Genomic DNA, 72089 nt, shown 5'->3' with positions numbered 1-72089 from the left:
ACCAAGAAGCACATGCCTCGAGCTTAAAATCAGGTGACAGATTCCCAAGCCACACTGATGTCTCCATAGGAAAAGGGGTGATCAAAAGTTGACTTAGCTAGTTATCCTAATGAAGAGTAAAATTTCATGCTATTAAGGATTAGTAGCAGCACATGTGGACCTAGAAGGAGAAGGAAAATGGTATGAAAACATAAAGAGGTCTTTGGAAGTAAGAGAATACTCGCAATAAGCCTACAAAATAGATAGAGCAATAATTCATAGATTAGCCACTCAACTTACTTTAGCTGGGGGGCAATTCTACAAACTCTTATGTGTGATAGAAAAATAGACTGAGCAAATAATGAAAGAAATACATGCAAGAATGTGTGGTCCCCATATGAATGGAAAGGTTCTAGTTGGGAAAAAATATTCGAAACATATAAGGATACGCCTGAAAAACTCCCTTATGTTCTTTAAGGTTATTGTAGTATTGCAAGGACATTCACGGGGGCAACTCCATTCTCTTTAGTGTATGGGACTAAAGCAATGCTATCCATTAAGCAAGAGTTCAAATTCTTAAGAGTGATGCTAGAAGTTAAGATCCTAGAAAATGAGTGGGCCTAAAAGAGATATGAAGAACAAGCTTTGATTGATGAAAAGAGGATGTGAGCCTTGTATCATATGTAGGCTTATCAGAGGAAGATAGCTAGAGCCTTTAATAAGAAGGTGAAGCCAAGAAAGATCAAAGAGGGAGACATGGTTTTGAAACAAGCTGGGCCCATCCCTTTTGATTTAAGAGGAAAGTTTAACCCAAGCTAGGATGGTCCATACATAGTAAAAAAGATCTTGCTACTGTAAGAATATCGGACCTGGATGGGAATGAATTTCAAGAACCAGTCAATTTAGACAGGCTTAAATGGTACTTTGTGTGAGACAGGCCCGCTAGGCTGAAAACCTGCAAAAGGCAGTCTAGGCAAAAGTAAGGGTCAAAGAAAAAAAAGAAAAGAAAAGAAAAATGCTAGATTGAAAAGCTACAAAAGGCAGTATAGGCAAGAGGAGAGATGAGAGAAGATCTGGATGGAAAACCTGAAAAGGCCATTCGGCAGGTTATAAAGCTTATTTCTAACTTTGAAAGGTTAGAAATTTGGCAAAACTAAATGTAAGCGGGAGTAATGGTGTACCTGAATAAATAAAGAAGTTTTTATTGCATTAACCAGGAATAGGTTTTATTTAATTATGATTGTGAATGTTTGTGTCTTGAGGGATACATCAAAAGATTAAGTAATTGAACTGCATTGTTTTGATTTAACCTATTGCCTTATGAGCATGATAGAATAGGTGCTTGATATGAATATCCTAGTGATTGTCTAATTTCAAAAAAAAAAAAAGAGAGAAAAAAAACAAGAAAAAGAAAAGAAAAAAGAGAGCTCGCTAAGTGAAAAACCCGAAAGGGCCGCTTAGGCAAAAGTTAGAGCAAGCTCGCTGAAATGAAAACTTAAAAGAGCATTTCAGGTAAAAGTTAGAGCACAAAGAATTGAGTTCATGGAAGATAAAGGAGTCAAGGCAGAAAAAGTTTTGAAACAGTTGTAGAATAATGAAGCATGGGGGAGAGAAGAAAAAGAAAAATCAGAGGGAAATTGTATTGTGACCTTGAGGAAGTCTTTTTTGGTGAACAGCTCTTCTCAAAAATTTTGAGGTTATAAGAAAGTTTTTACAAAAAGAGGTCCCCCAGAGGACTAAGTTTTTTTAGAATCTCTAGCAAAATCAGCATGCCCATGATAGGAAGTAGCATACAGGAAGCATAAAAATCAGAGAGAATTTTGAGACCCAGTCATCCTAATTTTTTTTTCAAATCATGAATTAGATATTTTTTGGTAAGTCCTTAGACGTTGTTTAGGGTGCACGACATAGTTGCGTAAGGCGTAGAATAATATGCATCACAACAGTTTCACGTGTTGAACTACGAGGGGGTCTGATTCTTTCTCAGGATAGCGAGGGGGATACGTAGGTAGTTTAGGATCGTGGTCCTAAATATGAACCCACAACATTTCATGATAGATGTTTTTTGGTAAGTCCTTAGACGTTGTTTAGGGCACATGGCATAGTTGTGTAAGGCGTAGAAGAACACGCATAAACATGTCACCTGTAGGTGTGTAAGGTGTAGAAGAACATACATCACCATAGTTTCAAGTGTCGAACTACGAGTGGGTCTGATTCTTCCTCAGGATAGCGAGGGGGATACGTAGGTAGTTTAGGACTGTGGTCCTAAATATGAATCCACAACATTTCAAATCATAGTTGCCATTGTCATGAGACCGTAGCTAGTCTCATGACACAGAGTGTATCGACAGAGCAAGATGCACTCAATTTTCACATGACATAGTTATCATTGTTATGAGACCGTAGCTAGTCTCATAACGCAGAGTGTATCGACAGAGCAAGATACACTCATTTTTCACATGACACAGTTATTACTGTTATGAGACCGTAGCTAGTCTCATAACATAGAGTATGTCGACCGAGCAAGATATACTTGATCTCCATAGCCAATGTTTCATAATTATTAGAAATTTGAGTTTCACTTTGACGAAACTTGAGCAATGCTTTCGCATTGATTTCAACTTTCGCCAAAGTGGGGGGCAAACTGTAGACCCTTATTTTGTGATAAGTATGTGCATTGAGGCCGTGGGAAACCCGATGATGAAAAATTGTATGACTGTAAGATATAATTGAAGGCATGGAACTGAATTATTAATTCTGTGGTATGATCTTGAAAAAATAATAATAATAATAATATGCTTTTTGGGAAATTAATTTAATTTAAATAAAATTTTGTTTTGTTTAAATTTAAAATGGGTAGTTCTTAAATGGACCTAATTAAGTTTAATTGGGCACCATGGGCCTAAGAAAGCCTAGTAAGGAATTTTAAATAAGACCTATTTAATTTATTTTTTAAAAATTAAAATAAGAAAATATCCCAGTCTCACCCAAATTCCTCGATTCTAGTTGTTTAAGTTATCTGAACCTTATCACACTAGGACTTCAAACCCTACCACACCTCTTCCTCACTTTCTATTGGTGCCTTCCCCTTCCCCTCTCTTCCTATTGGTTGAAATACCTCATCCATATCTAAGTCTCACCCAAATTCTGCAATCCTAGTTGTTTAATTTATCTGAACTTTATCACCCTATTACTCCAAACCCTATCACACCTCTCTCCCAAAACCCTATAAATACCCCACTAATAAAAAATAAAAAAAAGAAATAGGAAAAAAAGAGGAAAAAAAGAAAAAAAGGAAGGAGGTGGAGGAGAAGACAAAAAAAATTAAAGAGAGGAATAGCCAAAATTCTTTTAGTTCTTCTTTCTTCCTAGCGATATTTCTTAAAGGTTAGTTTTTTTTTTTTTTCAAGATCTATGCCATGTAATATTTAATTCTATGTTCTTTATTTTTAATTAATTTTATATGTTCATATAAATCATGTAATCATGTTTAATTTGAGGGGATACACAACTCTGCACATATTCAGTTTTCTGTCTCTCGTATTTTTATTATTTTTTGTTATTTACTGAATCTGCAAAAACTTTGTAAAAATTATATTCATATTCTACACGAAATTCTATTAATTTTAGGCTCAAGAATCACTAAAAAAACTTTAATATTTTGTAAGTTATGGCTGTTTGAAGTTAGGATTCCTGTAAAATCTGATTTGCAGGATATCCGATTTGTAGAGCCCATATCTCCCTTGTTTCTTAATATTTTTGTGTAAATCTGGTGTCTAAAATTAATTTCAGAATCTTATGAATATTTTCCAATTGGTTTTGCATTCATATCCATTGTGGTTAATGAGTTATGAATTTTACAAAAAAGTAGTACGATTCTGTCACTTAGAAAAGTTACGATTTATGTAGACCATTCGGCTAGGGTTTTGTTTGATTTATAAATTTTATGATCTTGTATGATATGTATGCTATCTTCCGTAATTTTTTTATGATTTTTAGGCATGTCTAACTATTTTTAAAAAATCAGATTTCTTGCTACCGTTAATCTGCCAGAATTTGGAAATTGTATATTCTTGTATTTTCTTGGGTTTTAATTGATATTTGATCTATTTTTCTGTATTCTTTTAATTCAAGAAGTGTTATGAAGTGTTTGGATCATGTTAAAAGACTTAGACCATTAGGTAGTTATAACTAATTAGGAATTCTAACCCTTTAGAAGACTAGAGTTAGAATCCAATGTAAATTGTTATTAATATTTTCTTTATTTCTTTTATTTTCTTTAGTTTCTTTATTTTTTATTACAAATAAAATTTGTAAGTAGCCCTAAGGTAAGTACCAAAGAGGGCATTTGCGTGGAGCTTATATGGAGCTAAACGGGAGTAAGTCAGGGATATCATTGCCATACTAGAAGAGAAGACTCTTTTTTAAGGGTAGCTTGCCCCAATGGCAACTGCATTTACCAACAGGTAAGTAGCTCTAAACTTCTCGAATAACCATTGGCATGAAATTGTAGTAATAATAGAACTTTTATTTGGTAAATTAAAATTAACTTTATTTTTAATTTAACTGACTTTTACATGTAATTAATTTAAATAAATACTTTGTAAATTAAAATTAATCTTGTTTGTAAATTAAACTAACATTGGCATGTAAAATAAATTTAATTTAATACTTGGTAATTATAAAATAAATTTGCATGTTAGAAATCTTTATTAGGTTGTGATTGTTTGGGCCTTATGTGATATTAGAATAAATTACACATGTACATAATTAACTTATTTTAATTATCCTTAGGGTAAATTGGTGAAAATTAATTAATTAGGTTAAATAGAAACGTAGGGTTATTTGAAATTGAATTTGTTTGTAAATTAAATTCTCAATAATAAATTAATTTTAGTCATCTGGTAAATATCATTTAAATAATTAGCAACCCCATAGATAGGAATTACTTGTGCATGAAAATTATGTGTAAACAACAACCCTTTGTGAATTACTTGCGTGTGTAGGATTAGAATTGCATTTTTTAGGATAAAGTTTAATAAAGGAATAATAAACAAGACTTCTAGAAATATTAGTAGAGGATTGGCACTCGAATCAACGAGGTTAGACCAGGCGTAAGGGGTGCCTAACACCTTTCCCTTACGTACCCACTATCCCGAACCTAGACATTGGGCTATGGTAATGACGGTTGTGGAAACTCTGCAAGGAGTAAGTTGCCATCTATGACCCTCGAAAGAAACACTGAATATGTCCCGGCTATTACCCGGGTGGTGACTCCTGTCTATCTATGCCTTCGTGGCATAAATCCTTAGTACCGTGGTAGTGTTATGGGAAGACGGTACTTACCAGTGATTTGATTCTATTAGGATTGTATGAAGTGCATGTCTAGGAAATGCTGTCTAAGGAGGTGGTACTTAAGTGAGACCATTGTGACTCCACCATCTTTCCTAGGCATTACCTGGTGTATTTTATATAATTCTAATGGATGATATTTTACCTCACGCCCCCCTTCCTACAGTGATAGCGATGGTGGTAATAGAATGATAGTGGTGGTAGTGGTGGTTGTGGTTGTGGTGGTAGTAGCAATGATGGGCGTGTAGTGGTGATGGTGGTGGTAGTATTGAGAATAAATAAATAAATCAAACTAAGTAATCATGATTACATTCAATTTTATATGTAATGATCATTACGTTACTTTTAGTATAATTGATTATATTATGTAATTGTCATTTTATTATGTCAAATTTTTTTGTACCAAACAACGTAATAAAAAATGCAATATAATCATAATTATATTATAACTTTGATTATACCATACCAAACATGATAGTGCAATTGCAGTAGATAGGATTTGCCAATACATATGGCAAGAGACATGGAAGATCAGACACTAGTGCTTACTCTCAAATATGGGTTATTTTCACTAATTGTCCTTCAATTTGCTGATTGTATCAATGATGTCCAACTTTAATTTGTATAATACATTTCCTTTTTTTTTTTACATCAGAATATAGAGTTTAATTAATAAAAAGAAGGGGTTATAATGTAATAGGCCCATTAAAAGTAGTCCAATCTACAAAGCAACAGAGAGACTTAAAAGATAAAAGCCCAAGCCCCATTAGATAACTAAACCCTAATCTATTCAGTTAACCCAAATGAAAATAGGTTGAACCACAAATTGAATGTTGCAACACCGTTTGGGGAAGAAACAATGATCAAATGGATCATAGGGGCAAAGCCCTTCCAAATTGAGTATAAGAAAACAACGAGGATGCCTGAGGAAGTCTTAGCAAAGCCATTGCCTAATTAGTAAACCCACAAATAGCAAGATTAAGCAACCCAAAAGGAAAGACATGAAGTACCAAAGTGAAGAAGACCGCATAACCCAGATCACCATTGCAGGCAAGGTCAACAACTCATGAAGGGTGATAAGGAAGAGCTCAAAATGGCAATAAAAGCCTTAAGGGTCAATTATGAAGGCGAAGCTGACTAAATGACCCTTGAGATGCCATTATTTAAAAATGTATTCCTCTCCTAGAGCCAAAACATGACACATATGGAAGAATCTCCTGCATGCGAGAAATTCAACCAAAGAAACAAGACTCAACATAGTAGACAAACAAGACGTCCTCACTAATCAACAATGGTTTGTCGCCAAAAACTCCACTCAGAGCCTTGCTTATAAACAAACCCCATCCGGAGGAGGAGAGGACACAACCCACATCCTAGACAGGGGAGGAGGTTCCCCCTGCCTAGATTGGGCAAAGGGAATTGTTGAACAACAGTCACACAGAGGTTGGCCTCCTTAGATGAAAAACGAAGAAAGAGAAAAAAATGCAGAGAGAAGGCAATTAATTTGCATAATAAAAATGCCTTAATTTCAATTTTAGTATATTAAAATCCCTATAACTTACTATATCAATATGTAGGTTAACTAATGACTAAATTTCACTTATCGTCTTTCAACTTAAATGAGTGTACCATAGTTATTCCCCAACTTTGTTTTGCATCATAAAAATTTATACTTTAATTTATTTGTTAAAAAATTTTTATAAAAGTATTTATAGTAAATCATAAATTTTGATTATATAAATTTTCTTTCAGACTTTTATAGTTAATTTAAAATTTTAAAAATTTATTTATTTTTGACTTATTTTGAAATAAATTCGAACTTTCAAAAATGGTACAATATTTTTACAAATAATTATAACTGATCAATTATTTAATTTTTTTTATTAAAAGTATTATTATTATTATTATTATTTTAAAAAAATTAATAATATTATTTGTACTTGTATTACTTTTTAATTCAATGTTGATGTCTAAATAATTCACACATAATTTATCTTACTTGGCTAGACATGTTTTTCATATTTAATAAAGAGAAGAAGAGGGATTAGTGCACTAACCTTACTTGAGCTTTCCTAACTTCAAATTTCTTGCTTTCAATGGGTGTCTATAGCTTCCTTAGAGTGTGGGGAATATTTTTTTGTGAAGTGGGCTATGGGTTTTGGTTTGTAGAAGCTTGGGAAATCAAGCTTGGAAGCTTGACAACAATAGAGGAAATGAGGTAAAGAGAGAGAGAAGAAATGGAGGAAGAAGATGAAAGTGGGTGGGAGTTTGTCCTCTAGTGCCTATTTATAATTTTTTTTTTCCTAAGCTTTTTCTTTTCTTTTCTTTTCTTTTCTCTTCTCATTTTCCTAATCTATTTCATAAATTTTAATTAATGCTAATTATTTTATTCTCTAAATTTTTTTATTTTGACATTTAGGTCAAAATTCACCTTTAGGGGTGAAATGACCAAAATGCCCTTAGTAGTGCATATTGGGTTATTTTTATTATTTTTGTATCAATTTATAAATTCTATAAACTTTAATTTATTTTTTTCTCTATATTTTTCCTATATTTTCTTTACATTTATTTCTTCAATTTATGCCTCCTAACTATAATCTAGGTGTAGTTCCAGACATTTTAACTGTCCGAACAGACATTAGTCGTCGGAACAGTAAAATGTATGGACTACCTATGGTGAGGACATTACAATACTTCCCATCTAATAGAAATTTCGTCCTCGAAATTTACCTGATGTGAAGAGCTGAGAGAATTGTTGCCTCATCATTTCCTCGCTCTCCCATGTCGCTTCTTCCGTGTTGTGGTGTCTCCATAAGACTTTCACTAGTGGAATCCTCTTGTTTCTGAGTTCTTTCACTTCCCGTGCCAAGATTCTGACTGGTTCTTCTTCATATGTCAAATCAGGTTGCACAATTATCTCCTATGCTGAAATGACATGTGAAGGATCTGATCTGTATCTTCTGAGCATCGACACATGGAATACACTGTGGATCTTGTCCAGCTCAGGTGGTAAAGCTAGCCTGTAGGCTACTGGACCCACACGCTCAATGACATCGTATGGACCAATAAACCTAGGGCTCAACTTACCCTTCTTACCAAATCTCAGCACTTTCTTCCAAGGTGATACCTTAAGAAACACCTTCTCGCCAACCTCATACTCTATATCCTTTCTCCTCAGGTCGGCATATGACTTCTGTCTGTTCGAAGTGACTTTCAAATTGTCTCTAATGAGTTTCACTTTTTTCTCAGTCTGTCTCACTAAATCTGGGCCCACTACTTTCTCTTCACCCGTTTCTGTCCAGCATAAGGGAGTCCTACATCTCCTCCCATACAATGCTTCATATGGAGCCATTTTTATGCTGGCTTGGTAGCTGTTGTTGTAAGCAAACTCTACCAATGGAAGATACTTCTCCCAACTTCCTTCAAAATCAATGATGCAGCTTCTCAACATATCCTCCAATACCTGAATCACTCGTTCTGACTGTCCATTCGTTTGTGGATGAAAAGCCGTACTGAAGTGTAGTCGAGTGCCTAAAGACTCCTGTAGCCTCTTTCAAAACCTCAAAGTAAATTTCGGGTCTCGATCAAATATGATCGATGTTGGCACTCCATGTAGCCGGACTATCTCATCTATGTAAATTTCTACTAATCTCTCTAATGAGTAATCAGTTCTAACTGGTAGGAAATGAGCTGACTTGGTCAATCTATCCACAATCACCCATATAGTATCATGCTTCCTCTATGTCAATGGTAGCCCAGTCACAAAATCCATGGTGACACGGTCCCATTTCCATTCTGGTATGGATATAGGTTGCAACAACCCTGATGGAACCTGATGCTCAGCCTTAACCTGCTGGCATGTCAAACATCTAGTCACAAAATCACCAATCTCTTTCTTCATTCCAAGCCACCAATAATGTGTTTTCAGGTCTTGGTACATCTTGGTACTTCCTGGGTACATAGCATGGAAGCTACTGTGCGCCTCTTTCAAGATATTCTTCTTCAGTTCCTCATCTCTTGGTACATATATTCTGCCTTTATAATACAGGCACCCATCTCCTTTCAACTCATAATTAGTTTCCTTTCCCTCTTGAGTTCTGCCCATAACAGTTAGCAACTTTTCACCCCTTAACTGTGCTTCTTATATTTGCTGTAGCATGGACTTCCTGCTTAGGGCGTCAGCCACTACATTTGCCTTCCCAGGATGGTAGTCGATCACACAGTCATAGTCTTTAAGGAATTCAATCCATCTCCTCTGTCTCAGATTGAGTTCCTTCTGAGTTGGCAAGTACTTTAGACTCTTATGATCAGTGTAAATGTAACCTTTCTCATCATATAGGTAATACCTCCATATCTTCAATGCAAATATTATTGCCGCCAATTCCAGATCATGAGTTGGGTAGTTCTTTTCATGTGGCCTTAGCTGTCTAGAAGCATAGGCAACTACTTTCCCTTCCTGCATCAGAACACACCCCAGCCCATTGTGAGAGGCATCACTGTAGATCACATAGTCTTTCACTGACTCTGGCTGTGTCAACACTGGAGCTTCTGTAAGCATAGCCTTTAATTTCTCAAAGCTGGTTTGACATTTATCATTCCAGTCAAACTTTGTATTCTTATACAGTAACTTAGTCAGTGGGGCTGCTATAAGGGAAAATCCCTTCACAAATCTCCTGTAGTATCCAGCTAACCCTAAAAAGCTTCTAACTTCTGTTACATTTCTAGGAGGCTTCCATTCAACAATTGCTTCAATCTTCCTTGGATCTACCCTGATTCCATCTGCTGACACAATGTGTCCAAGGAAGGATATCTCATCCAACCAGAAGTCACACTTGGACAACTTGACATACAACTACTTTTCCCGCAGTGTCTGTAGTACTACTCTCAGGTGTTCATCATGCTCCTCCCGGTTCTTAGAATACACCAAGATATCATCTATAAAGACCACAATAAACCGATCCAAGTAGGGATGAAAGATACAGTTCATTAGGTCCATGAAAGCTGCTAGTGAATTTATCAGCCCAAATGGCATCACTAGGAACTCATAATGTCCATACCGAGTCTTGAAAGCAGTTTTAGGAACATCTGTCTCCTTCACTCTCAACTGGTGATAGCCTGATCTGAGATCTATCTTGGAGAATACTCCAGCTCCCCTCAACTGATCAAACAGGTCATCTACCCTAGGTAAAGGATATTTGTTTTTCACAGTCACCTTATTCAGTTGTCGATAGTCTATACATAGCCAAAGGGTACCGTCCTTCTTCTTCACAAATAGCACTGATGCTCCCCAGGGTGACACACTAGGGCGTATGAAGCCCTTGTCTAGTAGCTCTTGTAACTGAACTTTCAACTCTCTCAGTTCAGTAGGTGCCATCCTATATGGAGCAATGGACATCAGTGCAGTACCCAGCATAACCTCTATGGCAAACTCCACTTCTCTATCGGGTGGCAAACCCGGCAACTCTTCCAGAAATACATCCAAAAAATCACATACAGTGGGGATCTTTTGCATGCTTAGGCTAGTCTTCCTGGTGTCAACCACATGTGCTAAGAAAGCCTCACAGCCCTTTCTTATCAATCTCCTGGCTGCTGTGGCTGATATGATGGTAGAAAGACAACCCGTTCTCATAACTAAAATCTCATCCCCATCTACTGTCTCTAGTGACATCCTCTTTAGTCGACAATCTACCATCGCCTGATGACGTGATAACCAGTCCATACCCAATATCACATTGAACTCATGGAATGGTAGCTCAATCAAGTCAGCTAAAAACTCATACCCTTGTATTTTCAGAGGACAACCCTTGTAGACCTTTTTCACCATGACACTATGGCCTAAAGGGTTTGTGACTTGTATGTCCTCCTCTAACTCCTCTATCTGTACCCCTCTATCAACTGGCGGTGTGATACACACATATGAATGTGTGGAACCCGAATCAATCAATGCACATACTAGCAGATCATAAAGAGAAAATGTACCTCTAATGACATTAGAGAGCTCTGGCTCATCTCGAGCTCTCATGACATAAGCACGAGGTGCTACCCTAATCTCCTGCCTCTGGACTGTCTCTACAGTAGGCCTCTATGATGTGCCAGCTGTATCAGGCCTCGCAGGTCTTCTACCCCTATGTGCTGCTGGGGCAGACCTCTCCATCTGAGGTGGAGCAGTGGGAGCACTAGTGTTCCTTTGTGGACAATCCTTTAGGAAGTGATCCGTAGACCCACATCTGAAACATCCACCCGTTAACAATCTGCACTCTCCTCTGTGGGGTCTACCACAATGTACACAAGTAGGTGGTGGGGCTGATCCCCGTGTAGTTGCACCAGGTGAACTACCCATTGATGCACTGCATCGTCCCTCCTCCTCCTTGGAGCAACCGAGACTTCGCTTCTTGCCCGACTCGAGTCCGACTCGAGACTCCTTGGGCCTCTTACTACCGTGCTTGTCGAATCAGATGCACTGCACCCAGAACCCCTCTTGCGTTGCCTATCCTTTCTGGACTGCTCTTCATTTCTGACTCTCTCCACATCAAGGGCTTATGATACCAACAAAGATAAATCTGTGAAGTGGTGAGATGTCACTATCAACCTGATGTTGTCATTCAATCCATCCTCAAATCTTCTGCATTTATCAACCTCTGTCGGCATCAACTCCAATGCATATCCGCTAAGTCTCATGAATTCCCGCTCATATTCGGAGACTGTCAGCTGCCTCTATCTCAGTGCCAGGAATTCTCTCCTTCTAGCCTCCAAGTACACATGACTGATGTATTTCTTTCTGAATTCAGCCAGAAAGAACTCCCAGGTGATCTGTGCAGGCTGTACCACTCTAGATACTGTCACCCACCATCTATATGCATCCTCTTGTAGCAGCGACAGAGCACATTCCAACTGCTGCTCTGGGGTGCAGTGCAACTGCTGTAATACCCTCTCTGTCCTCTCCAGCCAATACTCTGCTGCGGCTGGATCATCATCCCTCTTACCTCTGAAGTCAACTGCCCCATACTTCCACAGTCTCTCTAGTGGAGATCTGTGTACAGGTTGCGGCTGTGGGGGTGGAGGTGGCTGTACAGGTGGTGGTGGTGGTGGTGGCTGTGGCTGTGGAGGTGGAGGTGATTGTGGCTAAGGAATGGCTCTGGTGATTTGATGGAATAGCTGTGTCATCTGTTCATAGAAGGCCTACTGTGCCCTACTCACAGTACCTCGAGATGACTCTGCTCTACTACCACTTCTCCCCCGACTAGGAGCAGGTGCATGACTCTCTACTTCCTCCTCTATCGGTCCTGGAGGTCCGTGCTCTGAAGGATCAGATGCCATCGATCCTATAAAACAGACAAAGAAATAGATCTGCATTAGTGTCACCTCGACTCTATTTAAAGGCCCATGCATGTGATGCACTCTATCTATTTCTAACTATTTACGTCTAGGACCGCCTAAACCTCTGCTCTGATACCACTAAATGTGATACCCCTCACCCGTCTACAGTGTAGCCGAGCGATGAGTGCCACATTCGGTGCTGGAGCACCCTATCTTGTCTTGTCATGTCTATTGTAAATTTTAATGTCATTTAAATCAGGTAATTTATGTGTAGAATTATTTTATTTTATTTTTTTTATATCTTATTTCTGTGGAGACCCGGATAAATCCTCCTCTGTTTTATTAGCATCTGGCGGGTTCCACTATCTCCTGTTAACATATTCATAGTCATCTCACATATTTCCATATCATATTCTCTTTTATCATATCATTCACAACTATTTTTGAGATCTCAAAATGAAGTATCATCTATTGCATTCATATGGAAATTCATAAATAATAAATTACAAGTTTTCATTTCAATCTCAAGTTTAATTTCAAGTCCAAAATGAAATACATCATAAACTAGTAATTACATCATGACTAAACATAATGAACCAAAATACTAGCCTATATATGGGCCCTACCAAAATACAAAAGACCGGTGAGGTGACTCTGCACAATGACAGATCTGGTCAGAGCTCTGTCAGTGCACTACTAGTGCTGCTGCTGTGGCTGCTGGGACTGATCTCCAGTACCTACGCGATGGAAAACCAACGCGCTAAGCATAACGCTTAGTGGTGCATAATTTATAATAACAATAATTTAACATTTGAAATAATATCTGCAACTCATAATTTCTGGGTCTTTTACATTTTTATTGCTCTTTGGAAACAATTAACATTATCGAGATCTTTTATGATTACTTATTGTATTTTAAGTCTTAATTAATTTTATCAGTGCCCAAGAAACCTATAACAAATTATAAAAGCTGGATGTATGGGTGTATACTAGTTAGACAGCCATATGTCTATCCAGTATACGTTTGTCAGGCACGAGGCCAGCTGTAGGGTACGAGACCCGCTGTCAGGCTTGTAAAGCCAGAAATAAAGTAGGCACAATGGTCAGTAAGTAGGCATATAGCCTGTAGAATAATCATACCAGACATATATTGTCAGTTCATGATTTTCTCAGTAGGCAGTACTGCTATATGTAGTCCCTAATTGGTGTACCGATTTATCCAAACTAAATAAATAAGTCTAGGTATACTATGGGCAATTAAATATTTTTAATTATTTTAGCACTATTCATTGTTATTATTTTCTGGTATTATTCATTGGTACTATTAATTTCATATTAATAGGACATTAGTCTCAATTTACATATTCATATCATTTTTAATATTTAATTATCCTTATGAGTATTTTAATTATCATATATAGTATTTTTCCCTTGAACATTTCTTTAGGTTTATTTTGATATGTTATCTTTATCTAGGAATTTGACTAGGTTAGGATGTCTATTTGATCACACTTCCTTCATAATAAATGCTCCTCTATGTTTAAACTTGAATTTCAGTTTTTGAATCACTGAATTTGGGGTTATAGATCTCAAGTTATGGTTAAAATACCATAACTGGTCCCTTTGCCTCTAAGCTATCCAGAATTTACAATTTTTGGTCAATAAATTTTGACCAGTCATTTGATCATTTTATGGTCATTTTTAGACTTAGGTTCCTTCACAAGATATGTTCCACTATGTCTTAGGGACTCCTAGGTACAATTTCATAATTTTTCAAGCTTGGTATAGTGAGTTATAGTCAGTGTATTAACCTAGACTCTCAGTCCTATAAGGGCAATAACCAACTTTAGGGCAGTATGTTTGACCCTCTTTTTAGGGTCTTTACACTTAGAATTTGGCAAAGGTGTCTAAATCAATGTTGTAGCCCTAAGTTTCATGTTTCCATTGATGTAATTTTAGGTCATTTGGACCAGTATAGAGAGAGTTATGACCAAATGAACACGTACTGTTCATTTGGTCATTTTCTGGGTTAGCAGTTTTAGTGACTCAACTTGTGCTAACAATTTGATTTGGTTAAAAGCAAAATTAGTTCAAGTGGTCTTCATGAAAAGTGTAGCCCTATGTCTAAGCTTTCCATTGATGTAATTTTAGGTCATTTGGACCAGTATAGAGAGAGTTATGACCAAATGAACAGTACGTACTGTTCATTTGGTCATTTTCTGGGTTTCAATGTTTGGTCGTCCAGGTTTGGGCAGAGAATTGGTCATGATTTTGGAAAAATTTGGGCATGATGTCTACATGAAAAATGGGATATTTTGAGTCTATTTTCACCTCCAATTAGCCTCATACCAATTGGAGTCATACATTTTCAGTTATGGGTCAATAAACCCACTGGACTCATTGAGTCCAAACCTGCAGAAAATTGAACACTCGCAATATCTCAATTCCTTCAACTTCCTTACTTCAATTTGCATGCAATACACTTCTATAAGCAACAATTTCAACTGAATAGGTCAATTTCAACATTTACACCAAGTCCTCAAGCATTTACACAAACCCTAGTTTTCAAAGTTTTAAATTTTTACAAACACTACACAATCAAACACCCAAACATTTCAACTCATCACACATTCTAATGGAACCATTTTTCATCACTTAAAAGCAACAAACATCAAGTTCCATAGCTACCAAAAATTCAAGGGTTCTTTCCTCAACATTTTCTTTTTGTTTTAATGATATTTATACTTTGCTAAACATGCTTTTCATGTTTAATAAAGAGAAGAAGAGGGATTAGTGCACTAACCTTACTTGAGCTTCCCTAACTTCAAATTTATTGCTTCCAATGGGTGTCTATAGCTTCCTTAGGGTGTGGGGAGTATTTTTTGTGAAGTGGGCTATGGGTTTTGGTGTGTAGAAGCTTGGGAAATCAAGCTTGGAAGCTTGACAACAATGGAGGAAATGAGGGAAAGAGAGAGAGAAGAAATGGAGGAATAAGATGGAAGTGGGTGGGAGTTTGTCCTCTAGTGACTATTTATAATTTTTTTTTCCTAAGCTTTTTCTTTTCTTTTCTTTTCTTTTCTTTTCTTTTCCTTTCTTTTCTCTTCTCATTTTCCTAATCTATTTCATAAATTTTAATTAATGTTAATTATGTTATTTTCTAAATTTTTTTATTTTGACATTTAGGTCAAAATTCACCTTTGGGGGTGAAATGACCAAAATGCCCTTAGTAGTGCATATTGGGTTATTTTTATTATTTTTGTATCAATTTATAAATTCTCTAAACTTTAATTTATTTTTTTCTCTACATTTTTCCTATATTTTCTTTACATTTATTTCTTCAATTTATGCCTCCTTACTATAGTCTAGGTGTAGTTCTAGACATTTTAACTGTCCGAACAGACATTAGTCGTCAGAACAGTAAAATGTACGGATTACCTATGGTGAGTGCGTTACATGCTACTTGGAACCAAAAAAATTAATGGCAGATGTGCCACATGAAGTAACAAGTTGAATCTTTCAAGCCGTGAAAAATAAGCCTCACACTTAATTTTATTGATTTCTTTGTCAACTTTAAGGTACCAGGGATGAAGTTTTGACATTGAATTTTTCTCTGCTTTGTTTTCACATTTATTATGGACCAATAGCATACCCTTCCTCCACTATCAAGGCGCAGTAAGAGACGTCTTGAGTTCGAATCTCTCCATCTATCTATTTTAAGATTAAAAATCTCATAAACCCTCAATTTGAAAACTAAAATTTAATAATAATTCGATTTAATTTGATTTGTTTTTTGTCAATCTCATATTTAGAATGAAAAAATTTAATTATTTTTATGTATAAAATTTTTATCAATAATGTTATATAAGTTAATTATTGATAACCACTAAAATAAATTCATGCTAAAGAGTTAACTAACGAAGCAATCAGATATTGCAATAGATTAAATTTTATCAATTGTCATTCAATTATTTTATTTTAGTCATTTAATTTTAATTTATTAAAATAATATCATCAAATTTTAATTACGGTTAAAAAATGTCATTTTGACTTGTCATAATAGGTTTGCCAATTGTCAAAATGAAATTACCATTTTACCCCTGATTCTTTGTAAAAAGCAGCCAAGGGGATTCCCTGTGGTCTAACTAGTAAGACCAGTCCCCAGTTCCTGAATCATTTCCGAATTTTTCCAAGATGTTAGAGACCGGTTAAGATCAGTTCTCTGGTAGAGCCCAAGTTTCATAGAAAAAATCAGTGTTTGTGGGATGGTCGAAGCATTGTCATAAAATAACCCTTTCAGCATTATCCTGGAATAGAACAAGATTACCTGAATCCAGGAGCAACTTCTTATCTTATGAGAGAATGTATACATAAACAGTTGGGTGGCAGCCATTATCAATATCAACATTGTTTCCCCACAAGGATTAATGATATGAAACTGAAGTTTTGCTGCCATTATAGCCTTGAACTAGAAGCCGTCTTAATGGGATTTGACTGGGTCTAGACGTACACTTCAAAATAAATCCAATTGTTTTAATGGAGCTGTTAGCTTGTTTCTACATGAACCGATGTGAAGCTTCTTGTCGTTCTTATTGAGAAATGGACACCTGCAAACTGGATTCCATGAACATCTAGCCCACATGAGATGAGACATTATAACTTTTTTTTCCCCATATGTTTTTACATAATCAAGTTGCAATTAGTGGAAACAGAGCCTAATTTTGAAGGCATCAATTTTTCTTTTTCTTTTTTTTTTCTTTTTTGGACTGATATTAGATTTTAATTTGAAGAGTAATACGAGAGATGGCTATGATGAGGCCGAAGCCCAAACAAAAAAATGCACCAAACCTAGAGCCCAAACAGACCAGCAAATAAGCCTGGCTTAAAGCAGACTTAAACTCATAGATAATTTTAGCCCAGTCATACTAAATGAGAATGCAATATTTAACAGAGGAAAAGCAGAGCATAACAGAGGAAAAGAAAGAGTATGGACTTTAGGAATCTGAGTCCGACCGTCCCGTTGATTCATGCAAAATAATTTACCTATGATGGAATAGAAATGTGGAATATTTGATCTTGGAAGGAAGGATTGGCCAAGTTTCACATTGGAACCCAATGGATTATAGTCAAGTTTGTGCCAATTAAAAATACATTTGAGAAATATTTTTCCTCATATTTACTTCTTTCATGCACCTGTTTCCACATGATTAAATACATTAAAATACGTAATTTTTTGTGAAAAATTTTGAGTAATTTTACGGTCTATCCCTAAACTTTGCTCCGTGTTTCACTTCCATCCCTTAACTTTAATTTGTTCCTAAAAAATCTCTGAACTTTAATTTTGTTTTACAAAAATCTCTCTAACCTGCTATAGAAGGTTTTTTAGGTTAAAAAAAATAATGAAATTACATTTTTGTCTCCTTTCCTCTCACACTAAAAAAACACCGGCCATTTCAACCACCATCTGGACTTCTCACAAAAATATTAATGCTATCACAACGATCTGCTTCCTGTAAAGGAGGAATATTACTCTTCACTGGGAAGTGTTGAATCTATATTTGTAAATATCATGCTATAGCTTAGAGGAATTTTTTAATATGGAAAGTTGCTATTACAGGCTAAAGCAATTTTTTCGAAATAAAATTAAAATTTGAGAATTTTTTTTTAACAAATTAAAGTAAAGAGATATAAGTGAAATACAGGATAAAATTCAGAGACCAGCTATAAAAATCATCCGAAAAATTTTACTATTGTTTGTACAGTGAAATTGGAGTGTGATTTTGTGGTTTTGGCTTAATTGGAGGTGTTATTGTCTTTTCCTTTGAGGTTTTATTTTGTCTTCCATCTCCCTTCGCACAGTTTTTTTCCCCACTTTACACGTACCACATCAGATTAACCATTTCCTTTATACGTGCCATCCACACAAAACCATGTTGTTTTACTGCAAAGAGTGCTGCTTTGATGGTTCCTCTTCCTTTTTTGAGACGATTCGTTCTCAAATTTATGATGTTTCTCTTTTCTTGCAATGCTCATTCGCGTGTTTATTGAGAAAGGGATTTTCTTCTACTCTTTCGCTACCTTTTACTTTGATTTGATGGTCTTCAAGCTTACTTTCAGTAGAATAATTGTTGGAGTGCCCATGGTCTCCGTGCTCTCCAGGTTCTGGGGTTGCTCTTTTTCTTAGCACCACCGCCCTCCACCCTCTCTTTCTTCTCTTCGAGATGAAGAAGATGAAAACAGACAAAGTTATGAACCCTTGATGCCTAGAGAGCTTCGCAAGAAGGAATTAAAATGGGTAATTCATTTTTATTTTCCCATTTTTTCTTAAATTTGAAAGATGGGTGGGTTGGTTAATCATTGGATAGTATTGATGAGAATAGAGGGGGAAAAATTAGCAATAGCAAAAAATTTTGAATTTTTTGATTTTGGTTAAAATTTGCTTCGATCAAACTATTGAAGAAGAAACACATTCTCTGCTTGGATACCACCTGAGGCTTTGTCTATGAAGTTTAGTCGTGATGCTGCTCGGATACCACTCAGAAAAGGTCTATACATGTAGATGAAAAATTATATAAAAAAAAAATTATAGTTAGGATGTGAGGTTTTGAATTTCAACTCAAACATTGATTTGTAGCCTGCGATTCATTGTTCTTGTTTTATTTAAAAACTAAAATTTTGTAATAATTCGATTTAATTGATTTCTTTTTTGTCAATCTTTTATTTAGAATGAAAAAAAATTTAATTCTTTTTAACTTAAAAAATTTTCATTTTAAGAGAAATAAAAATAAAAAATAATTGTTTGAGAATTCAATTGATTTTTTTTTTCTTCTGAATAATTTATTTCAAAGGAAATCAAAAGTTTTTAAAGTCCAAATTAATTGGACTAGTTTGGTGTGTGTGTCTATTATGACAAATTATATTTTAACCCGGTGATTTCATATAGGTTTGCATATGTGGAATGGCAAACCATTGATAAAATGCCAAATGAGTGATCATAGATCCCACAAAGTGTAGTCGTGCAGTTAATATTTGGGAAAATCATAGACATAAGGTATCAAAGTTTTGGCAAATCTACCAAAAACACATTGCCTGAGAGTGATGAGCAGCCATTAGAGCAGGAAAGGATAAGAGTATGGTGAGGAGGAGTGGGAAAATTTAAAGAAAGAAAGGATGAGAAGGAGGGGAACACGAAATGTGACACAAAGAATAAATGAAAGGATTTTGGAGCACAAACAACTCTTGAGAAGCATAAATTAAAAAATAAAAAAGTTTTTCTAATGGGTGTAAAACATTCAATTAAAGCATTCTATTAGTATAGAGAACTACAATTTATAGTTCATTAAATGTAATTTGCACTCGTTTAGCACAGTTTTCACTTTTTCATATAATTTGTTATTAATATTGTAATGATTCATACTAAAAAATATATTAAATAAATTTTAATGGATGTAAATAGAAAAATTGAAGATAAAATCAAGAATTTTGATTTCTCAATTATGGCTTTTGTTTTGAAAATGATTATGAGAAAAGCTTTTAAAATGAAAACAACAATACTTCTGCTTTTTTATTATTTTTTTTAAATGAACAGAAAATTGAAAACCAATCATACTAATTGTAAGCTATGTTTGACCTAGCCTAATCAAAATTGTAATGTAATTAAAATTATATTGCACATTTGATTTTGTTTTTTGGTAACGCAAAAAAATTTGATGTAATAGAATGATAATTATATAACATAATCAATTATATTTAAAATAACGTAATAATCATTACATATAAAAATTAATATAATCATGATTATTTATTTAGATTTTTTTTTATTTATTATCAATACTACCACCACCACCACCACCACCATTACTCGGCCATCACTATTGCCGCCATAACTATTGCCACCACACTACCCCTATTTTGTCACCATTGCCACTACTATTATGACTACCACCACAACCACCAACACCACCATGTTACTACTATCGCTATCACCGTCGCTTGACCATCGCTATCACCACTTAAACATTGTCAGCTCTACAGCTACCTGGCTAATACCATCACCACTAACTTACTTTGCCACTATTATCACTATCTAACTATCACTGTCGCCACCGCCATTACTATCATTTAGCAACCACTACGACTCGACTATCAATCACTGCAATTATTATTACTTATTATTAATATTATATAAATAAATTAAATATTAAAATCAAAATTATCATTAGATTATATTATTTATATTTTTATTTTATAATCAAATATAGAAATGTAATGATAATTACGATTTTGATTGCATTACATTGTTAATTACGTTACATTACATTACACTTTGCCATGCATAACCTAATTAATATGAAAAAAAGTTTTGTTATCCAGAGACAAAATTACCATTCTTATAGAGGACCATAATTTCATATGCAAATTTTTTTTTCTCTTTTTAATTTATTTTTATAAATAATTTTTTTTTATAAATAATGTTCTATAAGTTAATTATTGATAACCACTAAAGTAAGTTCATGTTAAAGAGTTAACTACCAAATCACATATTGGAATAGACTAAATTTTATCAATTGTCATTTAATTGTTTTATTTTAGTCACTCAATTTTAATTTGTTAAAATAATATTACTTTACTTTAATTTACATTTAAAAAATGTCTTTTTGACTTGTTATAATAGGTTTGCCAATTGTTAAAATGAAATTACTCTTTTACCCACTGATTCTTTGTACAAAAACATCTAAGGGGATCCCCTGTGGTCTTAACTGGTAAGACCAGTCCCCAATTCCTGGATCATTGGCGAACTTTCAAGGCGTTAGAGGCCGGTTCTCTGGTGGAGCCCAAGTTTCAAAGAAGAAAGTATAGTGTTTGTGGGATGGTCGAAGCATTGCCACAAAATAACCCTTTCAGCATCATCCTGGAATAGAACAAGATTGCCTGAATCTTATGAGAGAATGTATACACAAATAGTTGGGTGGCAGCCATTATTAATATCTACAATGTTTTCCCACAATGAGAAATGCTATGAAACTGAAGTGCTGCTGCCATTTTAGCCTTGAACTCGAAGCGGTCTTATTGGGATTTGACTGGGCCTAGACGTACACTTCAAAATAAATCAAATTTTATTTTATTTATTTTAGTACTTATATATTTTAAGAACAAATTTAATAAAAAATAATAATTAAAAATAAATATATTAATATGTATAATTAATAAATTCAAATGATCAAAATATTTGTAGCATAATGGTAAAAATACTTTTATAAAAATTTTGAGTTTTTTTCTTAAGAAATTAATAACACGTGTTAGCTCAATGATTAATAACAATATGTTAATTAAAAACTTTAATTTTATATATATATATATATATATATATATATATATGTATAAGGTGTGTTAAGTATATATAGATTATGTTTAGTTAAATAAAAAAGTGATTTTAAAAATTAAACATATAAATATTAACACATATATACTTACATTGTATAATGTTTGTATGTATTAAAATGAAATATATATATATATATATATATATATATATATATATATATATATATATATATATATATATATATATTTTTCATTTTAATACATACATACATTATACAATGTAAGTATATATATAAATATTAACACATATATACTTACATTGTATAATGTTTGTATGTATTAAAATGAAATATATATATATATATATATATTTTTTTTTTCATTTTAATACATACATTATACAATGTAAGTATATATATATACTTACATTGTATAATGTATGTATTAAAATGAAAAATATATATATATATATAATACATACATTATACAATGTAAGTATATATATATATACTTACATTGTATAATGTATGTATTAAAATGAAAAATAAATATATATATATATATATATATATATATATATTTCATTTTAATACATACAAACATTATACAATGTAAGTATATATGTGTTAATATTTATATGTTTAATTTTTAAAATCACTTTTTTATTTAACTAAACATAATCTATATATACTTAACACACCTTATACATACATACATATATATATATATATATATATATATATATATATATATATATATAGAGAGAGAGAGAGAGAGAGAGAGAGAGAGAGAGAGAGAGAGAGAGAGTTTAATTAGTTATTACAATTTTTTTAATATGGAAAAAAGGAATTTTTTAGTGACAAATTAAAAAAATAAAAACCTTAAAACTTCTTATATCAATGAAGTTAATCTTAATGAATTAGAAGCAAATAATATAACATTTAATCAATAAGTTTTATCTCAAAAAAATAATTATTAAAAACAAATAATATAACATTTAGAGACTAATAAGTTTTGCCTCAAAAAATTAATTATTATAAATAAATAATTATAAAATTAGAGACTAATAAGTTTTACCTTAAAAATTAATTATTAGAAATAAATCAATATAATATTTAGAGACTAATAAGTTTTGTCTAAGAAAAATGAGTTATTAGAAATAAATAATATAATATTTAGAAATTAATAAAATTTTGCCTCAAATAAAAGTTTTTAGCAATAAATATTTTATTTATCTCAAGATATGTCTTTAAAAGACAATATTGTAATAGTGTAAACAGTAAGCTGCAATTTGCTTGCTTATTGGTGGATCCTAAGCCTTATACATTGAGCCTGGATCCACCTGGATTTGGAAAATTAATAGTCTCAGTCACTAGGAGTGTTCGGCTTCATTTCAGTTCGGGGTTTGCCTAGGAACCAGAACCAAACCAGAATTTTGAAATTTGGGTACGGTTTCGGTTTGGTTCTTCATTGTTTCGGTTTCACTTCAGTACAATTCTCAGTTCTTTGGTTTCGGTTCAGTTGGTATTATTCCAGTTCGGTTCCCAGTTCTTAAAATAATTTTATATAATTGTTTCCTTAAAAAGTCATACTTGAATTAGCATTTAAATTTTGAATTGAGTTATTAATACATAATTGATGCATGCATTTTATATCATCATTTAGGTATAATTTTTGCACATAATTTACCATTGTTCATAGCTATTACCATATATATTAGCATATATTTAGTTAATTTTGCAATTTTACACTTCTTAGTTTAATTTTTGGAATTTATTTGTTTTGTAGGTTAAATTTAGAGAAATTTGATGTATTTTGATCAGAGCAGCCATTTGGAAGAAATTAGAGTTGAATTGTAAAAAATTTTTAAGTTGAGTTAAAGAGGCCGAAAGTTACACAACCTGCGACACAGCTTGTGTCACAGGTTGTGTCGATTATCAGATATGCAGTTTTTCTCGGGCAGCAGGTTTCACAACTCGCGACATAACTGATTCAGCTTGTGTCGTTTTACTGAAAATGGCTGACGTGGCATTTTCATTCCTCTGATTTAATACATCACTTTCTCTAGAATCTTCTGCCTTTTTACCCATTCTAGGGCAGACCTCTGAACTATATAAAAGCTCCTTTATCTCTTTCTTTCCATAAGGAGAAAGAGAGGGAGATTTTGCAAGAAAGAAGGAGAAGGAGGGAGAGATTTTTGGCAAGAAAGAAGGAGAGGAAGAGGAGCACGTGAATCATTTTGCAGCAGCAGCAGAGGACATTTCTGCAACTCTCCAGCAGCAGATTCATCATCATTCTACTGGGTTTTTCTATTCCTTAGCTTAGATTTTCATTATTTCTTCATTTCTATACTTGGGTTTGTCTTGAAACCATGATTTGTGAGTAGATATTTGAGATTCTAGAGATGGGTTTGTAAATATTGCTTTGTATTGTGGTTTTTTTTGAACTAATTTAGTCATTTAAATGAGATTTGCTGCATTTTGATTTATTACTTGTGAGCTTGTTGCCTTGCTTGATGAATGGGCCCTCATTAAGTTAAGCTTTAATCCTTGACAGATGGACTGAAACGTGAATATTTGGGATAGATAATCTTGCAATAAACTTAGTTTTCTTGGTGTTAGAGATAAGTTAAGAGGATTAAGGGGATTTTCCAAAATCAATTAGAGCTTTAATTGGGTTTTTGTTAGGTTTGAAATACCGTGAAAATAGGGTTTGATTTAATGAATACCAACTTCGAAATGCTTGAAAAAGGTTTCAAAGAACTAAGAATTGATTTCCCTCAAAATTGCAATTCTCATGTGTTTGGCTAAATTAGGGATAAACCACATGCAAACAATATTGAAAACCCTATCTCTAGAATCACTTTAATTTTTACTGAATTTAGATTTAATTCCTCCCAATTTCATAATTAGCAATTTCAATTTAAATTTTGGTAGTCTAGTTTAATTAATTTAGTTAATTGTTTGATTTAGTTTAAATTCCTCAAATACCAATTTTAATTTTAAATTTCATTTTTAATATCTTTAAATTTTACCATTCTAATTAGCTTATCCTTTTATTTCTAATTTAAGCACAATTTCCTGTGGGAATGATATTATTTTTAAAACTATACTACTGTGACCCGTGCACTTGCGGAAGCTACTTCACAGCTAGCACACATTAAGTTTTTGGCGCCGTTGCTGGGGACTTGTTTGTTTTTAAGTTGGATTTTAATTATTTTCAGCCAATTAGAATTTTTATTTTCTTTTATTTTCACTGCTGTTCCTTGTGTTTTTCAAGTACTTTTCTTGTTTATGAGACGATCGAAAAGCGCAAGTCATACTGAATTGTTGTTCAACCCTGAAATTGAAAAATTTTGTCGAGCCAACAAAAAGGAATACAAGAGAAGAAAGGAAGCAGAAAAAGAAGAACAACAAAGATTTGACCAAGAGGAGACAATTGAAAATATGGAGAATCAAAATATAGCTATTGGTGGAGATAATGGAGGAAATGAGCAAAATAGGCAGAATGAAGTTGTTAATCAAAATGATCCTCAGAGAAGATCCATGTTAGATTATGCTTTTCCTAGATGTGCTGATGTGAGAGATAACAGACCTATTATTGGAGCTAATCAATTTGAGTTAAAGACTGGTCTTATTCAAATGGCTCAGAATTCATAATTTGGAGGTAGTCCACTTGAAAATCCTCATTCTCATTTGAAGAAATTTTTGATGATATGTGATACACAAAGGCAGCCTGGAGTTTCAGATGAAGTTATTCGGCTTACCTTATTTCCATTCTCTCTTCGGGATTCAGCATTAGAGTGGTATGACTCACTTCCACAAGCTACTATAGCTACTTGGGAGCAACTATCTCAAGCTTTTCTATCTCAATTTTTCCCACCTGGGAAGACTACTCATTTGAGGAATTTGATGGTAGCTTTTAAGCCAAGGGATGATGAAACTTTGTATGAATCTTGGATGAGATTTAAGGAGCTTGAAAGGCAATGTCCTCATCATGAAATACCCAAATGGATGATTGTTCAGAATTTCTACACCAGAGTTACTCCAGCCATAAGAAACACAATTGATTCACAAGCAGGAGGAGATTTCATGAGAATAACAAGTGAAGAATGCTATGATTTATTAGAGAAGATTGCTCATAATACCCATTTATGGGGAAATCCTAGAGCACTTGAGCCAAAGAAGGCTAGGATTTATGAACTTGACTCAGTTAGCTACATGAATGCAAGATTTGATCAGTTGACTCAGCTTCTTAGTGATTTTTACACAAAGGCAACAACCTCAACTCCTACAACTATGCAACAAGTTGCCTACACAGATGGAATCCAAAGTTGTGGAGTTGATTACTCTTCTTATGGTGATGATTATTTGCAAGAACAAGCTGCTTATGCAGGAGGTTATTAACAGAAACCTATGGGAAATTCTTACTCTAATGTGAACAACTCAGCATGGAGGCCACAAGCAACTTTTGCTCAATAAGGTCAAAGCTCAAATTATGCTCATAACCAGCAGTATATGCAGCAGAATAGACCTCAGTTTCAGCCTCAGTTTCAGCCCATAAGGCAGCCACAACCTGGATATCAAGCAAGAGCACAACAATCCCTTCCACCTCATGAACCGAAGCCAACCTTGGAAAGCATGATGGAGAAATTTTTTGCTGAACAAAGCAATATGAATAGCAAATTGGAGGAAGAAATGCAACACATGAGACAAACCATGGATCAATTAGAAGTCCACAATCGTATGTTGGAGACTCAATTGGCTCAACAAGCAAGCTCATCGGGAAGCAAATCCTATGGGAAACTACCTAGCCAACCACAAAACCCCCATGAACAATGTAAGGTTGTGACCTTGAGAAGTGGTAAGAAAGTTGGTCAAGAAAGTGAAAACAAGAGAGAAGAAAAAGAAAGCACAAAAGAAGAAAATTCAGTTGAGAGCAAGAAAAATGAAAAAGAAGAAGAAAGCAAAAGTGAGCAAGATGAGGGAGAGAAACCATACATCCCACCTGAACCTTACAAGCCCACCCTTCCCTACCCTCAAAGATTCATCAAGCATAAGCTAGACAAACAATTTGGCAAATTCCTTGAAGTGCTAAAGAAGTTGTATATCAATGTGCCATTCACTGAGGCACTATCCCAAATGCCAAGTTATGCCAAGTTTTTGAAGGAGATTCTTACCAACAAGAGAAGGCTAGAAGATTATGATACCATCAACTTGGGAGAGCAATGCAGTGCTATAATTCAAAAGAAGTTACCTCCCAAACTCAAAGATCCAAGTGTGTTTTCCATCCCTTGTCATATAGGTGATAATTGTGTGGAAAATGCCTTATGTGACCTTGGAGCTAGTGTCAGCCTAATGCCACTTTCAATATATGAAAAGTTGAATATGGGAGAGTTGAAGCCCACAAACATGTATCTTTCATTGGCTGACTGTTCAATTAAGTATCCAGAAGGCATTCTAGAAAATGTGCCTATCAAGGTTGGGAAATTCTACATTCCGGTGGACTTTGTCATTTTAGATATGGAAGAAGACACAAAAATTTCTATCTTATTGGGAAGACCCTTTTTTGTAACAGCTGGTGCATTAATTGATGTAAAGGGTGAGAAATTGACACTTAGAGTGGGAGATGATCAAATGATATTCAACATCAATCCAGCCATGAAAAGGAAACATGAAGAAGTTGAGTCTTGTTTGCGGGTAGACATTATTGATGAGATTGTTCAAGAGCATTTTAGAAATAGCTATCCACAAGACCCACTTGAAAATTGCTTAGTCCATGGTGGGAGCATTGATGATAACAATCACAACATAGCTGCTTTTGCACAACACTTAGAGAGCTCTCCACCACATCCTGAAGCCACAATTTTTCAGTTTGAAGAAGTGCAAACTTTGGAGATTAAACCACCATCATTAAAGGTAGAGGATGCCCCAAAGGTAGATCTTAAACCTCTTCTTTCCAACCTCAGGTATGCTTTTCTTGGACCAAATGGAACATATCCTGTTATAATTAATGCATCTTTGACTGATATTGATATTGAAAAATTGTTGAGAGTTTTAAGAGAATATAGGAGAGTTTTGGGTTATACAATTGATGATATAAAGGGAATTAGTCCAACAGTCTGTATGCATAGAATTTTTCTAGAGCCAAATAGTAAACCTTCTATTTAACACCAAAGAAGATTGAATCCTACAATGAAGGATGTTGTGAAAAAGGAAATCCTGAAATTACTAGCTGCTGAAATTATTTACCCCATTTCTGACAGTGAATGGGTTAGTTCTGTGCATGTTATACCAAAAAAAGGTGGGGTGACAGTTGTTAAAAATGAGAATAATGAATTGATACTCACTAGAACTGTTACAGGCTAGAGAATGTGCATAGACTATAGAAAGTTGAACAATGCTACAAGAAAAGACCATTTCCCCCTTCCTTTTATGGATCAAATGTTAGAGAGATTAGCCAAGCATTCTTTCTTTTGTTACTTAGATGGATATTCTGGTTTCTTTCAAATTCCAATCCATTCTGATGACTAAGAAAAAACTACCTTTACATGTCCCTATGGCACCTTTGCATATCGAAGGATGCCATTCGGATTGTGTAATGCACCTGCCACCTTTCAACGGTGTATGATGGCCATTTTTTCTGATTTTATTGAAGAAATTATGGAGGTCTTCATGGATGACTTTTCAGTATATGGCACTAATTTTAATTCATGCTTGACCAATTTGTCTAAAATCTTGCAGAGGTGTGCTGATAATGATCTGGTGTTGACTTGGGAGAAATGCCACTTTATGGTCCAAGAGGGGATTGTTTTAGGGCATTTGATCTCAAATAGGGGAATAGAAGTAGATAGAGCCAAAATATAAATTATTGAAAAAATGCCCCCTCCAACCACTGTCAAAGGAGTGCGGAGTTTTCTTGGACATGCCGGGTTTTATCAGCGATTTATTTAGGATTTTTCTAAACTTGCTAAACCCTTAACAAATCTCTTGAATCATGATGTTAAATTTGATTTTAATCAAGATTTTATGGTTGCTTTTTGCAGGTTAAAGACGGCATTAACAACAGCTCCTATCATGCAACCCCCGGAATGGACTTTGCCATTCGAAATCATGTGTGATGCAATCGAGTTTACTGTTGGAGCTGTCCTTGGCTAGTGAAAAGATAGAAAAACTTATGCCATTTACTATGCAAGCCGAACCCTTGATGAAGCTCAAGTTAATTATGCTACAACTGAAAAGGAGTTCCTTGCGGTAGTATTTGCACTCAATAAGTTTCGTTCTTATTTGGTCAACTCAAAGGTAATAGTTTTCACTGATCATGCAGCAATAAGGTATTTAATGAGCAAGAAAGAAGCTAAATCTAGGTTGATTAGATGGATTTTGTTTCTTCAAGAATTTGATTTAGAAATAAGAGATAAAAAAGGTGTTGAGAATGTGGTGGCTGATCATCTTTCTAGGATAAAAACTGAAAATAAAGATGATGATATTGTGCCAATTGATGAGTTTTTTATGAATGAGCAGTTGTATGTGTTGAAATTTGCACTTCCATGATTTGCTGATATTGTGAATTATTTGTCCTGTGGTGTCTTGCCACCTGATTTATCTTGGCAGGAAAAGAAAAGATTCTTGCATGATGTTAAATTTTATTCTTGGGAAGAGCCTCTTTTATTTAGGAGATGTAATGATGGAATAATTAGGAGATGTATACCAGAGGAAGAAATAAATGATGTTATTTACCATTGTCATTCCTCTGAATATGGTGGTCATTGTAGTGTCTCAAAAACTATTGAAAAAGTCTTGACATCAGGTTTCTATTGGCCTAATGTGTTTAAACATGTGAGAGACTTTGTAAGCAAGTGTGATAGGTGTCAAAGGGTAGGCAATATTTCCAGGAGAGATGAGATGCCCCAACAGTCCATATTAGAAGTTGAATTGTTTGATGTGTGCAGAATTGATTTCATGGGGCCATTTCCATCCTCTTATGGGAATAAATATATCTTGGTAGGGGTGGACTATGTATCTAAATGCGTAGAAGCTATTGCTACACCTACCAATGATGCAAAAGTTATGGTAAAATTTCTGAAAAAATTTGTTTTAACCAGATTTGGTGCCCCACCTGCCATAATCAGTGATGGTGGTAGCCATTTTTGCAATCACCAATTTGAAAAATTGATGAGAAAGTATGGGGTAAAGCATAGGATTGCCACACCATATCACCCTCAAACAAATGGCCTAGTAGAAATCACAAATAGATAACTTAAGCAAATCTTGGAGCAAACTGTCAATAAGTCTAGAAAAGATTGGTCCCTTAAATTAGATGACACTTTTTGGGCATATAGAACAGCCTTTAAAACCCCCATAGGAACTACACCTTATAGGTTAGTTTTTGGGAAATCATGCCATTTGCCCGTAGAGTTAGAACATAAAGCTTATTGGGTCATAAGAGCAATCAATTTCGATTTACAAGCTGCTGGATACAAAAGACTTTTGCAACTTGATGAGTTAGAAGAATTGAGACTTGATGCTTATGAAAATGCTAGGATCTATAAAGAAAGAACTAAAAAATGGCATGATAAGCACATCAAGAAAAAAGACTTTAAAGAAGGAGAATTGGTTCTCTTATTCAATTCAAGGTTGAAATTTTTTTCAGGAAAATTAAAATCAAGGTGGTATGGTCCATTTAAAGTTGTGAAAGTTTTCCCTCATGGTTCTGTGGAAATTTTTGGTGAAAAATCTGGTAATTTCAAGGTAAATGGGCAAAGGTTGAAGCATTATTCAGTTGGTGAGCCAATTGAGAAGATAGCAACCTGCTATCTCTCTCATTCTCCATAAAATTTTGATTGAGTAAGGTCAAGCTAAAGACCTAAACTTAGCATTTTTGGGCATAACCCACAATTTTTCATTGATTCTTTATTTCTTTCATATATTTGTTTTAAGTTTTTCTATACTCTTTATTCAGAGCTTGACATTGTTTTAATTTTCTTATGCAGATGGGATACAATTCATTGCAAGCAAATGAGCATTAAAAAAATTTGTTTTAGTTCTAGTTTTAAATTTCAGCTTTAAATTTTAGTTTTAAAATTGTTCACTTATACTTTTCATTTTTCTATTGTTGATTATTTGCTGGTGGATTTTGCAGGACTCATTGCCCTTTTTGTTAATTTTAAGAGGAAATTTTTTCCAAACTTTGACATATTGATTTAAAAAGAAAATTATTTGAATATGGATGTGTGAATTGGTGCTTTGAAAAAAATTTTTTTTTTATGAGTATTTGATGAACATAACAGGTTGAGCAATTAGAATTCAAGTTATGAAGGTCTAATCACTTGAAATTTAATTTGTTTCAATTTTTCAGGTACTGTGTAATTTTGTCAAATTTGGGCAGCAGATTTCACAGCCTGCAGCACAATCGGTTTTGGTTGTGTCGTAGCTTGTATTCACTGGGCGCAATTTGGGCAGAATATTTCACAACCTGTAGCACAATCGGTTTTGGTTGTGTCGTAGCTTGTGTTCACTGGGCGCAATTTGGGCAGAATATTTCACAACCTGCGACACAATCAGTTTTGGTTGTATCGTAGCTTATGTTCACTAGGCACGATTTGGGCAGAAGATTTCACAACTTCCGGCACAACCTCCATCCTTGTGTTCTAACTTGTGTCGTTTATTTTGTTTTGTAGGTTGATAACCCAATTCACCAGAATGGGCCCGCAACCAACCCCATGCCCAAAAAGTCCACTAACCCATTTTGAGAAAAAAAAAAAAAAAACTAACTAAACCAAACCCACGGTCCGTAGCCCATTTAACTAAACCCATACCCAACAGCCTTTACCTAATTACGAAAGCCCAAAGCCCATACCCATATCCAAAACCCATCACTTTTACTCCCTAACCCGAACCCATACCCGATAACCCCACTACCTCCTTCTTTCTCTCGACATAACCTTCGACACAACCCTACTCCTTCCTCTACACCGCAAACTCTGGCACCCATAATCCATAACAACATTTTTCTTCTTTCTTCTTCTACTTCTTCGTATTCTTCTTCTTCTTTTTCGGTCCCTCTCTTCCATTTTCGCCATGACCGATTCCCCTCTTTCCTTCGAAAACTCCCCTCCCCATCCCTCACACCCTACATCGCAACCTTAACCCACCAAACCCATGGATACTGACTCGCCGGCAACCCATTCTGGTGATGCTCCCATTGCTACATACAAGAAGAAGAAAGCAAAGAGTATTAAGCCACACAAAACCATAAGCGGTACAAAGAGAAAGAAATCCGAACAGCCTCAACCACCCGGCCCACCCACTTTGCCGCACTGTGCTCGCTTGGAATCCTGAGATCAGCGGTAAAGCGCCCAGGGAAATCTTTAGGTAACACCACTATTCCTTCATCTGTGCCTACTGCCAGACAATGGGTATTGCCTACTTTGAAATGAAGAAAAATAAGACAAGAATTGAAACTAGAGAAATTGTTCAGACTCGGTATTTGGATGTGTTTACACTTAAATCTTTGAATATATATGATGAAATGCAGAATTTATTGGATGCTTTGGGTTGGGTGAGATTTGTTCATAAACAGGAATTGGTTTACACCACTCTAGTGCAGGAATTCATGGCCTCCCTGTCCACTAGTAAGCATAAATATGAATTGGATAATAACTTGACAATCAACTTTAGATGCCTCGGTCAAGATAGGGTACTGTCCATGGATGACTTTCATCATATATTTAGGTTCCCCACTGATGGTTTGATTAAAATGCCTACCACTACAAGGGATTATAATGGGCATGAATTTTGGCAGCAAATAGCACCCTTAGCAGGTGTTTTCAAACCTGGGCACAGTAAGGCCTCTAAAATTGAGAGTCACTCCTTGCGATTACTTCAAAGATTAATTGCAAACACAATTTTAGGAAGAGGAACAAGTGTTGGCACAATGTCTCAGTATGACCTATTTTTTTTTGTGGTGTGCTAAAACTAGTAAAAAGGTTTCACCTGGTTATTACTTTTGCCGCCATGTGCTCCGCCAAACTACTAGGGGTACTGGTAAGATTGTGTTTGGAGGTTTGGTCACACCCATTGCACATTATTTTGGTTTTGACCCTCAAGTTCATAGGTGTGCTACCGTCACAACTGGCTTGCTGTATTTGGATGGACCTCATTTGGCTAACTAAAAATTTTATATTAAAAATGAGGCTACACAGCTTTATGAGATTTTGGCACCAGTAGCAACACCACCAGGCTCCCCTACTACAATTAGCTCCTCCTTACCATCTGAGCAACCTACTGAGCAGCCTTCTACACAACCTCCACGCCAGGCTCCACCAGCTGCACAACCTGTTTCATCAACAGCTTCTGGACCCTCCATGGCAACCCTTCTGACATTCATGGAGAATCTCAGTGATGAGATCTACTCCTTTCGGCAAATGACAGATGTCTCTTTTCAAACATTAAGGGATTTAGCCGATATATATTTGGATAGAAGTGCTGAAATGCAAGACAAGTTGAAAGCTATGCGAGCTAAGCTAGAGCAGATAGAAACTAACCAGGCACTCATTTTGAGCATTATTTCTCCACAGCAACCACCAAAAACACCACCACCTCCACAAGATGGCAAGGGCAAAGGAGTTATCATTCATGACTGACCAGCTTCTATTTTCAGTTTACATATTTCATGTCTTTATTTTAGTTGCTTAATTAATTAGTGTTTTTAGTAGCCTGTTTAGTTAATATTTTGCTTGTGTTACTTTTCTTTTTTTTTGAAACATTTGCTTATTCAGTATAATTTTTTTTTTTTTAGTTTTAGTTACTCATAAGCACATTTTTCTTTTGAATCTTTAGTGCTTTGCTTACTTGCTTTTATATGCTATTTTGGAAGTTCACTTGATGAGTGGATATCTCATGATTATATTTTTGAGCTTAACCTCTCTATTTCAACTTTTTGAGTTTAATTGCTTTAATGGATTCCATTCCACTGTTTCTTTTGCAATGAGTGCAGCAGCTGTCCAAATTTTATTTAATTAAATTGGCTGCACCTTCAATGAGGTAACAATTCTTATCTCAGCTTGTGTCATTTTCAGCACAAGTTGTGCTACCACTTATGAAACAGGGTACCCCTTTTCCACTTTAGGCTTACATATCCATTCTTTATGCACATATTAGCCTCCTATTTTCTGCACAATATTTGAGAGAATCCATTGCATTTATAGCTAAATTATCCCATTCCTTGCAATCTTTTAACATTGAGGATAATGTCCATTCTGAGTATGGGGGAGAGAGTAAATTTTTTGCAAAAATTATTTTTCCTTTTCACTTGCATATAGTGACATACTCATTAATTCAGACTTGTACATATTCATATATATACACTGCATATAGCTTCATACACTTAGTTATGCATACTTAGTTACATATAGGTTGATTATATATTTATACATTCATGCATTTCATTTATTCATTTAAAATTTTTGGATTTTTAAACCAGTCTTTGAATTCCAGAAGTTGCTTATTCAAGCAATCTAACTTGCCTTTAGATGGTTAGTGGAATGAAAGTTTCCAGTTGGGTACAAAGTCTTAAGCATTATTCTTTCTCTTACTTAATAGCTGAAAATTAATATATTCATCTAGGTATGCAGATTCTGATTAGTTATTTTGAGTTTTGAGTGTCTGAATAAGCCTTTAAGGAAGAAAATGGTCATTGTCGTCTCACCATTCCTAGAACAAGCATCTTAGATCTTTCAAAGCGAAATTTTTAACTTGCATTTTATAAGAATATGATTTAGGCATTCCTTCATATTTTAAACCTCATATTTAGCCTTAACCTACCTTAATTTCATTTCAACCCTTGCAAACCCCCTTGAACCTTAATTCCCTAATTTCTTTGGAACCCAAATCATTTACCTAGCCATAAAACCTAAACACTACCACCTATTTATGAGAATAATATTTCAGCAATTAAGTGCATAAAAAAATAAAAAAATAAAAAAAATAAAAAAAAAAACTTGGAGGATTGAAACATCTTGAAAAGTGCTAGAGTAATTGTGAAGAGTTGATAAAAAAAATAATAATAAAAAAAATAAATAAAAGCTATAAAAAGTAGTCCCTTTATATAATCATTGTTGTAGAACTTGAGATTCATTGTGAATTTCTTTCCTCTTGAATTAAAAAAAAATTATATATATATAAAAAAAAAGAATATTGGATGCACTTTAAGTTTCATGATTAATATTATTCTCATATTTTGTGTACCTTATTCCCTTTCTTTGTTAACCATAATTTTACCCTATTTGACCCCATTACAACCCTTAAAAAGACCTAATGATTCTTTGAAAAATGCTTGTTACATTAGTGGAGTTAGATCTTTTATGCTTGTATATGGGTTTGGCAATATAATCTTCCATACATTACTCACCATCTATTTGAGACACATTGACTATCTATTTCATTTAGGCTTGTTTTGGCATAATTGACTCTTGTAGCTGGTTGGTATTTGTTGCTTGGGTTGATTGGTTAATTCTTAGCTATTCTGTAATTGTTGAGAGTGATTGCTTCATTCTTTGTGCTTCGCTGGTGGGAATTTGGAATGTTGGTGGCTAGAGGTAAGTTGGTGGTTTGGATTAGTGATTTTTGTATTTTTAAAGACTGATTCTATTCCCTTCCAAATGAGTTTTAATGAAATTTTGCTTGGGGACAAGCAAGAGTTTGAGTTTGGGGAAATTTGATGCATGCATTTTATATCATCATTTAGGTATAATTTTTGCACATAATTTACCCTTGTTCATAGCTATTACCATAGATATTAGCATATATTTAGTCAATTTTGTAATTTTACACTTCTTAGTTTAATTTTTGGAATTTATTTATTTTGTAGGTTAAATTTGGAGAAATTTGGTGTATTTTGATCAGAGCAGCCATTTGGAAGAAATTAGAGTTAAATTGCAAAAATTTTTGAAGTTGAGTTAAAGAGGCCGAAAGTTCACAACCTGTGACACAGCTTGTGTCACAGGTTGTGTCGACATCGATATGCGCTTTTTCTCGCAACAGTTTCACAACCCGCTGCACAACCGATTCAAATTTTGTGTCGCTTATCAAAAATGGTCGACGTGATATTTTCGCTCCTCGATTTAATACATCACTTTCTCTAGAATCTTCCGCCTTTACCCATTCTAGGCGCATCAACCATATAAAAGCTCCTTTATCTCTTTCTTTCCATAAGGAGAAAGAGAGGGAGATTTTGCAAGAAAGAAGGAGAAGGAGGGAGAGATTTTTGGCAAGAAAGAAGGAGAGGAAGAGGAGCACGTGAATCATTTTGCAGCAGCAGCAGAGGACATTTCTGCAACTCTCCAGCAGCAGATTCATCATCATTCTACTGGGTTTTTCTATTCCTTAGCTTAGATTTTCATTATTTCTTCATTTCTATACTTGGGTTTGTCTTGAAACCATGATTTGTGAGTAGATATTTGAGATTCTAGAGATGGGTTTGTAAATATTGCTTTGTATTGTGATTTTTTTTGAACTGATTTAGTCATTTAAATGAGATTTGCTGCATTTTGATTATTGCTTGTGAGCTTGTTGCCTTGCTTAATGAATGGGCCCTCATTAAGTTAAGCTTTAATCCTTGACAGATGGACTGAAAAGTGAATGTTTGGGATAGATAATCTTGCAATAAACTTAGTTTTCTTGGTGTTAGAGATAAGCTAAGAGGATTAAGGGGACTTTCCAAAATCAATTAGAGCTTTAATTGGGTTTTTGTTAGGTTTGAAATACCGTGAAAACAGGGTTTGATTTAATGAATACCAACTTTGAAATGCTTGAAAAAGGTTTCAAAGAATTAAGAATTGATTTCCCTCAAAATTGCATTTCTCATGTGTTTGGCTAAATTAGGGATAAACCACATGCAAACAATATTGAAAACCCTATCTCTAGAATCACTTTAATTTTTACTGAATTTAGATTTAATTCCTCCCAATTTCATAATTAGCAATTTCAATTTAAATTTTGGTAATCTAGTTTAATTAATTTAGTTAATTGTTTGATTTAGTTTAAATTCCTCAAATACTAATTTTAATTTTAAATTTCATTTTTAATATCTTTAAATTTTACCATTCTAATTAGCTTATCCTTTTATTTCCAATTTAAGCACAATTCCCTGTGGGAACGATATTATTTTTAAAACTATACTACTATGACCCGTGCACTTGCGAAAGCTACTTCACAGCTAGCACACATAAATAATATATCATATAATATATCTTTTAGCTCTACCTAAATTATATAATCTTTAAATATAAGATGCATATATAACTTAGGATTAAATATATTATATAATATATAACTATACATATAATATACATTTTAACATTTATTAATCATATAATATTTAACTATAAGATACAAATATAATTAAGAATTAATATATATATATATATATATATATATATATATATATATATATATTAATATAAGATAATAGTATATTTATAATTAAGAATGATAAGGTAATTTATAACTAAAATTATTAAGAAAATATACAAAAATAAAATATAATATTAAGTTATATTTAGTTAATAATTATATATACATACATAAATATATATAATTACATTGAAAGTATATAATACATTTAAAAAAAAAAACATAGAAAAACATATATACAAATTCGGTTTTCGGTTCGGTTCTTGTTTTGACATGGTTCCAATTCGGTTATTAGTAAAGAATCAGAACTGAACCAAAATATAAAATAAATTCGGTTCAATACGATTTCTGTCTGTTTGGTACGATTCTTCGGGTCCTGTTCGGTTTCCCTAAGAACCGTGCATAGCCCTATCAGTCACATAAAGCCCAAAGAATTCTTCGTTACAAGAGCTAATGAGAAGCCCATTATCAATTATCTTGTCTGAATTCTTTTTAAACATGGCAAGTTGCATCCATCCCAATTGGAGAAATCCCCAGTCAAAGTTTTCCTATCCTCGTGACTGGAGAAGTCCAAGTGGAAAATGGCTTGTCTCGACTCAAGAGTCGAGCCACCGCCTCTTCTCTGATCTCTCTCACGAGTTGCGCTCCCTGGTCAAATTCCATCCTCAACCGGGAACCCTCTTACTACCAGCATTTCTCTTCCATTTGCATTCATAATGAAACCTCTACCTCACCTGAATTTGTCTCTTTCATCTATTTTAAGAGCGACATTGAACTTAAAAGAAAGGAGACAACTGGAATGCAAATTCAAAACCCTCCTTTGATGGAGGATTTCTGAAAATTCCAAGCAGACTTGGTTGGGTCTAAAAATATATTGGCACAAACTTAAAAATTACGCAGAATTTAATATAATTACAATCACACTTAAAATGTGATAAGGCTGTTTTATATCTATCCACTTGTATATCTGTACCTCTTATACAATCCCATAAACACACAATATACAAAAGAGAAGAAAAATGGAGATAAGATTTATGTGGTTCAACCTTAAGGCCTCGTCCATTGCAAGATTGACAACATGTTTGATCCAAAGAATTTACATACGTGACCCTTTCTCCTTCAAATATCCTACTAGAATTTCATCGACCTTCAATCATAGTAATTGTGCAATCATTTATAGAACACACTTCTCCTCTAGTTATTAAAGATTCTTGCCCACTTTGAGTTCGAAAAACAAATGCTGGTTTTTTAGGAGAAGGAAGACTTGTTTCATTGCCTAACATGAACACAACTTCAAACATGGTTGGCCGATCAGCTGGGTGTTCCTGAATGCATAGAAGTCCAATCTGAATGCATCTCAAAATTTCTTCACAAGGGTATGAATGTTCCAACAATGAATAATCAACTATGTCCAAGCCTTTTCCTTCCCTCCATAGCTTCCAAACCTGAAACATAGTTGAGGAAATCATTTACTACTTTAGTAGTGAATCTAATAGGAAATTAATCTTAAGAAAGATATGTCTATCAACTTACGTTCCCTATCAAATTCAGAGAAGGGCTTTCTTTGTCATACTCGGTGTTTTTCTTGCCACTTATGATCTCTAGTATTAAGACACCATAGTCAAGACATCAGATTTTACAGAATATAGACCATCCATTGCATATTCCTGAGACATATAGCCACTACAAGTAGATAAAAGAAACAATTTATTGGTGGTTTGTGACCTTTTAATGTTTCCAAGCAGGAGATGGTGTTGGAGTTAAGTAACTTACTATGTTCCAACCACTTGCTTTGTAATGGCTTCAATTTGATGTTCCTGAACAATTTAGCCAACCCAAAGTCCAAAATTTTGGCTCCATTGAAGCATCTAATAGAATATTGCTTACTTTCAAATCCCTAAGGATGATTTTTAATCTTCAATCATGATGTAGATATAAAACTCCTCGAGCTACCCCAAAAATAATTTCAAAACGCTTTTTCCAGTCCAATAGTTGCTTCCTTGACTTTTCTATAGTCAATTTGAGTTTTGGAGATCCTTAGATTACAGGAATTATGGAAAGAAGTGCAAATTAAAGATGGGTGAAAGCAAATAGAAGGAGAGCCATACCAAAGATGAAGTAGTCCAAGCTTTTGTTTGGTAAATATTCATAGATTAGCATCTTATCTTCTTTATGAATGCAACAACCAAAAAGCCTGACAAGGTTTCGTGGCTGGAGTTTTGATATCAATGCATTTCATTCATGAATTCTTTTATCCCCTGTCCTGACTGTTTAGATAATCTTTTCACTGCTATTTCTTGTCCATTTGATAGTTGACCCTGAAAGTACATTTCTAGACTTATTTCACAGACGTGCTACCATGGCCGCATATATTACACTACAGTACTAAAATTGTGACCTGCCAAATATTCACATTATATTTTATGAAGGAGTTGACAATTTTACTTTTCATGGGATACTACCTTATACACTGAGCCAAAACCACCTTCTCCAAGTTTGTTGGAAAAATTGTCAGTTGCTTCAACTATTGTGTCTATATCGAAGAAAGGTAAATGTGGATGACTTCCAGATCTGTCAAGCTCCTTTTCCCTTGGAGGATCATCTGGGAGAGTACTAGAACTATGGATAAACATTTCAAGTTGCCCATTTTCTGCTGTATTTAGAATGAAAACAGATAATTAGATATAAGATTTACTAGCATTATCGTCCATTTTGGGTTAGTTGATGTTCTAATGCTAAGTTTTTCCTTGGCTATTTTTCTATTAATAAAATGAATTGCTTACAAAAGAAAAAAAAAAGGAGAAAAAAAAAAGAAAGAAGAAGAAGCTGAACATGTGTCAACTAGGTCGCAGTTTTAAACTAATTAGAATTGGATATAATAATCTTTTATATCCATTCTTTCACTTTCTTGGCAACCAAATCTAGGAAATAGTTTCTAAACTTTTTGTCATCAAGCATTTTGAATTCATAAATTGTAGTTTGACGATTATTAAAGCGAAAAATAACAAGGAAATAGGAAACTATCTGAAAGCAATTTAATTATTTGCTTACATAATCTCTTCTGCCTCCTCACCAAGCAGTATGAGAAAAGAACAACAGAGGAAACTGCTGTCGCTACGGACAGTATCATAATTACCAATATCCCTTTCCTTGCAAGAAGGTCCTTGCGCTTATTTGCATATTGAGCTGAAAGGGGAAGACGACAAAAAGAAACACTGCAACTATTAATATGATAATCAACCAGTCATCTAGAGTTAGCAGAAGAGCAGATTTAAACAAATAATCAACAAAATGAATAGAAAAAAAGAACCCGAATTTCTAATGAGAGTTTGCTTGAAGATACCTAACTCAATTGCATCCACACGCACATATATACTCTGTCCACCTTCTGTAAATACTCTTGTATCTAGCAAATCACCATACCATGTCAAACATCCACTTCCTTCTGTCGTACCTAGACTTGCATATGCAGTGCATGAACAATTCCTCAAGCACTCATTTTTACAAGCTTTCATATCCAAATTTGCCAATACACGGGCAACTGAAGTATCCGGAGCCTTCACATTTGCCACCTCTACGAATCCTTCACCGTTTCTGCAGGGTGCCGTCTGATTCTTCCTAACGCACCCGACTGACCCATCTTTCCGATACCATTGTTGAGGTGATTTGGGCTGGTACCCGGGAAGACAAGTGCAGTTGATTTCACCATTGTACCGAACACAGTTACCATACGCTCCACATAATCCATAGATGTCACAGTGGTCCCTGGGCACAGATGCGAACTCTTCCCATCGACCTAGGTTCTCATGCCATTTGGACCGTTGGAAAATGCCGGACTCATTCAGCACTGATCTTGTCAAGATTGAGCCATATACAACGTTCCACGAGAAGGAAATCTCATTCTCATTGTTCACATAGCTGTAGTTGAAGATAAATGTAACTCCCTGCATTTTAGGTGCTCCAGACCATCTAACGCCATTCCAATAACCAGCCCTACACTTTGGAACATGACCCTCGTATATGAACAGTTGTGGATAACCTTCATGGTTGATTCTAAACGAGAAATTGCCAGTACCAGGATCATCTGAAGATTTCCAAGATGTTAGGAACCAGTTCAGACCTTTTCTTCTGTCTAGCCCGAATTTTGCGTTGGGAAGCAAATAATTTGTCGGGTGTTCAAAGCTCTGCCATATGGTACTTCCGCTGTGAAACAATACAAGATTTCCCGAATCTAAGAGTTGAGCTACACAATTGTTTGTTGGCAAAGCCGAAACGTTTGTGAACCATAGGGGAGTCGTTTGGTTTCTTCTGTTAAGGACAAGGTTTCCGTGACTGGTGATTGAGAGGACACCAGATGTATCATTGATAGGAGAATCCCGATTTGCGACCCAAACAACTGTTTTTTCGGAAATTTTGTTGTACCAAATTCCAAGATAACGGTAGCTCGATTTACCTGGACTGAAAAAACCAAGTGCAAAGGTTTCCCCTGTAGAAACTATAACGTCTCCATCTACAATGGGTTGGTTAATGGTTATGGTGTCTAGTGAAGTGCAAAATTGATGCATAAAGACAATCAGCAATATAATGGGAAGCGTTTTCACATGATTCATAATTTGTATCTTGCAGGAAATACTTCTTGAATAGTGATAGAAATGAGGATGTTCCCAAGAATTATTGGAAAATATAGCAAATTGGAAGTTTAAAATTGATAATTAACAAAATCAAAGCATATGATTAAAATTGATACACGTAGCACAAATTTAGCAAATTTTTCTTGTAATTTGGCCTAATTAATGGAAAGAAACTAACTACACTTTTGATGATAGTTCCACTGATTAAGACAATCGCATGGTTATGTTTGGTAGAGCATACTGTAATGTAATGTAATCAATTATTTAATGTAATCAAAGTTGTAATATAATGTAATTGTTATTACATTCCTGTGTTTGGTTGCAAAATAAAAATCTAAATAGTGTAATACAATAATAATTTTTAATTAATATTTACTTTATTTATAGTGTTAATAATAAGTATTAATGGTTGAAATGATTAGTAATCAAGTGGTAGTGGGGGTGGTGATGGTGACAATGATAATTAAATGGTGGTGGTGGCAAGGTGAAATAGCAGTGGTGGTAATGGCTAAGTGATGATAGAAATGATAGCGACTAAGTGATGATAATGGTGCTAGTGCTAGTGATTGGTAGTTGAGTGGTAGTGGTGGCTAAGTGGTGGTAGTGACAGTGACAACGATAGTTAGATGGTGGTGGTGGCAAGATGAGATAGTAGTGGTGGTAGTGGCTAAGTAGTAGTATAAGTGATAGTAGCTAAGTGGCAATAATGGTGGTAGCGGTGATAGCGATGGTGGTAACAGAATGGTGGTGGTGGTAGTAGTAATGATGGGCGTGTAGTGGTAATGGTGGTGGCAGTATTGACAATATATATAAAAAAAAAGATCAAAACAAGTAATCATGATTTTATTTAATTTTATATGTAATGATCATTATGTTACTTTTAGTCTAATTGATTATATTATGTAATTGTCATTCTATTATGTCAAATTCTTTTGTACCAAACAACATAATAAAAAATGCAATATAATCATAATTATATTATAACTTTGATTATATCATACCAAACATGACAATGTAATTGCAGTAGATAGGATTTACCAATACATAAGGCATGAGACATGGAAGACCAGACACCAGTGCTTACTCTCAAATATGGGCTATTTTCACCACTTGTCCCTCAATTTGTTGATTGTATCAATGATGTCCAACTTTAATTTGTATAATAAATTTCCTTTTTTTTTGCCTCAGAATATAGAGTTTAATTAATAAAAAGAAGGGGTTATACAATAATAGGCCCATCAAAAGTAGTCCAATCTACAAAGCAACAAAGAGACTTAAAAGATAAGAGCCCAAGCCCCATTAGATAACTAAACCCTAATTAATCTATTCAAGTAACCCAAATGAAAATAGGTTGAACCACAAATTGAATGTTGCAACACCGTTTGGGGAAGAAACAATGATCAAATGGATCATAGGGGCAAAGCCCTTCCAAATCAAGGATAAGAAAACAATGACGATTCCTGAGGAAGTCCTAGCAAAACCATTACCTAATCAATAAACTCACAAACGGCAAGATCAAGCAATGCAAAAGAAAAGACATGAAGTACCAAAGAGAAGAAGATCGTGTAACCCAGATCACCATTGCAGGTAAGGTCAACAGCTCATGGAGGGTGATGAGGCAGAGCTCAAAATGGCAATGAAAGCCTTGAGGGTCGGCTATGAAGGCGAACCCGACTAAGCACCCTTGAGATGTCATTATTCTAAAAATGTGTTCCTCTCCTAGAGCAAAAATATTACACATATAAAACAATCTCTTGCATGCAAGAAATCCAACCAAAGAAGCAAAACCCAACATACTAGACTAACAAGACGTCCTCGCTAATTAATAATGGTCTACCACCAAAAAATCCACTCAAAACCTTATTTATAAACAAAACCCCATCCGAAGGAGGAGAGGACACAACCTACGTATTGGACAGGGATGGAGGTTCTCTCGGCCCAAAGGGGGTAGAGGGAATCACTGAACAGCAATCACATAGAGGTCCGCCTCCTCAGATGAAAAAAGACGAAAGAGCAAAAAATGCAAAGAAAAAGCAATTAATTTGTGTAATAAAAATACCTTAATTTCAATTTTAGTATATTAAAATCCATGTAACTTACTATATCAATATGTAGGTTAACTAATGACTAAATTTCACTTACTGTCTCTCAACTTAAATGAGTGTATCATAGTTATTCCTAAACTTCATTTTGCATCATAAAAATTTATACTTTAATTTATTTGTTAAAAAAATTTTATAAAAGTATTTACAGTAAATCATAAATTATGATTATATAAATTTTCTTTCAAACTTTTATAGGTAATTTAAAATTTTAAAAATTTATTTATTTTTGACTTATTTTGAAATAAAAATCGTACTTTAAAAAATGGTATAATATTTTTATAAATAATTATAATTGATCAATTATTTAATTTTTTATTAAAAGTTATATAATTAATATTATTATTTTAAATAAAAATTAATAATATTATTTTTACTTGTATTACTTTTTAATTCAATTTTAGGTTGATGTCTAAATAATTCACATATAATTCATCTTAATTCTTTGATTTTATTTTAATGGAAGAAAATTGATAATATACTATTTTACTTTATTTTAATGATATTCACACTCTAATTAAAAATGGATTGCATGGGTTGATATTATATAGTTTTTGTCTTTCTTTCTTACATTTGCCAAATAATATATTCAAATTTAAATTATTATTTAACACATTTTGTATTAAAAATTATTTATATATTAAATTAAAATTTAGAAATTTTTATGATGTAAATTAAAGTTAAAAGACGTATGTGGTATGCTTATCTAAGTTAAGGGATAATGAGTGAAATTTAATCATAAGTTAATCTTCAAATAAATAATATCAAATTACAAAATTTTTAATAATACTCAAATTAAAGTTTAAAAATTTTAATAATATAAATTGTAGTTAAGGTATTTCACTTATATAACCACCTATATTGTATAACCACAAATAAAATTAACCCAACAGTTTCCCAACACTTTGCGCCACCGTGACATGACACGTGGAAAATCTTGGAGCTAGACTAAAACTTATATTTGCTCCATGCGAGGATTAAATCATCTAAATAATTGATAACAATAATGGTTGATGCTTCTTGGAACCAAAAAAATTAATTCAAACTTTGAAAAATAAGCCTCACACTTAATTTTATTGATTTCTTTGTCAGCTTTAAGGTACCAGGGATGAAGTTTTGACATTGAATTTTTCTCTCCTTTGTTGTCATATTTATTATGGGCCAATAGCATGGTCTTCCTTCACCATCAAAGTGTAGTACGAGGGATGTTTTAAGAAATCTCTCCACTTATTTATTTTAAGATTGAAAACTTCATATATTTTTTATTTGAAAATTAAAATTTAGTAATAATTTAATTTAATTTAATTTCTTTTTTTATCAATCTCATATTTAGAAGGAAAATTTTTAATTTAATTATTTTATTTTAATCATTCATTTTCAATTTATTAAAATAATATCATTCAATTTTAATTTACATTTAAAAAATGTCATTTTGACTTGTCATAATAGGTTTGCCAATTGTCAAAATGAAATTACCATTTTACCTATAATACTTTGAATAAAAACAGCTGAGGGGATCCCTTGTCGTCTAACTGATAAGACCAGTCCTCAATTCCTGGATCATTTGCGAATTCTTCCAAGATGTTAGAGACCGGTTAAGACCAGTTCTCTGGTAGAGCCCAAGTTTTATAGAAGAAATTATTAATTTTTTTTACCACTTTAAGATAAATATTTAATTGCTAGACTATCAATATTTTTTGCAAATATGTATTTATAATTTATTAATATCATTTTTATTATATAGTAGCTGATCATCGATGGATATCCCATCCCTTGAGAATAAAGGCCTTACCACTAATTAATAGACACGTAGACCATATATATATATATATATATATGTATATATTTAACATGCTATAAAATTTGTATTTATTTAATTATAAAGTAGTAGTTACGATAATTAGGTTGGTCTATTGAATTATTAGGCACATGCCCAACGCGAAGGTAGAGGTGTAGTAGGACCAGACCAGTTCCATCTTGTTTAGCTGGCTAGCTTCTAAAAATTATGGATAAAGAACAAAAGAATGCCGGCAGCTCAAGACAACTGCCCGATATAAAATCCATGTTTTGTCCAATCAATTCAATCTATTAATAATATATCCCCTCCTGCTGCTAGTGGGGCTATATATATATATATATATTTGAAAGATTTAAGTTTAATTTTTTTTCTTTATATGTATAATAAAAAAGTAATTTTAAAACTACAAAAAATAATTTATTAATTATGATGTAATTTAAAAAGTAAATAATAATTTACCCAATAAAGGAATGTGCCTGGTAGAGCCCAAGATGGTCGAAGCATTGTTATAAAATAATCCTTTCAGCATCATCCTGGATTAGAACAAGATTACCTGAATCCAGGAGCAACTTCTTATCTTGTGAGAGAATGTGTCTATTTTCACATGATTAAACGCATTAAAATACGTAATTTCTTGTGAAAAATTGAGTAATTTTATAGCCCATCTCTAAACTTCACTCCATATTTCACTTTCGTCCTTTAACTTTAACTTGTTACTAAAAAATCTCTGAACTTTATTTTTATTTTACAAAAATCCCTCTAAGCTGCTATAGAAGGTTTTTTAGGTTAAAAAAAGTAATGAAATTACATTTTTGCTTTCTTTCCTCTCACACTTAAAAAACACCGGCCATTTCAACCACCATCTGGACTTCTCACGAAAATGCTAATGCTATCACAACGATTTGCTTACTGTAAGGGAGGAAGATTACTCTTCACTGGAAAGTATTGAATCTATATTTGTAGATGTCATACTATAGCTTAAATGAATTTTTTTAATATGAAAAGTTGCTATTACAGGCTAAAGTAATTTTTTTGAAATAAAATTAAAATTTAAGAATTTTTTTTATAACAAATTAAAGTAAAGAGATATAAGTGAAATACAAAATAAAATTCAGAGACTAGCTATAAAAGTTATCCGAAAAATTTTACTATTGTTTGTACAGTGAAAATTGGAGTGTGATTTTGTGGTTTGGGCTTAATTGGGGGTGTTATTGTCTTTTCCCTTGAGGTTTTATTTTGTCTTCCGTCTCTCTTCGCACAGTTTTTTTCCCCACTTTACACGTACCACATCAGATTAACCATTTCTTTTATACATGCCATCCACGCAAAACCATATTGTTTTATTGCAAAGAGTGCTGCTTTGACGGTTCCTCTTCCTTTTTTGAGACGTTTAGTTCTCAAATTTATGATGTTTCTCTTTTCTTGCAATGCTCATTCATGTATTTATTGAGAAAGGGATTTTCTTCTACTCTTTCACTACCTTTTACTTTGATTTGATGGTCTTCAAGCTTACTTTCAGTAGAATAATTGTTGGAGTGCCCATGGTCTCTGTGCTCTCCAGGCTATTGGGTTGCTCTTTTTCTTACCAAAACACCCCCACACCCCACCTTCTCTTCGAGATGAGGAAGATGAAAACAGACAAAGTTATGAACCCTTGATGCCTAGAGAGCTTCGCAAGAAGGAATTAAAATGGGTAATTCATTTTTATTTTCCCATTTTTTCTTAAATTTGGAAGATGGGTGGGTTGGTTAATCATTGAATAGTATTGATGAGTATATAGGGGAAAAAATTAGCAATAGCAAAAAATTTTGAATTTTTTGATTTTGGTTAAAATTTGCTTCTATCAAACTATTGAAGAAGAAACGCATTCTCTGCCTGGATACCACCTGAGGCTCCGTCTATGAAGTTTAGTCGTGATGCCGCTCGGATACCACTCAGAAATGGTCTATACATGTTGATGAAAAATTATAAAAAAAAAAAAGTTTATAGGTAGGATGTGAGGTTTTGAATTCCAACTCAAACATTGCTTTGTAGCCTGCGATTTATTGTTCTTTTTTTATTTAAAAACTAAAATTTTGTAATAATTTGATTTAATTGATTTCTTTTTTGTCAATCTTATATTTAGAATGAAAAAAAAAATAATTCTTTTTAACTTAAAAAATTTTCATTTTAAGAGAAATAAAAATAAAAAATAATTGTTTGAGAATTCAATTGATTTTTTTTATCTTCCGAACAATTTATTTCAAAGGAAATCAAAAGTTTTTAAAGTCCAAATTAATTGGACTAGTTTGGTGTGTGTGTCTATTATGACAAATTATATTTTAACCCCGTCATTTCATATAGGTTTGCATATGTGGAATGGCAAACCAGTGACAAAATGCCAAGTGAGTGATCATGGATCCCACAAAGTGTAGTCGTGCAGTTGTCATTCTTTAATTGGGTTATTATTCCATGTAATATGGAATAACATAACATGTTCTCTATAAAATTACTCATTATATATATATATATAAACTAATATGTTAATTTTTTTTTAATATATACTTAACATTTCATAAATATTAAAAAGATTTGGGTTAATCAACTTCAAAAATCAATTGCACAAACTCATGGAAATCAAAATCAATTTAATTAATTAATTTTGTTCAGCACTTTGACTTTCACACAGATTTCATTTTAATATTTGGGAAAATCATAGACATAAGGTATCAAAGTTTTGGCAAATCTACCAAAAACACATTGCCTGAGAGTGATGAGCAGCCATTAGAGCAGGAAAGGATAAGAGTATGGTGAGGAGGAGTGGGAAAATTTAAAGAAAGAAAGGATGAGAAGGAGGGGAACACGAAATGTGAGACAAAGAATAAATGAAAGGATTTTGGAGCACATGCAACTCTCGAGAAGCATAAATTAAAAAATAAAAAAGTTCTTCTAATGGGTGTAAAACATTCAATTAAAGCATTCTATTAGTATAGAGAATTACAATTTATAGTTCATTAAATGTAATTTGCACTCGTTTAGCACAGTTTTCACTTTTTCTTATAATTTGTTATTAATATTTTAATGATTCATACTAAAAAATATATTAAATAGATTTTAATGGATGTAAATAGAAAAATTGCAGATAAAATCAAGAATTTTGATTTCTCAATTATGGCTTTTGTTTTGAAAATGATTATGAGAAAAGCTTTTAAAATGAAAACAACTATACTTCTGCTTTTTTATTTTTTATTTTTAAAATAAAAACAGAAAGTTGAAAACCAATCATTATCCAGATACAAAATCACCATTCTTATAGTGGATGATAATTTCATGTGTAATTTTTTTTTCTCTTTTAATTTATTTTTATGTATAAAATTTTTATAAATAATGTTATATATGTTAATTACTGATAACCACTAAAATAAATTCATGCTAAAGAGTTAACTACCAAGCAATAGCAATCACATATTGAAATAGACTAATTTTATCAATTGTCATTCAATTATTTTATTTGAATCACTCAATTTTAATTTATTAAAATAATATTACTCAATTTTAATTTACCTTTAAAAAATGTCATTTTGACTAGTTATAATAGGTTTGCCAATTGTCAAAATGAAATTATCATTTTACCCCTGATTCTTTGAACAAAAACAGATAAGGGGATCCCCTATGGTCTTAACTGGTAAGACTAGTCTCCAGTTCCTGGATCATTTGCGAACTTCCAAGACGTTAGAGACAGGTTAAGACTAGTTCCCAAGTTTCATAGAAGAAAGCATAGCTATGGTCTGAACTGGTAAGACCAGTACCCAGTTCTTGGATCATTTGCGAACTTCCAAGACGTTAGAGACAGGTTAAGACTAGTTCCAGTTTCATAGAAGAAAGCATAGCTATGGTCTTAACTGGTAAGTGATACATGCATTTTGCATAGTCATTTAGGTTAGATTTCATGGCCATTTCATTTATTTGTTAGTCACTTTTAGCTAATTTTATTAGTTATTTAGATAATTTTCTATAATTATCGATTTTTGGGTTAATTTGTAATTTGTTTTGTTTTGTAGGTGATAATGGTGTTTTTGAGGGACTAAAAAGTAATTGTGTCACTGAGCAGTGATTCTCAGAGCCAAAATTATCAAAATAAAGCTTAAAAGTTGAAGAATGCAAAATGGCCGAAATGTGCATAACCTACTGCATAAGTTGTGCAGTTCTGCATAGGGAGAAGAAGCAATTTTCCAAACCTGCCAAAACCTCCATAAGTTACTACATGACTTATGCAGATTCGCTCCTTGCTTATGCAGCTTCATGGAAACCTGCATAACCAGCTGCATGACTTATGCATATCTACTCCTTGCTTATGTAGCATAGCGAAAAAAGCACCAAACCTACCGAAACTTGCATAACCAGCTACATAACTTATGCAGTCCACTTATGCAGTTTCATGGAGGATTCCAAAGCTTGAAAAACCTGTACAACCAACCTGCATAACTTATGCAGTATCACGGGAAGCACTTGGAACCACTGATTTTGCATGGAACCTAAATAAGAAACTTGCATAACTTGTGCAACTCTTCATAATGAGCTGGCAGAAAGATTCTCTCACGTGAACTTTACCTCAAACACACCATTTTAGGGCTACTTGTTAGAAGAATATAAACAGTGTCCTTATAAGAAGAAAGGAAGGAAGAAAGAGCAGAAGCAGAGAAAAACATCAGAAAAACACAGTAGAGGCATTACTCTCCATTTCTGGACTAGATTTGGAGTTTTCTTCTTTTCTTCACTATTTTCTATTTTTCTTGTATTGGGTTTCTTAGTTCTTAATATAGTTTCAAGTTTTATTTCCACATTTACTCAGAATTTCTTGTAATTATTATGGATAGTGAGTAGTTTTTTTTATAGATTCTGGAGTTGGAATGTAATATTTGAGATATTTTGTGGATTTTTTATTGGGTAATCCATATTTTGTGGTTTTATGAGGTTTTATCCATTTCTTGTGTGCTTAATGACATGCTTAGTGTAGGATCCCATTAAGTATTATTCTTAATCCATGGTTGAAGCACTGAAAGGAGAAAACCCTGTGATAGATAATCAAGAAATTGGACTTAATCAACTTAGATCTAGAAATAGACTAAGGATTAAGAGGATTTATAGATTAATTAAGGAACCTAATGGGTCTTGATTAATTTTAACTCCATGAAAGTAGGATTAGGTTAATTAAGGCACTCTTTGCCTCACTCGAAAGGGTATTTAAAGGATTTAAGAATTAATCTCCTTGAAACTCATAATTTCCATAAGATTGGATAACCAACTTAAAAATCCCAAAATAGCTTGAATATGAATTCCCAAACTCTGGAATCAGCCTTTTATCATTGTTAATTTTTAATCTAATTTAATTGCTTGTCATTTTAACTCTTGCCATATTTCAATTTGCTCATTTTAATTTACTACAAATTTAGTTAAATCTTCATATTGGTAATTAGATTGTTAATTTTGCATATATAAATTCCTCACCTCAAATTCTATCAATCTATCACCTGAATTACAAAATTTGCTTGAATTAGTCAATTTTTATATCAAAAATTCAATCATTAACACAACTCTTCGAGGGAACAATATCTTTTCTATATTACTTATACGACCCATGTATTTACGGTTGGGCCACATCAGTAAGACTAGGCCCTAGTTCCTGGATCATTTACGAACTTCCAAGATGTTAGAGACAGGTTAAGACCAGTTCCCAAGTTGCATAAAAGAAAGCATAGCTATGGTCTTAACTGGTAAGACCAGTCCCTAGTTCCTGGATCATTTGCGAACTTCCAAGACGTTAGAGACAGGTTAAAGCCAGTTCCCAAGTTTCATAGAAGAAAGCATAGCTATGGTCTTAACTGGTAAGACCACTCACCAATTCCTAGATCATTTGTGAACTTCCAAGACATTAGAGAGAGGTTAAGACGAGTTCTTAAGTTTCATAGAAGAAAGCATAGCTATGGTCTTAACTGGTAAGACCAGTCCCCAGTTCCTGGATCATTTGCGAACTTTCAAGACATTAGAGACAGGTTAAAACCAGTTCCCAAGTTTCATAGAAGAAAGCATAGCTATGGTCTTAACTGGTAAGACCACTCGCCAATTCCTAGATCATTTGCGAACTTCCAAGACATTAGAGAGAGGTTAAGACGAGTTCCTAAGTTTCATAGAAGAAAGCATAGCTATGGTCTTAATTAGTAAGACCACTCCCCAGTTCCTGGATCATTTGCGAACATCCATGACATTAGAGACAAGTTAAGACCAGTTCCCAAGTTTCATAGAAGAAAGCATAGCTATGGTCTGCACCAGTCCCCAGTTCCTGGATCATTTGCCAACTTCCAAGATGTTAGAGATAGGTTAAGACTAACAAGATGCACAGATGATTTGTAATTGGCTCATCATCTTTGATTGCCATTGTCAACAAATATATATAGATTACAATGATTAACTTGCTAAAATCAAATCCCTGTATACATGGAAATGTTACAACAGAATCCCTTTAAAATGGGATTGTATAATTGAATGACTGTAATTTAGGAGATTGGCTGTTAACTTTCCTTAATACCCCCCGCAAAACGAATGGGAGGAACTACCATTAGTTTGCCCTGTAAGTCAAGAAACCGTTGTTTGGATAGAGGTTTGGTTAAAACATTGGCAATCTGATCAGCAGTGGGAATGTAAGATACCTGAAGATTTTTATGTCGAACTTGATCTCTAACGAAATGAAAATCAAGTTTAAGGTGTTTGGACTGAGAGTGAAAGATTGGGTTAGCTGTTAAAGATGTGGCCGAGACATTATCACACTAGATTTTTGGTATAGCAGTAAGCAGTTGCTGGAGTTCTCGAAGAAGGCATTGTAACCAGTAAACTTCAGAGGCTGTCGATGCTCAAGCCCGATACTTTGAATCAGTGCTTGACCGAGCCACTGTTTTCCGTTTCTTCGAACACCATGAGATGAGATTGGAACCATGGAATACGGCATAAGCTGAGGTGCTTTTGAGATCAAGTTTGTCACCTCCCTAATCCGCATTAGAGAAAGCAAAAAGACATGGAGATTGTGAAGATTTGAGAAGAAGACCATGGTCTATTGTTCCTCTTAAATATCAGAGTATGCATTTCACAGCTTGCCAACGATTGACTGAGGGTGAGTGCATGAATTGAGCTATTTTATTGACTGCCATGGTGATGTCGGGTCGAGTGAGTGCTAAATATTGTAGAGAGCCCACTACTTGCTGAAATAAAGAAGGATTTTCAAAGTTATTGGAAGAATCATTATCTACTATTTCTTGTGGAGAAGATGGCATGGAGATAGAAGTAGCCTCATGCATATTTACACGCCTTAAAAGATCCCAAATATACTTGGATTGGGAGAGTTGAAGTCCAGTCTTTAGCCAAGTGACCTCCACGCCTAGAAAATATGTGAGCGGACCCAAATTCTTAAGTGCTACAGTTGACCCAAGTTGTTTAATGATATCATGAAGAAGAGGAGCAGTGGAACCTGTCAAAATGAGATCATCAACATATACAAGACAGTAGGCAGTGTTTTTGCCAGAGGAATAGAAAAAGAGAGAGCTATAAACTTTAGATCCTTTGAACCCAATTTTTTGTAATGCCTGTGAGAGACAAAAATACTAGATCCGTGGGGCTTGTTTTAAACCATATAGGGACTTCTTTAATAGACACACATGATTTGGGTTAGTGCGATCTAGAAAGCCTTGGGGCTGCTCCATGTAAACTGGCTCTTCAAGTGTCCCGTGCAAGAATGCATTTGAGACGTCTAGTTGACGGATAGGGCAGTTAGAGTTTATAGCAATAGATAGAATGAGTCAAACTGTGGCTAGTTTGATGACGGGACTAAAAGTCTCAACATAATCAATGCCAGGTCATTGATGGAAACCTTTAGCTACGAGTCTGGCCTTGTGACGATCAATGGATCCATCCGGTTTGGTCTTTGATACGATAAATCCAGTTGCAACCAATTACATTTGTTGCTTGGCACTAAATCCCAGGTTCCATTGGCCATTAAGGCATCTATTTCCTTTGACATTGCTCGTCGCCAAATTTCTTGTTGTGCTGCCTCTTGATATGTGGATGGTGTGGTGAAAGTGGTGGGAGTAGTATGATGAGCTTTGGGTTTTAAGCTGCCGGTTTTGGATCTTGTGACCATGGGGTGTTGGTTTTGATTATTGGTATGGGTGTTTAGGTATGAGGTCAGGTCAATGGTAAGTGTAGGAGATGGTTGATTTGTTGTGCTATTGGTGGTAGGGGAATCGGTGTGGCTGGTTGGTGGTGGTGGTTCTTGGGGATTTTGCGGCTGTGGAGGGGGCATGGGATTTGGTGCTAGTTGGGAGGACAATGTTGGGGTAGGCTGTCCTAGGGAGAAAATATGAATTGGCAATGGTGGTGGATCGAGAATGGAGGATTTTCCATTACTTTCTTTGAACGAAAACACCTGTTCATCAAATAAGACATGACGTGAGTAAAAAATTTTATTGGTGGATAAAGACAAGCATTTATAACCCTTGTGAAGAAGACTATACCTAAGAAACACACATTTGGCAGAACGAGGTTCAATTTTTTTGTGAGTGTAAGGACGTAGCCATGGATAGTAGCAACAACAAAAAATACGAAGAAATTGATATTTCGGGTTACGTTGAAAATTTATTTGATAAGGTGATTTGTGGTTGAGCTTTGGAGTGGGTAAGCGATTTATTGTGTAAACGGCAGCGGCAAAGACATGATCCCAATATTTTGGTGGTACGAATAAATGGTGTAAGTAGGCTCAACCAGTTTTGGTGATGTGTTGGTGTTTACATTCAACACACCCATTTTGTTCGGGTGTGTGTGGGCAAGAGCTTCTTTGTATAATGGCATTTTTAGCTAGGTAGTGTTTTAGTGCTTGGCATTCTCCTCCCCAATCGGATTGAAATTGTTTGATGGATTTACCAAAAAAATTTTCAACTATAGCCCAGAATTTAACAAAGCAATTGAAGACATCAGATTTTTTACGAAGAAAATAAATCCATGTGTATTTGGTAAAGTGATAAAAAAAGAGAACATAGTATAAATAACCGTCAGAAGAAGTAATTGGAGCAGGGCCCCATAAATCAGAACAGATTAGTTCTAATGGTTCTTTGGCATGAAAAGTAGAATCATAAAAAGGCAGCTTGTGAGATTTGCTAACACAACATGTTTCACACAAAGATTTATCAGTCTTAGCAGTAGCAGATAATTTATTCAAGGATAACACTTTATTGATAGTTTTTTAACAGGCATGGCCTAATCTAGCACGCCAAGTGGATAAGGAAACTGAATTGCAAACTAGAGAAATGGAATCAGAGGCTAAGTAATAGAGTCCATCTTTAACGCATCCCTAGCGTAGTGGCTGCTTCATTTTGCTGTCCTTAATCACAAAAAAATTTGGGAAAAATTCAAGTGAGACATTATTAGAATTGGTGAACTGTCGAACAGATAACAAATTTGTGTTATATTGTGGAACATGAAGAATATTATCTAACGAAAAAGTGCAAGAATTGAGAGAAATATTATTAGAACCAATATGAGTAATGGGTAAGCTTTTACCATTGGTGAGAGCAACTTCATCAGTGCCTGAATATTCGGAGTGAATGCCCAAGTTTTCTAGTTCAGAGGTTAAGTGATGGGTAGCTCCAGTGTCGATGATCCACGGTTTAGTGGGCGCAGTGGGAGATGAGGTGTAGTTGGCTGTTGGTTTGGAGCTATGATCAGTATAAGTGCTATATTTGGGACTAGGACATTGTTTGGAGGTGTGCCCTTGGCCTCGGCAATTATAACAAATGAGTGTGAAGGATTCATTGTTGCAGGAAGGGGAGCGACCACGGCCAGAATTGGATTGATGGCCCCCACGTCTAGATCCACGACTTCTACCTCTGTACCACTAGCAGTGTTTTGGCGAGTGGTATAGTGAGCAATACCATGAGTGTTGAGAGAGTCATTGGAATTTTTAAGTTACATTTCTTTGGAAAGAAGTAAGCTAAATAAATCATTAAAGGATATCGAGGTTAACCTTGCTTCAATATTGCGTGTGAATGGTCTGTAATCTAGACCAAGACCACGCAAGATATGATCAATGAGATCATCTTCGGAGATGGCAACATCAAGTGCAACAAGTTGATTAAATATGCACTTGGCACGATCCATGTAGGTTGCAATGCAATCATTGTCCCTAGACAAGGCATGAAGAGCATTTTTAAGAGTGTGAATTTGAGTTCGAGAACCCAAAGCATAAGTGGTTTGTAGTCGAGACCAGGCAACATAGGCGGTGGTGGCCCCAACAACTTGGGAGAGAACAGATTCAGAAAGGGAGCTAAGAATCGAACTTAGTACTGTTTGGTCCTTGATATACCAGGTGGTATATTCTGGGTTCGGAGCATTGTCAATTTCTTTAGGGGGAGTCGGTTTGGAGCCATCAATGTGATGAATCAATTGATGCCCGCAAAGAAGTGGAATCATTTGTGTTTTCCAGAGAAGGTAATTGGTAGAAGTGAGTTTGACTGTTATTTGAGGCATTAGAGAAGAAGAAGAAGAAGCTGATGAATTGGTGGCCATGGTGAGGATCGAAAAAAAAAAAAGGTGTTTAAACCGTGATTTGCTGCTCTAATACCATAAAAAGATGCACAAATGATTTGTAATTGGCTCATCATCTTTGATTGCCATTGTCAACAAATATATATAGATTACAATGATTAACTTGCTAAATCAAATCCCTGTATACATGGAAATGTTACAACAGAATCCCTCTGAAATGGGATTGTATAATTGAATGACTATAATTTAGGAGATTGGCTGTCAACTTTCCTTAATAAAGACCAGTTCCCAAGTTTCATAGAAGAAAGCATGGCTATGGTCTTAACTAGTAAGACCATTCCCCAGTTCCTGGATCATTTGCGAACTTCCAAGACATTAGAGACAAGTTAAGACCAGTTCCCAAGTTTCATAGAAGAAAGCATAGCTATGGTCTAAACTGGTAAGACCAGTCCCCAATTCCTGGATCATTTGCGAACTTTCAAAACATTAGAGACCAGTTAAGACCAGTTCCCAAGTTTCATAGAAGAAAGCATAGTGTTTGTGGGATGGTCAAAGCATGGTTTTGCTGCCATTGTAGCCTTGAACTATCTTATTGGGATTTGACTGGGCCTTGACGTACACTTCAAAATAGAAAAAAAAAGTATTTTATTTATTTTAGTACTTATATATATTTTAAGAACAAATTTAATTAAAAATAATAAATAAAAAATAAATATATTAATATGTATAATTAATAAATTCAAATTATCAAAATATTTGTAGTATAATGGTAAAAATATTTTTATCAAAATTTTGAGTTTTTTTCTTAAAAAATTAATAACACTTGTTAGCTAAATGATTAATAACAACATATTAATTAAAAGCATTAATTTTGTAGAATATATATATATATATATATATATATATATATATATATATATTAATTTTAATACAAACAAACATAATACAATATAGGTGTCAATATTTACATGTTTAATTTTTAAAATCACTTTTTTATTTGACTAAATATAATCTATATATACTTAAAGCACCTTATATATATATATATATATATAGAGAGAGAGAGAGAGAGAGAGAGAGAGAGAGAGAGAGAGAGAGTGAATGACTGTGTGTTTAATTAGTTGTTACAATTTTTTTAATATGAAAAAAAAGGAATTTTTTAGTGACAAATTAAAAAAAAAAATTAAAACTTCTTATATAAATAAAGTTAATCTTAATGAATTAGAAACAAATAATATAACATTTAGAGATTAATAAGTTTTGTCTCAAAAAATTAATTATTAAAAATAAATAATATAACATTTAGAGACTAATAAGTTTTGCCTCTAAAAATTAATTATTATAAATAAATGATTATACATTTAGATACAATAAGTTTGTACCTCAAAAAATTAATTATTAGAAACAAATCACTATAATATTTAGAGACTAATAAGTTTTTGTCTAAAAAAAATGAGTCATTAGAAATAAATAATATAATATTTAGAGACTAACAAAATTTTACCTCAAATAGAAGTTATTAGCAATAAATATTTTATTTGTCTGAAGATATGTGTCTCTAAAGAACAATATTGTAATAGTGCAAACTGCTTGCTTATTACGGATCCCAAGCCTCATATATTGAGCTTGGATCCACCTGGATTTTGAAAATTAATAGTTTCAGTCACAAAAAGCTCAAAGAATTCTTCGTTATAAGAGCTAGTGAGAAGTCCATTATCAATTATATTGTCCGAATTCTTTTTAAACATGGCAATTTGCATCCAGTCCACAGCTGGAGAAATCCCTGGTCAAAGTTTCCCTGTCCTCAGGACTCTGGAGAAGTCCGACCGGAAAATGGTCTGTCCTGGACTGAAGAATCAAAGCCAGCCAGTCTCTTCTCTGACCTCTCTCATGAGTTGTGCTCCCCGGTCAAATTCCGTCCTCAACCGGTAATCCTCTTACTACCATCATTTCTCTTCCATTTGCATTCATAATGAAGCCTCTACCTCACCTGAATTTGTCTCTTTCATCTATTTTAAGAGCAACATTGAACTTAAAAAGAAAGGAGACAACTGGAATGCAAATTCAAAACCCTCCTTTGACGGAGGATTTCTGAAAATCCCAAACAGACTTGGTTGGGTCTAAAAATATATTGGCACAAACTTAAAAATCACGCAGAATTCAATATAATTACAATCACAGTTAAAATGTGATAAGACTGTTTTATATCTATCCACTTGTATATCTGTATCTCTTATACAATCGCATAAACACACAATATACAAAAGAGAAGAAAAATGGAGATAAGATTTATATGGTTCGACCTTAAGGCCTCGTCCATTGCAAGATTGACAACATGTTTGATCCAAAGAATTTACATACGTGACCCTTTCTCCGTCAAAAATCCTACTAGAATTTCATCGACCTTCAATCATAGTAATTGTGCAATCATTTATAGAACACACTTCTCCTCTAGTTATTAAAGATTCTTGCCCACTTTGAGTTCGGAAAACAAATGCTGGTTTTTTAGGAGAAGGAAGACTTGTTTCATTGCCTAACATGAACACAACTTCAAGCATGGTTGGCCGATCAGCTGGGTGTTCCTGAATGCATAGAAGTCCAATCTGAATGCATCTCAAAATTTCTTCACAAGGGTATGAATGTTCCAACAATGAATAATCAACTATGTCCAAGCCTTTTCCTTCCCTCCATAGCTTCCAAACCTGAAACATAGTTGAGGAAATCATTTACTACTTTAGTAGTGAATCTAATAGGAAATTAATCTTAAGAAAGATATGTCTATCAACTTACGTTCCCTATCAAATTCAGAGAAGGGCTTTCTTTGTCATACTCGGTGTTTTTCTTGCCACTTATGATCTCTAGTATTAAGACACCATAGCTGAAGACATCAGATTTTACAGAATATAGACCATCCATTGCATATTCCGGAGACATATAGCCACTACAAGTAGATAAAAAGAAACAATTTATTGGTGGTTTGTGACCTTTTAATGTTTCCAAGCAGGGAGATGGTGTTGGAGTTAAGTAACTTACTATGTTCCAACCACTTGCTTTGTAATGGCTTCAATTTGATGTTCCTTGAACAATTTAGCCAACCCAAAGTCTGAAATTTTTGGCTCCATTGAAGCATCTAATAGAATATTGCTTGCTTTCAAATCCCTATGGATGATTTTTAATCTTGAATCTTGATGTAGATATAAAACTCCTCGAGCTACCCCAAAAATAATTTCAAAACGCTTTTTCCAGTCCAATAGTTGCTTCCTTGACTTTTCTATAGTCAATTTGAGTTTTGGAGATCCTTAGATTACAGGAATTATGGAAAGAAGTGCAAATTAAAGATGGGTGAAAGCAAATAGAAGGAGAGCCATACCAAAGATGAAGTAGTCCAAGCTTTTGTTTGGTAAATATTCATAGATTAGCATCTTATCTTCTTTATGAATGCAACAACCAAAAAGCCTGACAAGGTTTCTGTGCTGGAGTTTTGATATCAACTGTACTTCATTCATGAATTCTTTTATCCCCTGTCCTGACTGTTTAGATAATCTTTTCACTGCTATTTCTTGTCCATTTGATAGTTGACCCTGAAAGTACATTTCTAGACTTATTTCACAGACGTGCTACCATGGCCGCATATATCACACTACAGTACTAAAATTGTGACTTGCCAAATATTCACATTAAATTTTATGAAGGAGTTGACAATTTTACTTTTCATGGGATACTACCTTATACACTGAGCCAAAACCACCTTCTCCAAGTTTGTTGGAAAAATTGTCAGTTGCTTCAACTATTGTGTCTATATCGAAGAAAGGTAAATGTGGATCACTTCCAGATCTGTCAAGCTCCTTTTCCCTTGGATGATCATCTGGGAGAGTACTAGAACTACAGATAAACATTTCATGTTGCCCATTTTGTGCTGTATGTAGAACGAAAACGGATAATTAGAGATGAGATTTACTAGCATTGTTGTCCATTTTGGGTTAGTCGATGTCCTAATGCTAAGTTTTTCTTTGGCTATTTTTTTATTAATAAAATGAATTGCTTACAAAGGAAAAAAAAAAGGAGAAAAAAGAAAAAGAAAGAAGAAGAAGCTGAACATGTGTCAACTAGGTCTCAGTTTTAAACTAATTAGAATTGGATGTAATAATCTTTTATATCCATTCTTTCACTTTCTTGGCAACCAAATCCAGGAAATAGTTTCTAAACTTTTTGTCATCAAGCATTTTGAATTCATAAATTGTAGTTTGACGATTATTAAAGCGAAAAATAACAAGGAAATAGGAAACTATCTGAAAGCAATTTAATTATTTGCTTACATAATCTCCTCTGCCTCCTCACCAAGCAGTATGAGAAAAGAACAAGAGAGGAAACTGCTGTAGCTACGGACAGTATCATAATTACCAATATCCCTTTCCTTGCAAGAAGGTCCTTGCGCTTATTTGCATATTGAGCTGAAAGGGAAGACGACAAAAGAAACACTGCACCTATTAATATGATAGTCAACCATTCATCTAGAGTTAGCAGAAGAATAGATTTAAGCATATCATCAACAAAATAAATAGAAAAAAAGAACCCGAATTTCTAATGACAGTTTGCTTGAAGATACCTAACTCAAGTGCATCCACACGCACATATATACTTTGTCCACCTTCTGTAAATACTCTTGTATCTAGCAAATCACCATACCATGTCAAACATCCACTTCCTTCTGTCGTACCTAGACTTGCATATGCAGTGCATGAACAATTCCTCAAGCACTCATTTTTACAAGCTTTCATATCCAAATTTGCCGATACACGGGCAACTGAAGTATCCGGAGCCTTCACATTTGCCACCTCTACGAATCCTTCACCGTTTCTGCAGGGTGCCGTCTGATTCTTCCTAACGCACCCGACTGACCCATCTTTCCGATGCCATTGTTGAGGTGATTTGGGCTGGTACCCGGGAAGACAAGTGCAGTTGATTTCATCATTGTACCGAACACAGTTACCATAGGCTCCACATAATCCAAAGCTGTCACACTGGTCCTTGGGCGCAGACGAGAACTCTTCCCATCGACCTTCGTTCTCATGCCATTTGGACCGTTGGAAAATGCCGGACTCATTCAGCACTGCTGTTGTCAAGATTGAGCCATATGCAGTGTTCCACGAGAAGGAAATCTCATTTTCATTGTTCACATAGCTGTAGTTGAAGATAAATGTAACTCCCTGCATTTTAGGTATTCCAGACCATCTAACGCCATTCCAATGACCACCCCTCCATTTTGGAACATGACCCTTGTATATGAAAGCTTGCGGATAACCTTCAGGGTTGATTCTAAACGAGAAATTGCCAGTACCAGGATCATCTGAAGATTTCCAGGATGTTAGGAACCAGTTCAGACCTTTTCTTCTGTCTAGCCCGAATTTTGCGTTGGGAAGCAAATTATTTGTCGGGTGTTCAAAGCTCTGCCATATGGTACTTCCGCTGTGAAACAATACAAGATTTCCCGAATCTAAGAGTTGAGCTACACAATTGTTTGTTGGCAAAGCCGAAACGTTTGTGAACCATAGGGGAGTCGTTTGGTTTCTGCTGCTAAGGACAAGGTTTCCGTGACTGGTGATTGAGAGGACACCAGATTTATCATTGATAGGAGAATCCCGATTTGCGACCCAAACAACTGTTTTTTCGGAAATTTTGTTGTACCAAATTCCAAGATAACGGTAGCTCGATTTACCTGGACTGAAAAAACCAAGTGCAAAGGTTTCCCCTGTAGAAACTATAACGTCTCCATCTACAATGGGTTGGTTAATGGTTATGGTGTCTAGTGAAGTGCAAAATTGATGCATAAAGACAATCAGCAATATAATGGGAAGCGTTTTCACATGATTCATAATTTGTATCTTGCAGGAAATACTTCTTGAATAGTGATAGAAATGAGGATGTTCCCAAGAATTATTGGAAAATATAGCAAATTGGAAGTTTAAAATTGATAATTAACAAAATCAAAGCATATGATTAAAATTGATACACGTAGCACAAATTTAGCAAATTTTTCTTGTAATTTGGCCTAATTAATGGAAAGAAACTAACTACACTTTTGATGATAGTTCCACTGATTAAGACAATCGCATGGTTATGTTTGATAAAGCATAGTGCAATATAATACAATTAATTATATAATGCAATCAAAGTTTTAATGTAATATAATTGTTATTACATTCCTGTGTTTGGTTGCAAAATAAAAATCTAAATAGTGTAATACAATAATAATTTTTAATTAATATTTACTTCATTTATAGTGTTAATAATAAGTATTAATGGTTGAAATGATTAGTAATCAAGTGGCAGTGGGGGTGGTGATGGTGACAATGATAATTAAATGGTGGTGGTGGCAAGGTGAAATAGCAGTGGTGGTAATGGCTAATTGATGATAGAAATGATAACGACTAAGTGATGATAATGGTGCTAGTGCTAGTGATTGGTAGTTGAGTCGTAGTGGTGGCTAAGTGGTGGTAGTGACAGTGACAACGATAGTTAGATGGTGGTGGTGGCAAGATGAGATAGTAGTGGTGGTAGTGGCTAAGTGGTAGTATAAGTGATAGTAGCTAAGTGGCAATAATGGTGGTAGCGGTGATAGCGATGGTGGTAACAAAATGGTGGTGGTGGTAGTGGTAATGGTGGTGGCAGTATTGACAATATATATAAAAAAAAAAGATCAAAATAAGTAATCATGATTTTATTTAATTTTATATGTAATGATCATTATGTTACTTTTAGTATAATTGATTATATTATATAATTGTCATTCTATTATGTCAAATTCTTTTGTACCAAACAACATAATAAAAAATGCAATATAATCATAATTATATTATAACTTTGATTATATCATACCAAACATGACAGTGTAATTGCAGTAGATAGGATTTACCAATACATAAGGCATGAGACATGGAAGACCAGACACCAGTGCTTACTCTCAAATATGGGCTATTTTCACCACTTGTCCCTCAATCTGCTGATTGTATCAATGATGTCCAACTTTAATTTGTATAATATTTTTTTTTTGCCTCAGAATATAAAGTTTAATTAATAAAAAGAAGGGGTTATACAATAATAGGCCCATCAAAAGTAGTCCAATCTACAAAGCAACAAAGAGACTTAAAAGATAAGAGCCGAAGCCCCATTAGATAACTAAACCCTAATTAATCTATTAAGGTAACCCAAATGAAAATAGGTTGAACCACAAATTGAATGTTGCAACACCGTTTGGGGAAGAAACAATGATCAAGTGGATCATAGGGGCAAAGCCCTTCCAAATCGAGGATAACAAAACAATGACGAATCCTGAGGAAGTCCTAGCAAAACCATTGCCTAATCGATAAACCCACAAACGGCAAGATCAAGCAATGCAAAAGAAAAGACATGAAGCAACAAAGAGAAGAAGATCGTGTAACCCAGATCACCATTGCAGGTAAGGTCAACAGCTCATGGAGGATGATGAGGCAGAGCTCAAAATGGCAATGAAAGCCTTGAGGGTTGGCTATGAAGGCGAACCCGACTAAGGACCCTTGAGATGTCATTATTCTAAAAATGTGTTCCTCTCCTAGCGCAAAAATATCACACATATAAAACAATCTCTTGCATTCAAGAAATCCAACCAAAGAAGCAAAACCCAACATACTAGACTAACAAGACGTCCTTGCTAATTAATAATGGTCTACTGCCAAAAACTCCACTCAAAACCTTATTTATAAACAAAACCTCATCCGGAAGAGGAGAGGACACAACCTACGTATTGGACAGGGATGGAGGTTCTCTCGGCCCAAAGGGGGTAGAGGGAATCACTGAACAGCAATCACATAGAGGTCGGCCTCCTCAGATGAAAAAAGAAGAAAGAGCAAAAAATGCAAAGAAAAAGCAATTAATTTGTGTAATAAAAATACCTTAATTTCAATTTTAATGTATTAAAATCCATGTGACTTACTATATCAATATGTAGGTTAACTAATGACTAAATTTCACTTACTGTCTCTCAACTTAAATGAGTGTATCATAGTTATTCCTGAACTTCGTTTTGCATCATAAAAATTTATACTTTAATTTATTTGTTAAAAAAATTTTATAAAAGTATTTACAGTAAATCATAAATTATGATTATATAAATTTTCTTTCAAACTTTTATAGGTAATTTAAAATTTTAAAAATTTATTTATTTTTGACTTATTTTGAAATAAAAATCGTACTTTAAAAAATGGTATAATATTTTTATAAATAATTATAATTGATCAATTATTTAATTTTTTATTAAAAGTTATATAATTAATATTATTATTTTAAATAAAAATTAATAATATTATTTTTACTTGTATTACTTTTTAATTCAATTTTAGGTTGATGTCTAAATAATTCACATATAATTTATCTTAATTCTTTGATTTTATTTTAATGGAAGAAAATTGATAATATACTATTTTACTTTATTTTAATGATATTCACACTCTAATTAAAAATGGATTGCATGGGTTGATATTATATAGTTTTTGTCTTTCTTTCTTACATTTGCCAAATAATATATTCAAATTTAAATTATTATTTAACACATTTTGTATTAAAAATTATTTATATATTAAATTAAAATTTAGAAATTTTTATGAGAGACTTATATGGTATGCTTATCTAAGTTAAGGGATAATGAGTGAAATTTAATCATAAGTTAATCTTCAAATGAATAATATCAAATTATAAAATTTTTAATAATACTCAAATTAAAGTTTAAAAATTTTAATAATATAAATTATAGTTAAGTTACTTTACTTATATAACCACCTATATTGTATAACCACAAATAAAATTAACCCAACACTTTGCGCCACCATGACATGACACGTGGAAAATTTTGGAGCTAGACTAAAACTTATATTTGGTCCATGCGAGGATTAAATCATCTAAATAATTGATAACAACAATGGTTGATGCTACTTGGAACCAAAAAAATTAATGGTAGATGTGCCACATGGAGTAACTAGTTGAATCATTCAAACTTTGAAAAATAAGCCTCACACTTAATTTTATTGATTTCTTTGTCAGCTTTAAGGTACCAGGGTTGAAGTTTTGACATTGAATTTTTCTCTGCTTTGTTGTCATATTTATTATGGGCCAATAGCATGGTCTTGCTTCACCATCAAAGTGTAGTACGAGGGATACTTTAAGTACAAATCTCTCCACTTATTTATTTTAAGATTGAAAACCCCATAAATTTTTTATTTAAAAATTAAAATTTAGTAATAATTTAATTTAATTTCTTTTTTTATCAATCTCATATTTAGAAGGAAAATTTTTAATTTATTTTTATGTATAAAATTTTTATCAATAATATTATATAAGTTAATTACTGATAACCACTAAAATAAATTCGTGCTAAAAAGTTAACTAAAGAAGCAATCAGATATTGAAATATAGTAGATTTTATCAATTATCATTTAATTATTTTATTTTAATCATACACTTTCAATTTATTAAAATAATATCATTCAATTTTAATTTACATTTAAAAAATATCATTTTAACTTGTCATAATAGGTTTGCCAATTATCAAAATGAAATTACCATTTTACCCCTAATTCTTTGAACCAAAACAGATGAGGGGATCCCTTGTGGTCTAACTGGTAAGACCAGTCCCCAATTTCTGATCATTTGTGAATTCTTCCAAGATGTTAGAGACCGATTAAGACCAATTCTCTAGTAGAGCCCAAGTTTTACAGAAGAAATTATTAATTTTTTTACCACTTTAAGATAAATATTTAATTGCTAGACTATCAATATGTTTTGCAAATATGTATTTATAATTTATTAATATCATTTTTATTATATAGTAGCTTATCATTGATGGATATCCCATCCCTTGAGAATAGAGGCCTTAACACTAATTAATAGACACGTAGACCATATATATATATATTTAACATGCTATATAAAATTTGTATTTATTTAATTATAAACTAGTTGTTACGATAATTAGGTTGTCTATTGAATTATTAGGCACATGCCCAACGCGAAGGTAGAGGTGTAGTAGGACCAGACCAGTTCCATCTTGTTTAGCTGGCTAGCTTCTAAAAATTATGGATAAAGAACAAAAGAATGCCGGCAGCTCAAGACACCTGCCCGATATAAAATCCATGTTTTGTCCAATCAATTCAATCTATTAATAATATATCCCCTCCTGCTGCTAGTGGGGCTATATAGTAAATGTATATATATATATATATATATATATATATATATATATATATATATATTTGAAAGATTTAAGTTTAATTTTTTTTCTTTATATGTATAATAAAAAAATAATTTTAAAGATATAGAAAATAATTTTTTAATTATGATGTAATTTAAAAAGTAAATAATAATTTACCCAATAAGGGAATGTGCCATATTAAGCAAGAGCCTGGTAGAGCCCTAGATGGTCGAAGCATTGTTATAAAATAATCCTTTCAGCATCATCCTGGATTAGAACAAGATTACCTGAATCCAGGAGCAACTTCTTATCTTGTGAGAGAATGTATACATAAACAGTTGGGCGGCAGCCATTATCAATATCAACATTGTTTCCCCACAAGGAGTAATGATATGAAACTGAAGTTTTGCTGCCATTATAACCTTGAACTAGAAGCGGTCCTAATGGGATTTGACTATGTCTAGACGTACACTTCAAAATAAAATCCAATTGTCTAGACGTACGCTTCTTGTCGTTCTCATTGAGAAATGGACACCTGCAAACTGGATTCCATGAACATCTAGCCCACATGAGATGTGACATTATAACTTTTTTTTTCCTCATATGATTTTACATAATCAAGTTGCAATTAGTGGAAACAGAGCCTAATTTTGAAGGCATCAATTTTTCTTTTTCTTTTCTTTTTTTTTTTCTTTTTTGAACTGATTTTAGATTTTAATTTGAAGAGTGATACATGAGCTGGCCATGATGAGGCCGAAGCCCAAACAACAAAATTCACCAAATCTAGAGCCCAAACAGACCAGCAAATAAGCCTAGCTTAAAGCAGACTCAAACTCATAGATAATTTTAGCCGAGTAATAGTACATGAGAATGTAATACTAAACAGAGGAAAAGCAGAGCATAACAGAGGAAAAGAAAGAGTATGGACTTTAGGAATCTGAGTCCGACCGTCCCGTTGATTCATGCAAAATAATTTAATCGAATATTTGATCTTGGAAGGAAGGATTGGCCAAGTTTCACATTGGAACCCAATGGATTATAGTCAAGTTTGTGCCAATTAAAAATACATTTGAGAAATATTTTTCCTCATATTTACTTCTTTCATGCACCTGTTTTCACATGATTAAATACATTAAAATACGTAATTTTTTGTGAAAAATTTTGAGTAATTTTACAGTCTATCCCTAAACTTTACTCCGTGTTTCACTTCCGTCCCTTAAATTTAATTTGTTACTAAAAAATCTTTGAACTTTATTTTTGTTTTACAAAAATCTCTCTAACCTGCTATAGAAGGTTTTTTAGGTTAAAAAAATAATGAAATTACCTTTTTACCTCTTTTCCTCTCACACTCAAAAAACACCGGCCATTTCAACCACCATCTGGACTTCCCACAAAAATGTTAATGTTATCACAACAATCCGCTTCCTGTAAAGGAGAAAGATTACTCTTCACTAGGAAGTGTTGAATCTATATTTGTAGATTTCATGTTATAGCTTAGAGGAACTTTTTTAATATGGAAAGTTGCTATTACAGGCTAAAGTAATTTTTTCGAAATAAAATTAAAATTTGAGAATTTTTTTGTAACAAATTAAAGTAAAGAGATATAAGTGAAAAACAGGGCAAAATTCAGAGACCAGCTATAAAAATCATCCGAAAAATTTTATTATTGTTTGTACAGTGAAATTGGAGTGTGATTTTGCGGTTTTGGCTTAATTGGAGGTGTTATTGTCATTTCCTTTGAGGTTTTATTTTGTCTTCCATCTCCCTTCGCACAGTTTTTTTCCCCACTTTACACGTGCCACATCAGATTAACCATTTCCTTTATACATGTCATCTACACAAAACCATATTGTTTTACTGCAAAGAGGGGTGCTTTGATGGTTCCTCTTCCTTTTTTGAGACGATTCGTTCTCAAATTTATGATGTTTCTCTTTTCTTGCAATGCCCATTCACGTATTAATTAAAATATTACAAACTTTATAATACATGCCCAAAATAAATTAAAATAAATTAATTAATTTATAACCCAAAGAAACATAAAAAAAATTAATCCAATCACATTGATTTTTTATAGTCCATGATCATCCATCATGCATATCACTATTCAACAATTAAATAAAATATACATACTTAAATTATATTGAATATCTCATATTCAACTTAAAAATCTAGATTTGAATATGATTCAAACAAATTTAAAAATTCAGATTTGAATCACATTCAAACAAATTTAAAAATTCAGATTTGAATCACATTCAAACAATTTTTAAAATTTAGATTTGAATCACATTCAAACAAATTTAAAAATTCAGATTTGAATCACATTCAAACAACTTTTAAAATTCAAATTTGTATCACATTCAAACAACTTTAAAAATTCAGAGTTGAATCACATTCAAACAACTTTAAAAATTTAGATTTGAATCACATTCAAACAACTTTAAAAATTCAGATTTGAATCACATTCAAACAACTTTTAAAATTTAGATCTGAATCAAAATTTAATTGTGTGATTAAAACACCTAATTAAACATTTTAATTAGTCATAGGATGAACCTTAGATCATACAACAATTATAGATTCAAAAACCAAACCTTGCGCACACCTTTGGAGACCACAAAGTGTGTGCACCAATGGTGTTCATCACCATGCCGCCACTTTTCCTTTGCAACCAGCTAAGGTTCTATTATCTCATGATCAAACCACACAATTAAATCATATAATCAACAATCTAAATGGCAAATATAGTGGCTCTGATACCAATTGAAGGAGCGAAAGCATGAAAAACATAAGTTTATATCATTGAATTCAAAAATTTTTCACCTGGGGTCACATGCATCATGCAAGATTCATTTTTATCTATTTGATTTTAATGATAAACATCATATTTAAACTCTTTTAATATGTTTTTAGATCTAGATTTGCCATTTAAGATTTTAGAATTAATCAAATTAATTCATTAGAACCCTAAATTAGATCAAGAACAAATGCACTAATCATTTGATGCACTACAGTGTGTTTGACACCTTTGGGATGCGTCTTAGGACACCAGATGTTGTCCCTCTAGCTTGTCCACACCAAGATCACCAATGGCAGCCCTTGAACAGCTTCTAAAGCTTTCCCAATCAATTAGAAAATCAAGTTTTGCCTTTTGAAAGATTACAGATGTAAATAGGATACTAGAAACGATTTCTAGTATTTTTAATTCAAGAGATTGTTGTCTAATCTTTTTGAATTGATGAGAGATGAAGAAGAAGAGAAGGAGTGGCAGCCAAGGGTGGCGGCACAAAATAGATGAATGGCAGCTTGTATTTTTTCTTTTCATCCTATTCTTTATATCGCTAGGTCATCACTTAAAACCCTTGCCACATATCACCTTCTGATTGGTTCTAGGTTTAATTGACCCAATCACATTGTGCCAAGTGTCAAACCTATATTTAATCTTGACTTTGATCATCTTACATGATTAAAAGACATTTGTCAAGTTTATGTGTAGTGCCAGATGTCACCATCTCATGGTGCCAGATGTCACCCTGTGAAATGACCAAAATACCCCTGTGTCTTAATTTTGAGTTCTCAACCCAAAATAATTATTTCTCTTCTTCTAATAAATTTAAATCAAATATAAATTAATTAATTTCTCATAATTAAATTCATATTTAAACACTTTAAATATAAATTTAACTTATACTATATATCCAATAACCTAGATTTGGTTTCAAGTCATACTAGGGACTTTGCAATCTAATTACAAACCAAACCTATTTAATTAATCAATTAAACTCTTTAATTAATTAATGAAATCATATTTAATTTGGTGATTACTTGTGTATATGTGTAACTTACTAGGCTCATCACTAATTGGCAATGAGACATGATATCAACTCTTAATATCATCAGAACTCTTTCTTACCATAAATGATTTCTCTAAATGATTTTATGCACCTCATAGACTATGGTTAACACCTAGCATAGCATGCCATGGCCACCCAATCAGTAATAAAGTTTATCTTAAATGAACCTATAATCATATGTTACTATGCACTATAATCTCTCTGTTACAAAATTTCAATTCGAGCTCGAGTCATGGTTTATGTCAAACCCCATTTTCTATGAATATTATATTCTCTTTTAATTCCAGTTCTTGATTAAAAAGATTTTTCTCATCAGAAACTCTTTTCTGATTAAATCTATTTGTCCTGGCCAGGAACTTGAAACATCAAGAACAATTAAATAAATATATGATTTTATCCCTATTTACTTAGAGGAACAAATTCCATCTTGATCAACACCTACCTCCATATATAACTAGTAGGAGCCAACACATGCCCATATACCCATACATAGTACAAGTATGAAAGCAGTATCAAACTCAAACCACCTATATACAAGATAACCGTGTTATCTCAGGTCTAAAGATTATGTGCACTAATATAATTTATGACAATACATTGACAAGAGTAAACTCCATGTGCTTGTCATAAATATCACTGGTTCGGCCTACTTATCATGTATAAGTGTCTATCATGTTTGTTATATGGCATGAGACTCACCATTCCATCTTATTTACATCTCATATAAATAACTTGGGAACAAATATGATTACAATCTTTGTGGATAAGTCATGTCCTTATTGTGAAGTATCCTCGATTGTGAACCTATTTATGATACTTTGTGCTAGAAATACTGTCACTCATATTCTTAACATCTTAATAATAGAATTTCTAACAAAATATCAATGGACCTTTTCTATTACACACAAATATATTATGTAAACGGAAAAGTGAAAATGCCTTTTATTAATCAAATATGTACAAGATACATACTAAATGATATGCTCTAGGGCATACTACTAACATAATCTAATACCCAACACTCTTAATCATAATAGGAGTCTAATTGATACATATATAATAGGAGTCTAATTGATATATATATATATATATATATATATATATATATATATATATCAGTACTGATTTAGGCATTGGAGTGGTGGTCAACTAACCCACCCAGTGCTTTCTTGTTTTGCAAATCCATGCTCGTGGAGATTCCTGTGACAACATCAAGGATGAACAATAAAATAAATGTTGCAACACCGTATGGGGAAGAAACAAAGATCAAGTGGATCATAGGGGTGAAACTCTTCCAAATCGAGGATAAGAAAACAACGAGGATGCCTGAGGAAGTCTAAGCAAAGCCATTGCCTAATTGGTAAACCCACAAACGGCAAGATTAAGCAACCCAAAAGGAGAGACATGAAGTACCAAAGAGAAGAAGACCGTATAACCCAGATCATCATTGCAGGCAAGGTCAACAACTCATGGAGGGTGATGAGGAAGAGCTCAAAATGGCAATAAAAAGCCTTAAGGGACAATCATGAAGGCGAAG

At 33.6% G+C, this 72089-nt stretch overlaps 1 protein-coding gene, 1 non-coding gene and 1 pseudogene across 3 annotated transcripts; all 3 read right to left on the bottom strand.

Moving 5' to 3' along the window:
• Nucleotides 1-25865: 25865 nt before the first annotated feature.
• On the bottom strand, nt 25866-25972 carry LOC131170920 (small nucleolar RNA R71). The gene has a single exon (XR_009141684.1). It is a non-coding gene; the product is annotated as a small nucleolar RNA R71 (small nucleolar RNA).
• Nucleotides 25973-38322: 12350 nt separating this feature from the next.
• LOC131170662 (G-type lectin S-receptor-like serine/threonine-protein kinase RKS1) lies at nt 38323-42134 on the bottom strand (annotated as a pseudogene).
• A 16543-nt stretch (nt 42135-58677) lies between these two features.
• LOC131170661 (G-type lectin S-receptor-like serine/threonine-protein kinase RKS1) lies at nt 58678-62465 on the bottom strand. Of its 2 annotated transcripts, XM_058130287.1 has the most exons (7): nt 61086-62445; nt 60796-60930; nt 60205-60395; nt 59850-60060; nt 59513-59750; nt 59270-59420; nt 58678-59181 (listed from the first exon to the last, which is right to left on the bottom strand). In XM_058130287.1, the coding sequence occupies exons 1-7, from the start codon at nt 62350-62352 to the stop codon at nt 58876-58878; spliced, it is 2499 nt and encodes an 832-aa protein (XP_057986270.1). In that variant the 5' UTR covers nt 62353-62445; the 3' UTR covers nt 58678-58875. The 2 variants fall into 2 exon arrangements, with proteins under 2 accessions (XP_057986270.1, XP_057986271.1); XM_058130288.1 differs by lacking the exon at nt 59270-59420 and having other exon boundaries at nt 59042-59181; nt 61086-62465.
• Nucleotides 62466-72089: the final 9624 nt, after the last annotated feature.

Source organism: Hevea brasiliensis, chromosome 11, assembly GCF_030052815.1.
Source record: "Hevea brasiliensis isolate MT/VB/25A 57/8 chromosome 11, ASM3005281v1, whole genome shotgun sequence".
Taxonomy (NCBI): domain Eukaryota; kingdom Viridiplantae; phylum Streptophyta; class Magnoliopsida; order Malpighiales; family Euphorbiaceae; genus Hevea; species Hevea brasiliensis.
This window is presented reverse-complemented; position numbering and strand designations above follow the sequence as displayed.

Coding starts and splice junctions, on each gene's coding strand:
- LOC131170661 (XM_058130287.1), bottom strand. CDS start 62,352: ATGAATCATGTGAAAACGCTTCCCATTATATTGCTGATTGTCTTTATG. Junction 60,061..60,204: donor GTTTTGGCTCAGTGTATAAG/GTAGTATCCCAT, acceptor ATGTACTTTCAG/GGTCAACTATCAAATGGACA. Junction 59,421..59,512: donor AAGCAAGTGGTTGGAACATA/GTAAGTTACTTA, acceptor ATCTACTTGTAG/TGGCTATATGTCTCCGGAAT.